Source organism: Ictalurus punctatus, chromosome 18 (genome assembly GCF_001660625.3).
Source record: "Ictalurus punctatus breed USDA103 chromosome 18, Coco_2.0, whole genome shotgun sequence".
Lineage (NCBI taxonomy): Eukaryota > Metazoa > Chordata > Actinopteri > Siluriformes > Ictaluridae > Ictalurus > Ictalurus punctatus.
The window spans coordinates 20,061,464-20,133,552 of record NC_030433.2 but is presented as its reverse complement, the minus strand read 5'-3'; the positions used below and the strand labels follow the sequence as shown (position 1 = coordinate 20,133,552).

Below are 72,089 nucleotides of genomic sequence, written 5' to 3'. Positions count from 1 at the left end.
GCTAGATGCACATAATAACAGCTCATTTTGTGACGAATTCTGTTAAGTCATGGAACCAGGCTTTTTTTTATGAATAATATCCACGTGTTCTGAATCTCTTGAAAAGTAATGGAAGAACAGCACCACAGGAATAGCTCGACTATATCTAATATAGATTAGAGCTCTGAGCTCTGAGTGGAGAGCGTGCCGTGAATCTGATCTTGTGGGACAGGAAGATGAACACGCGAAAGTGGTAAACCATTTATGTAAGGATGATGATAAAACAGCAGGAGCTGATAGAGAATCTCAGATGGAACGTCCAAGCCGAACAATACCTGCCTAGCACAGCATAACCCCCAGCCACCATCTTGCGCTGTCAAAGCTTAAAAGCATCCTGTCAGACTCAGGGATATAGGAAATTGTTTTGAGCTTTTTTCTATAACGCATGGAACACTAATACAATATTTCCCTAAAAATATGTCTTTTGTTGTTGGGTTTTTTTTTTTTTTTTTTGGTCAGAATTGAATAATTAGGATTTTGCTACAGAGCAGGTGTCAGCATTCAGAAATGAAAAACACAACATGACAGCAATTAAAAATCACAATAACAACAACAACAACAAAAAGGCAAAGAAGTGCAGACAGGTCTATGTATTCATTCTTTGGTCTTGAGAACCACAGAACCAGAATCTCAAACCCTAATGGTGCTCCCTAATTACTTGAACTGACCTCCTGTGTCTAAACTTGACTATATTTCATTATATTTCATATGCAGGATGAGACAAAATTAAACACACCCTTACAAAGAAGCTCTTGCTTTTTACACTTAACAAGATTGTATTACTTTAAGGCTCAGGTGTGGTGCTGGTTTAATATCTGTATCTATTCATACTGTAGTTACATATCTGCTAAGTATAATGCATGCAATTACCGAGGAGGAAAGGCCAGTAAAACACTGCACGTTGTTCAGTAAATTACATTTTCAATAATTGAAGCATGAGATGAGGTCTGAGCAAATTCAGTAAACTTCAAAGTATTTGGTGATTTATACAGGTGGAAGAAGAATAAGGACATCGGCCTAGTTATGATGCCCAAGCAGTTATGGCAATTATGCAATAACATATTTATTGCTTAGGGCCAACCATTTGTTTTCACAACTAGAGCATAATTTTAATAAGACTGAGGCTATAAAAAAAAAAAAAAAACAACCAGAGAAGTGCAGCGATGAAGCATATACTCTGGTATAATGGGAGGAGGAACACACACTAAGGGCCATCTAATCACAGTGCACCGCAAGGGGGAAAAATATTTCCCCTATGATTAAATGGCCATTAACTTGTGTTCTTAACAGGGGGGTAGAAGTCATTTTAAAAGTGAGAGGGACACAGCTGTCAGAAAGTTACTCTATCCCTAACACTAGGAAAAACCAAAGAAAAATGCTCTTTAAACTTATTCCTATTGATGATTTCATTATAGTCTCCTCAACCACGAGTTCAACGTGACATGAAATCCACATGGCTCACAGCATCAGCAGCAAACAAAGTAGCACTTCTTTCCTTTTAAATTGAAAAGAATTATACTGTATTTTAGAACAGTCAATATACAGACACATTCTCTTGTTAAATCCATCACATTTACAGATCAGAGAACAAATATGGAGGTATCTATGTTTTTCCTCTCATTTTGTAGCTTGAATGCACCAAGGTCGAACATTTCGTAATTCCCAATTCAGAGGTATTCATTAACATACCAAGCATGAGACTCTTTACCTTGTCATCTTTCCTCCCTTTCACATGCTCCTTCATTGTGTTCTTCGTAGAATTCTCTCTACTGACAGTCCCTCTCCAACATCTTAACAATGCCAAAGCATCCAAAACTCAGTTCTTTATATCTGAGAAGATACAGGTACAAAACTAGCCCTGACATTGCTTTTACTTGACTTCTCACCTGTGAACATCCTAACGTACCAAATTATTTTATCTTTCTCCACAGATGCTGCCATGGCTTGTGTTTTCTACACCAGAACAAAACATAAACAAACTGATGTAGACCAACATTATTAATGAATTAAGCTTATAACAACTAGCTTATCCCACAAAAATATGCAAGTACATAATAACTTAGCAAGTTTGTGTGATGTACCTGTGCTTGTAGGAATGCAGTGACTGAACAGCCAGTGAAATCTGTTTATACATTTTTCATTTATTTCTGTCCGTTACTATTCTTCTTGAATGTATTTAACCTATCATACACTTATCCTCCTGACCAGTCGATGGATTTTAGATATATTTAGTAGATATTTTTAGAAACAGACCGATATCCCTGCGATGGCTTTTATTTCAAGTGTGGTGCACCAACCTCCCAAACAGATATGTCAGCCTAAACAATTCAATAAATCCACAAATAGCCTACCACTTACCTTGTTTGTTTGAAAGATGCAGTTGTCTTTTAACTGAGGTGTAAGGCTGGAATCTGGCAACAAAAAAGGGATGGGTATACATTAGTATGCTTGTATGTTCAATATTATCATTCACTAGCTAGCAAGACATGCGTTGTAGGCTGATTGGCATTTACAAATTGTCCATAGTGTATGAATGTGTGTGTGCCATTGTGCCCTGCAGTAGGTTAGCCCAAGCACTAGTGGCACAGGGTCACGTTATAGGAGAGCAGCAGCAGTAGATTAACATGCTCGCCAAACAGCTAGCACAGCTCTGAGCCTTGGCTCCAGCTATGCCTGTGCCAACTGTCTCCTTACCCCCTCAGCCAATGTGGCCTCTACGTCCATTGAAAGTCCCGAAACCACAGTCCAAATGATTAACCCTCCAGAATACCAAGATTACAGCGAGGTGTTTAGCAAAACCATGGCCAGTAGTCTCTCTCTTCGTCAACCCCTACAACTGTGCTATAGACTTTATAGCTGAAGCCACACCCCCTTTTTTTACAGAAATAAATTTTAATTGAATCGGATTATTCAATCAACAATTTACCTCACACACACCTGTGGGTGATAGGTGCATAGGAAAGTTTTTTTTTTAAAAACAAAAAACAACAACAAAAAATATATATATATAATTCGGTCATTACTTGTGCTTCCACTCATGTGGTCTATCTGATTCGGTGTCCTTGCGGTCTCGGTTATGTTTGGAAAACATCACACCAACTAAAACAAAGAATTAGTGAACATAAGAGTTCTTTTAGAAGAAACGATGTTAATTATTCTGTTGCGGTCCATTGTCTCTCTTTGAATCATGATGTTTCCTGTGCCACCGAGAGGGGGCGATATAGACATGCTGCAACAGAGACATGAGTTATTTTGCATTGTTACTCAGACTTTATCACATATAGGCATGGACGATGAAGCATTGTTTAATGTGAAGCTGTAGAGTTAGGTTTATTTGTCTATGTAATTTGTAAATTTTTCATGTAACCCTTTTATATGATGATGTGGCTACAATGATGTATTACGTCACTGATTGTGTTTGGTAATGATGGATCATTGCAATGATTGGTCATGTGTTGATTTTAAATGAGATTGTGGAGAAGAGATTGTTTGTATATACCTGATGTAGGTCAAGAGACCGAAACGTTGTGAATAAAGCTATTTTAATACGTGTGCAAGTACTGTTAGTGTGAGAAATCTTTTCATTTTTGATTGAATTGGATTCGAAAAACTAAGATAGCTGATTTTTTTTTTCTGAATATCTGTGCGATTATCTATCCATCCATGCCATGTTATCCACTATTATGTCTGACATCCTGTTAGCCCAGTCTGTAGTCCTGCTCCCGCCACAACCTCCATGCTTTTTGCTCCAGGAGTCTGACTCCCTATGATGTTTAATTATAGATAACAGGATGAACGACACTCAGCGTGAGCATCATTTAGCACGTGCTTCAAGGAGAAATAGAACGGTCTCACGGCTTCAAAAGAAAAATGTTGAAAAGTTTGCCAAGAGCTTTTGAAGCTGCTCTTGTGAGACAAGGCTGTCTGGCTTTGCTTTGTGAATTTGAAGCCTAATGATGGCTGGGAGTCCGAGAGCATGTATTTGTCCCTCTGTATGGGTTAGAAGATGGTGCACTCTTAAATCTAGAACTCTCAATAAACCTTTGTGTGTCACAGTCTCAGAAAGGTTTTATTTCCTTATATCAAAGTTCCATGCTGGAATATTCTAGACTAAGTTGACCAATTACACCTTATTGACTACATAGTACCCTATTTAATAAACCACTTCTGAGCACAGTGTTAATTATCAATCTTTATGCACATGTAGGAAACCAATCATAAATGTTTACATCTAAAACTGTAGGCTCAGGATCCACTGCAACCCTGACTACGATAAAGGTAGAACCCCTTTAGGAAGCTAAGAACAATTGAAAGAGCATTTTGGACACAGATGATGTTTCATTCAACTAAGAAAGAATTATTTCAGAATGTTCTGTATTTTTTTTTAAACCATAAAAACACACTAAAGTTCCATAAAAACACTAATGATTGAAATATTTGTCACACAAGGGTCACTGAAGGAAACGTTACTTACTTAAGGTTATTGTTCCTACAACTAAAAATGCCCTGGCGATGCTGTAGGAATGTTTAAGAACATTATGTAAGAACACCCTGAGAACCTGGGAGGCGAAGCATTATAAGAATCGAACATTTAATAATGTACTGCTTGCCTAAAATTGTTAGCTGAGAAGTCATGAAAAATACACTTTTAGGAAAATTGTTTTCTCACAGGTTCTTTGTTAGGGGTAAGAGTTCTTAGCAACCTAAACAAAGTGTTCTACTAGGAAGTCCAGCATGTGGTGATAGGGACATACTCAGTTATATGGCTATAGAATCCTACAACAGAGTGTGTCCCTATCAGACCACAGCCACTTTTTAAATGCTTCAGTATAAAGCTCGAATTATCCAATGACCCCTTAAAGAACCTTTGAAGAATGTTTTTTTCTAGGAGTGTTTCAATAATGTATTTAATAAGGTCATTGAGAAAGAGAGAGAGAGAGAGAGAGAGAGAGAGAGAGAGAGAGAGAGAGAGAGAGAGAGAGAGAGAGAGAGAGAGAAAGAGTTCCAGCATGAACCAGAACATTTTCCACCATGGGTCCTGTGCCGTTTCTCAGTGCAGTTTAATCTTTTAACGTGTCAGTGTAGCTGCAGGTTTTCATTACAACCGAGCAAGAGCAAAAGCTCGATTCATTGAACCTGAAGGCCTCTTTGGTTTAATGAAAACCTGAGGATACACAGCAATTCATGGAGCACACTGGTTGCTGGTTGTAATCTAGGGATCCGTCAATACCGTTTTTCTTCAGAACGGGTGTACGTACATGTTTTTGTTACTCACCAGTACTGACACTGAAATGAATAACCGTAGTATTAACCAATCAGAGACATCCTTTTATTCATTATTATGTTTCAAGCATGTACACTACTAGGTTCATTCTTTACAGCTCATTGTAATAGAAGTGCATATCTAGCTACATCAGTTTCCTTGGATCGAGTAGGGTTGCAGTGGAGAAGAACAGGTTTTATTCAACTTCATTAAAGTGTTTCTATACAGCTCTAAGTAAAGCCGATTTTATTGTCATCATTGCTTCAGAATCAGTGACAGATAGAGGCTCTCCAAGAAAAATACTGATGCTAGTAATGGAGGTCTTGGTGTTTTTTGTTTTTTTTCTGGACTTTCCTCCCTATTTTGTCCCCAATTTGGTTACTTGCTAATTCTCACCTACCAGACAGCCCTCCTTTCTCATACAACAGCTGTGGCACATACACAATGTACATACAATGCGTTACATTACATAGTATCACATGATATCAGATTTTGGTATCAGATCAGTTTTTATGAGTATGAGTAAATGAGTCTGATGCCAGACCAATACCTGTTCCCAGCATCACTATTAATGCTTCCCCATTTATAATATACGACGGTAGGCAAGTGTCTCAATACAGATTTTGATCATCTTCAACAATATACAATCGTTAATTAGCCATAACGACATAATTATTAATGCAGCTAACCTTAGTAACCAAAAGGAAACCTTTTGACTCTTCCAGGTTTAATTATTTATTTTTAAATAAAACCTGCAGTTTGTGTTAAAAAAAAAAAAAAAAAAAAAAAAACTTGTCGAGACGTTTGATCTCCACCAAAATATAAAAATTGCAAGTCAGCCTCAAAGCAAAACAGATTCCCGACAGAATTCTCCTGGTAAATTAAAAATCAAATAAATTTATACGCACTGACTTTGCTGGATTACAAGATCTAGACCGTTTATTTATGCATGCAATATAGTATCAGAGAAAATATGCTAAAATATCTCAATGACTCAGTAGTTCAGTTTGGCACATTGATGCATTTTCATTTTGTTTTTCTAGGATGCGTGGGAACCTGATTTAGGACATTTAGGTCCTAAAGTACAGCCTAATGCATTTGGAGAATGCAGAGAAATTGTCAAAATCAGATCGTACTTACCTCCTTACCATTGGCCACAAACAGCCAATCAATTTATTAAATGGTATTTGTATAGAGTGTTTAATAACAAATAGGACGTAGATTTAGAACCCCAATGAGCAAGCCAGAGGCGACAAGAATTGGCAAGAAGAAACCCCCTGAGATGACATGATGAAGAAACCTTGAGAGGAACCAGACTCAAACCCTTCCTCTTCTGGATGACACCAGATTTTTTTTTTTGAAATAATAAATTTAAAAATTAGATTATAAATAATTACAGTATAGCTATAAGAGTGAAACGATGAAATGTATGAAAGTCGTATAAATGCTATAAGATTGTAAGTATATACATACTGAGAACATGAGTCATGGCTTTAAGCTAGAACAAAGCTGGTGAAAATGTTATTGCCACAATTGCGCATGGCTAATCTCAGGGAACTGAAATTGTGCATGTCTGTTGTCAAACCTGACATACCTTTCTATGATAAAACTCTTCCAAGCCTTGACTAAACAGTCGAACTGTTGAAAATTTCCTCAAAGCGCGTTGGGCAGCGGTGCGCTGGAGCGTAAAAGCGCGCGTCCAATCCACAGCTACGCGCGTCCATAAAAACGCGCCGCACAGAACGGAGCGCAAACCAGAACGCACAGATCACACCGAGAGGTAGAGAGAAAGAGAGTGGGACAGATCCGAGCTCATGTCTGCTTCACAAGCGCGAACGATTGATTCCCAAACTCCACACGGGGTCTCTTCGGAGCACAAGGAATGTTCTAACATCATTGTTTTTCACTGCTGTAATCCCGGTTTTGAGGTGTGTATCAGTTCCATGGTGTGTCTGAACTGTTTTGTTCCAGGACGAGATTGTGTGCGGACATGGAAAGTATGAAACTACAAGTGTTTCACGAGTTAACACAGAGCACGGAGAGGATACGATGAGCGTCGGAGATGCAGCACAGCTCGGGAATGCGCGACGACATCACGGAGCGGAACGCGAGTTTCATGCTAAACAGAAGCGCGAACCACTCATGGACGGACTTCCCGGAGCGCAGCGACTTGATGAGCGATGGTTCAGCCGTGTTGCGCATCCTTATCTCCACTATTTACTCGGTGGTGTGCGCGCTCGGTTTGGTCGGCAACCTGCTCGTGCTGCACCTCATGAAGTCAAAACACGCGTGGAAAAAGTCGTCCATTAACCTGTTCGTGACTGGGCTAGCGGTCACCGACTTCCAGTTCGTGCTCACGCTGCCGTTCTGGGCGGTGGAGAACGCGCTGGATTTTACGTGGCCTTTTGGCAGGGCGATGTGCAAGATCGTGTCGTATGTCACAGCTACCAGTATGTACGCCAGCGTGTTCTTCCTGACCGCCATGAGTGTGGCGAGGTACCATTCCGTGGCGTCGGCGCTGAAGAGCGGACGCAGGCGCAAGCGTCCGTCTGCGTGCTGTATCAGCGCCGTGATCTGGACGGCAGCAGTTGTGGCCGCGTTACCACATGCCATTTTCTCTACCACGGCCACCGTGTCCAACGAGGACCTGTGTTTGGTTAAGTTCCCCGACCCTAACGGCGACGCGCAGTTCTGGCTCGGCCTCTATCACGCCCAGAAGGTTCTGCTCGGCTTCCTGGTGCCGTTTGGGATCATCTCAATGTGCTACCTGCTTCTGCTGCGCTTCGTTACGCACAAGCGCGCCAATGCGTCCAGCGCCAGAAGGCGCTCCAAAGTGACCAAATCGGTCACCATCGTGGTGCTGTGCTTCTTCTTGTGCTGGCTGCCTAACCAGGCACTGACCACTTGGGGCATCCTGATTAAGCTGAACGCCGTGCATTTCAGCTACGAGTACTACACCGCGCAGGTTTACGTGTTCCCAGTGACCGTGTGCCTGGCGCACTCCAACAGCTGCCTCAACCCGCTGCTCTACTGCCTCATGCGGAGAGAGTTCAGGAAGGCGCTCAAGGAGCTCTTCTGGAAGATCGCTTCGCCCTCCAGTACGAATACGCGACCCTTCACGGCCTGCAGCAAACCAGAGGATGTGAAACAGAAGCGCTCTGTAGTGCCACTCAGCACACCCGACCCTGGCCTCGTCTTCTACCCACCCGGTGTTGTGGTGTATAACAGGAGAAATGACCTTCTGCCGAACAGCACGTAAACTGTACCCAAAAAAAAAAAAAACCCAACACAACCTGATCCTGGAAGACATTTTAGGCGTTATTCTTGGTTGACTCAACACCAGAACTCTTAAAAGGGTCTCCAGGAAATATTACCAAACGGAACTGTATTTGAACATAAACTTGTTGCTTGGGGAACATTCACAGATTGCATGTCAGAAGTATGCAAATTCACATGGGCTCCCAAACACCTGTTGCCACATTTACCAATAAACAGCAGGGTAGACAATATTGTATTCTGAATGAATTATTAATTTATTACAATATTTTTTTCTCTTTAATAAATGTTTTTTTTTTGCTATTACAGGTAAATAATCAATCAATTAAAAGTAAATTCATTATTTTAAGTGTCTTTTTAAAAAAAAACTTTTTTCTTTAAAATGATTGTATTAATTAAAATGCAGTAAATGTAAAAAATCAAGCAGCTGCTTTAAAACAAACAAACAAACAAAAAAAAAAACATTTATTATTCCACAGAGGAAGCATTACGGGTGTGTACAGTCTGTTTGTGCATCAGTTTGTGGTCGTAATCCATGTGTTCATCTCGATTATGAATCAAAATGCAGTCAGGACCGATGTGTGTCTATGATGTGAAGTTAATCAACAATGTGCTTTTAGGAGAGTGAAAATCATCAAATGTTTAAATAAAGCAATTACACATCAATGGTTCTGTATTTCTCTTTTTAACCTGTTACTGTCAAAGCTACCTCTTTGGAGGTGCTCGTCACTCATCGCCTAAGTTCGTTATTTCATTAGCATGAGAAAGAGACTAACGTCCACACCTCCAATAAATGTTCAATAAACAATGAATATTATTAAAAATATATATATATTATATAACGTTGTGTTTATGGACCTGTTGCTTGAGTTGAAATTAAACACAAATTGCATGGAAGACAGGTTAAAGGTTTTAAAAAGTTTATGTTAAGCTCTTTGAACAACCAAACAGATACATTTTATTCTCATAATTCGATGTAGAACTGGTGACCTGACCAGGCACAAAATGAAATTTTTATATATATATATATATATATATATATATATATATATATATATATATATATATATATATATATATATATATATATATATTTATATATATATAATTCAATGTTTAATTAATTCTTACTAACTGGATCACATTCAATATAAATTTCAGAGATTTATTCATTTATTTATTTTTGTTTATTTATTAATTTTCCTCCCAAATTCACACAGATAAGTAATTATGGACGTCTGCCAGACGGTCGAGCTGCCCGTTTAAGATAACAGTAATTTAATTGTAAACCTTTCCAGTTGCTTAGATATGAAATTAGAAATGTTTTCAGGTTAGTCTCCCACACACACTACACAGGACAAGACCATGACTATCATCTTCGAAGAAAATAAATAAATAAATACAACAAAATAAAATATGCTCTATCCTAGTTAAAAGTTTTATTCTACATATTTCAGTGAAAAGCTCACCAAAGTTTAACCCAAAGCTGCTCGGATTTTGAGCTCGCCTAGTTTGTCGTTTTCCCTCTTTGTTAAATATGGGAAATAAACCCTTGAGTTATCTCGACAAAACGTTATTCCCATGAAATCGCTCCTAAATTTCATTCGCAGTTGACTGACAGCAGGCACTGACCTCCTGCTGCTTAGTGACCATTTGGTAAAATGTTTTAACACAACTCGTACCTAAATACCGGGGCATGACTTTACGGTCATGCCTTCAGAACGTCAAGAGTGGAAAGCCAAGGTATGAGTTTTATCATTGTACTAACGTTTGACATTTTAGCCTGATTTCAAGATATATTTCAAAAACTGAACGCTTCCCCTTGTGAAAGTATTACGTCAAGAACATTCACTGTAATCCCTTTAGATAAAGGGAAAATATTGAGCTGAATTTATGAACACTATATACCGTACTACAGAATATGGGAATTACAATGATATTAATTAAATTTACATTTATTCACTTAGCAGACGCTTTTATCCAAAGCGACTAACAAATGAGAAAAAATACAAGCAAAATAAATAATGTTCTAAGTTTAAACTGAGAGCCACTGAGACACTGACCTGAATAAAGTATTTACAGAAGAGGAATGAATGAATTGTAATGATTTTTTTTGTTGTTGTTTCAGTTGTGTGTGAAACCCCATGACCTCAACCATTAATGACGGTATTGAAGGAACTAAAATATTGATCTTCACTGTAGAATGTTCTGAGAAGAGCTACTGTCCCGGAGAGCTGTGGAGGTCGGTTTGATGTTTGTGAAGAGAGAGAGAGAGAGAGAGATCACTGTGAGCTGATCAACATGGTGCACATGGAACCATGTGGAGTAAAATCTAAATCTCAAATAGTCACAAGTATGAGATTTAGATGAAAGAGACTTGTAAGAGAGTCATTGTGTTTATTTCATTGTTTTCAGGTCAGTGTACATGTTTAATAAAGACAGTAATGAACAGGCAGCCGAAAAGGGACACGGTTGAAGCCGACAGAACCACCACTATCACGCTACCGGCCATATTGACCAGAGCTCCGAGTCCAGCTCCCACTATGATCTGAGCTAACTGCACCATACAAGTCAGAGCTGCGCAGTCCATTCCCGTCCCTCTGCTCTGCAGAGATTCGCCCTTCCCACTCTGCTTCCTCTTCTCCTGCAGGACAGAATGGAAAAGATCATTCAACATTAATTAAATGTATTACAGCTATAGCAAACAAACACACAAAAAATTACATAACGTTATAAATGTTTTATTGCCATACTTTCATTCAAAAAAAGAAGAAAAAAAAAATCAATATTATGACAAATTATTACACAGATTATTTTATTAAAACACTTTGGTCATAGAAAGAAAAAATATATTTTTTAACTTAGCATTTAATTAAAAGTACCTCCTCGTTTTATTTCTACTGAATTACTTTGAAATCCCTTTTAATTGTTTGATTAATTTTATTTATTTTATATTTGTTTTATTTTGCTCTATATTTGTACATTTTGTAACGCCTTAAGTTTGGTTTTGGACTTATATTTCACTTTATCTTTGAGTTTATCCCATGCATATTTTTATTTGATCCTGTGCATTCTATTATAACCTTTAACATTGATTTTTTTTTTTTTACTACGTCAATGTACAGAACTGTGATCTGTGATAAATATGTACAGTTTTACATTTACATTAGATGATCAAATATTTGCTTGTCCAAATATGTCAAAAAAAAAAACCAACAACAACAAACAAACAATTTCCATAGGGTGTACTTATTTTTTTTTTCACATGATCGCAAGGTAACAGGAATGTTCTGTAGACCTTCCAGCAAATGTAAACATAACTATAAACAGAAAAAGTTTCCTCACACTACCTTATTGTAGATTATTTCTCTATAATACGACAACACAGAGCGTTTTATTCCTTACACAACAATCTTTTCATGCATCAAAAATCAAAACCATTTCAACCACACCATATAAAAAAGTGAAAATAAAAGGACTTTCGATCCAGCATGACCGCAGTGAGGTTTGAAGGAGAGGAATGTCATGTAAGGATGGTGCGCCTTGTCCTTGATTCAGCTGTCAATCATTTCAATAGCCATGATTTCTCCCCTCTACTTTCTCTGAGCACAAGAACGATTGAATGTGAATCTGCGCTGCTGCAGTGCACATCTAAGAATGAGATGTTCCAGTCAGTGATGCATCTAGGTTCAAGGAATACCACTGTGACAAAACAATCTGTACTTCCACAGTTGTATATAATGACTACACACAATCGCCAGCACACGCGCTATCAAGCCCAGCTGCCTCCGTTCGGCTTTTATTCTGGCATGAATTAACTGCCCACGTTTCCACCACACACACACACACATACACACACATACACACACAAACACACACACACACACACACACACAGACCTCCTCCTCCTTGTGGTACTCTGAGATCAGGTTGAACGGGATGGTGTAAAGTGTGCTGGACATCACGCCGAACACACAGCACAGTGTCAGCGTGGAGATGATATTGGGAAACAGACCAATCAGACCCGTGCCCAATCCAAACACAAAGTAGCCTATGAAGTAGAGACCCTTCAAGCCAATGTAGGGCAGTAGCAGCCTCTGTACGTCTGCACATGCAAAAACAGACACATCATAGCCATAATCAAAGAAGCAATAGGCAAAAATAAATATACAGAATATTCCCATAATCCCAAATGTAGCTGGTCAGCCAAGTCATGTGAGTGTCTCAAGTTTGCTTCTTTAGTTTTGCACTGGAGCTATGAGGCTAAAGTAGGTAACAGGTAATACGTTAGCATCATGCTCCAAAATTTGATTTAGATTTTTAACGTATATGGCGCATCTGTCTGAGCTGTTCCTACAGAAACAATAACGTATTATAATCAGCGCATTAATATTAACCCATCGTTCACGTTACAGCCGGAACGACAGTCTGAGCCGCGCTGTTCTACAAAAATAATGACCAATCCTCTGACCAATTACATTCAATCATTTAGATCCAACTGTGCTGTGAGATATATATATATATATATATATATATATATACATACATACATACCATAGCACAGTTGAATCTAAATGATTGAATGTAATTGGTCAGAAGGTTGTTCATTATTTTTGTTGATCACATTATATATATATATAAATAAAATAATCAAGGAAGTGGATTGTTTTCCTTCATCAGTATGTCCAGAAGTGTTTTATTTCTCTTTTATCACAGCAATTGGCAAAACAATAAAAATATTCTTTATTAAAGAATCATCTTTCAAGCAAAAAATAATAATAATTTTAGCTTAATTTAATGCCGTGGAACAGCTGCAAAAAACAAGTTTGCTCCTGTTATCATCGACGTTATAGCAGTTATAACAGTTGTTATAACAGTTGTTCCCTGACCAGCCTCTCTTTTTCTAGTTAATAAGGCAAAAAATGCATTTTGTCATGTTACAGAGAAATTTTAGTACTAATATAAAACCATAACACTTTTAAGCTGTGATGTCCTCAGAACACCTCAAACACCTTCATTAATGAGAGATTGAGTCATTCAGTGTCACGGGTACAACAAGATTGAGCTTTCTGGACAGTCTAAGCCCCACTTTAACCTCACAGCTCCAGCGCAAAAATTAAAGAAGCAAACTTCAAACCTCAAACATGTCCTAGCTGATTGACTTTGCAGTACGCAAAGGTGGTGGTGTTGTTGTTTTTTTTTTTTTTTTGCCTGAACTTTTGTTTTGCAAATCTGCTTTAGATATAATCACCGCTTCTCCTTTTGATGAATGGCAACTCCAATTCTCTTATCTCTCAATAGAGATCCCGTTTAATGTATTCTGTGCACACATTAGAAGAGCAGTGACAGGGCACAGCAAGGTAAATACTCACAGGAATAGAGAGCAGAGGACACAGCATTGATGCACAGCCCCCAGCAGCCCACCTCCACCCCTCTCTCATAGGTAGCATATGCGGTGGAGTTATGGGGAGCATACGGGTTTCCCTTATACACAATCTGCAAGAAGAAGTAACACATATGACCAGAAATTTAAGAGCTATACAATGTATTGTGTGTTACCAAGTGATCAAAAATATCTAAATGCAGGGAAGGAAACAATAACATAATTCATAAAACCCTCTGGCTCTGAAAAAAAAAAAAAGGATATCTGTGCTCTGTACTTGAATTTCTAGGTTAAGTGGATTTATTGACACAATGGAGTGTTGGTTATCTGACACAATCCTAGACTTTTGTTGTCTTTTGAACAAAACTCATTCGTGCTGCCATGACAACAAGTTCTAAAGCTCCAAACCTGCTCAAGAGAAGGCTTATTCAATGTTACCAAGAGTAGATTATATATCAAGAAGTGAGTTTCAAATCATTATATCATAATGCGTGTGCACCATTTGCTTTTTTTGTGCGATGTAAAATTGTGGCCTAGTTCATTTCAGTTCATTCATACACTTAATTTAATGTAATAACTGAGCAATAACAAAAAAAAAAAAGGTTACAAGTTATTGTTGGGGCTAGTAAATTTCTGTTAGAGACACACTGACATACTGCCATGGTATATGATGAAATTATTGTAAGAGAACTCTATTTTGCACACGTTGTTTTTTTCTTGTTGTTGGGATGGGTTGTTTAGTATTTTCTTCCATGTGGGTCTTACATTTAGTTTGTGGTAAATTGTATGAACATTTTGTTTAAATGTAATAAAAAGAGCACAATTTTATTAATTCTAGAGCTTGAAATACCAAATCGCAAGTATGTCTGCTCTGTTATGTACATCTTAGATAACCTAATAGGCAGTGGTGGCTCAATGGTTAAAGGCTCTGGGTTACTGATCAGAAGATCAAGAAACAGCACTGCCAAGCTATCACTGTTGGGCCCTTGAGCAAGGCCCTTAACCCTCAACTGCTCAGTTGTATAAATGAGATAAATGTAAGTCTGGATAAGAGTGTCTGCCAAATGCCGTAAATGTAAATGAAATAGAGCGATTCCTATACAGCTTACATGTGCAGTCAAATAATAGAATGAACCTGATTGCAGTAGGATTGCACCGGTATACCAGTACTACAGTAGTATCGCGATTCTAAAGCTTCAAAATACCGCCGATGCAACTGTATCGTCAATAAACTAGCACCTTAAGTAATGTTGCATGTGCGGCAGTGAATACTATTTTCGCTAAAACAAGACATCTCACTGCTTTTGCAGAATATAAAAGCACTTCAGTGACACTTCAGTCAACCTAAATTCTTTACCTTAATCTTTAAAGATGACCTGTTTGCTACCGAGCGAGCTAACGTTGAGGTAACCACCGTGTGTATATACTACGATTAGCCTTGTTTGCCTGTAAGCAAGCTAACGCTATGCTAACCGCTGTGTCTGAATAATGAAATCAGGATTCCTACAAGGTGCTTGAAGTGCTTGAATTTGGCTTTTTGTAATTTAAGTACTGGAAAAACTTGAAAATAGCCATTTTTAGCCATTTTCTATCTAGTGGTGTTTAAAAAGTGCTGGAATTATAAAAAAAATAAATACGAAATCGTGTTTATTTTCAACAGAACACGAATACAATCTCTTCACTTAAAATATGCCCCCCCGCTGCAACCTTAACTACTTTTTGAAGAAGAGAGTGGCTAGTACTGGTCCGCGAGCACGGGGTCCTGCTTTCCAGCTGCAGACACACCTCTGTCTGTGGCTATTCTGTCCAGTGAGTGGCAGTGAGGAGCAGCACGTTCATTCACTTCTAACTTTCTCTCGGAGTGATTATATTACATTATATGATTATATTATATTAGATGTTAATTAGCGCATGAGCTCATCTAGCAACGTTTAGTAATTTTCCATTGAAAGTTGCTGGCAACAGTGCTCCTGCCACTCACCTTGACGTTATGGTGAAGACGAAGCAATGCCTGGGAAATTATTTCTCTTGTTTGGAATTTAAAAAGAAGCAGTAAAGAATATGTTTGAATGACATCTCTTGTATAATCCTTGAAAGAAAAAAAAAACCGCAAGCGAGTTCATTTCCAAATTCAGTTATTTATTCCTAATGTTGTGTTCATTCTTCGCTGAGGACAATTTCCATTTGCATGAATTCATTCTTCTAGGGAACAATAGATGAAATATGTGGCATATTGAATTAGATGCTGGACGACTGTATGATTGTTCTTGAGTTTTTTCCAATAGCCAGGTCTGTCTGTTTTCATTTGTATGTATTTCTGTAAATTTGGTTCATTTTGTAGATTTGAATTATGAATTAACACAATATTGCATGGTATCGTGATACTATTTAGTATTGTAATACTTCAGCTGGTATAGTATTGTAAGATATGGTTATGGTATCGTCACAACCTTATATCACAGTTAAACTGATCTGATATTCAGTACTGTGAAGAAGTCTTGGGCACTTGTCAATGGTGGATTGGCCATCTGCAGACAGCCAGTCCGCCCCATATATTATATATTATATATGTGTGTGTGTATATATATATATATATATATATATATATATATATATATATATATATATAAGCATCTTATTTCCATTGGCGTGGGTAAGTCACCAGCAGCACGGCCCAACTTGGTGGGGAGGGGGCGGGGTTTGTTGTTCATCGCCCTCAAAATATTTTTAATCTCCCCCTCTCAAAAATGTGTTTGGTCTGCTCCATTGCGTATCTTGAAACACGCCCTCTTTCATGTCTATTTCACACAGGCAGTGACATTGATTTCCACAGATGAAAAAGGGAAGGTGCTGACAGCTCTAGCATTACAGATTATTCTAGCATTACAGTTCATTCCCTCTCTCTCTCTCTCTCTCTCATAAACACAAACTCTCTTTCTCATACTCATAGTCATGCTCTTTCAAATATACACTTTCTCATCCACATACACCCAAACACACACACACATACACACTCATATGGGGCGCTGTATCATGGCTGACCCTGTGCTCTGACCCCAACTTCCTAACAAGCTGCGGTATGCGAAGAAAAGAATTTCACTGTGCATATGTATATGTGACCAATTATTATTATTATTATTATTATTATTATTTGCCTGTTTTACAAATATGTCTTGATATCTGTTCATTGCTACTTCAAATAAATATGTTTAAATAGCATTTATGTTTCTGTATTGTGTTATATTTTTTATGCTAGTAAGAGGTGTTAAAAATTGGTCTAACTATGAATGAGCCGGTGTGTTATGATGTGACGTGTTGTGGGCCGGGTGTGGTGGTCCACTCTGGGACGGAAAGTCCAGGGCCACTTTTTGGTCCAAGTTCACGCCTGGCACCTGTGGCAGCACAAAAAGAAAGAAAAGCGCTCCTCACACAACTGTCCCCGTGGTGCTGAAAGAACAGCTCTGCTTCAGCACTACTTCTGTTTTGAACAGCTCGACAGCATGTGGCTACATAAACACACACGGCTGGCGGCTAATGATCACAGCGGCAGTTCTCCACCGTCCTGCATCCTCCCGACGGGAGAGTGTAAAAGGGCTCTCCCCCACAGCCAAGTGAGCTACTGCTTCCATGACCCTGCTAATCCCTTTCTCACTGTCTCCTGCAGAAGAAACTGGATCAGAGGAAGACTACGCTTCCTGCCTGCATCTCCAAAAACCCCTGGTTGCTATTTTTTCCCCCCATTAATTTAATGGTCATCTATTTGGAGACCCCAGCAGAGATATTCTGCCCTGTGCACAACACACAGTGAATATGGTCTATACACAGCAGCAAATTTATTTAATTCATTCAATTAATGAATTTCAGGCCAGTTTGTATAGAAATAGCATTTAAATATTAGCTTATTTTGGAACTCAGTAGGGTATTCTTTAGGTCGAGCTATTAGAGCAAAAAAAACAAACAAAAAAAAAAAGATATAGTGTGCCTTATCAGTTAAATATGGATAACGTAGTCATATACAGTTACATCCGTAGTTGGAGTTTAAATGATTTGTTTCAGTTCAGCCACAAATGAGCTCCATCTCACCTGCCCCATAAAGTCAGTGAAGAAGAGCATGTTGCAGAGGAAAGCAGTCCAGCCCAGCAAGTGGCTGATGCATAGGCAGCGGTAGTGACTGGGCATGTTAATCATGGCAGACAGTAATGATTTCAGAGTCATCCTCTTCTGTACCTGCAACACACACACACACACACACACACACACACACACACACACACACAAACGCAATGGATGGTAAGGTTTCTTAATCAAATCTGAAGCCGTGGCGAGAGTCTGAACATTTATATGCAGAGTAATTACAGAAGGTTAAAAACCCTGCCTAATAACCATGAAAAAATGCTAACAGTTATAGAAAATAATTAAATAATAATACAAGTTATCCAACCGAAACTGGACAGTTGAAGATTGGTAAAAGGCCGGGCGATGTTTTTACAATGTATACGTATACATGTATATATTTATACAATGTATTCTTCTGCTTTTGTAGCCCATCTGCCTCAAGGTTTGGCTTGTTATGCTACTGAGATGCGGTTCTGCTCACCACGGTTAGAAAAAAATTGGTTATATGAGTTACAATAGCCTTCCTTTCAGCTTGAATTAGTCTGTCCATTCTCCTCTGACTGCTCACATCAATAACACATCTCTGCCTGCAGGACTGCGGCTCACTGGACGCGCACCATTCTGTGTAAACTCTAGAGATTGTTGTGCATGAAATTCCCAAGAGATCAGCCGTTTCTGAAAGACTTAAAAGTCAAAGGCAAAGTCACTGAGATCACATTTTACCCCATTGTGATGTTTGATGTTAACATTACATTTTTGAGATGTATCTGTATGCTTTAATGCGTTGTGCTGCCAAATGATAGGCTGAACGATGCATAAATGTGCAGGTGTACAGATGTTCCCAGTAAACTAGCCGGGGAGTGTGTGCGTTAGCATTGTAGAATTTTACCTGTCTATACCAGCGGCTCTGACAGTAGTGCATCTGCAAATCACAGGTTTATTGTATGTAACGCACTCCTTCTAATAGATTGTCTTTTCTATAGTAACACCTCATTCACAGGGACTTGTGTGCTGGAAAATGCACATTAATCGACTTTTAAAATCTGTGCAATGATCGATATTAAGTTTTCTGTGAGGAGAGGAAATAGTCAAAGCTAAAACTGTAAATTTAGGTTTTCTGACACAGGAATGTGTTCCGGACAACGTAGTTTACACTTTGTGTTTACTTGTTCTCTTGGACAACCTGTGCTTCTTTTTCTTTTATTAAATTAAGACAGAAAGAGAGAATCTGGTTGTACGGTTGTACTCCGGTAATAACTAGCAACAGCAAACCGCAGCTTATTTATAGCAAGCTATTACGAGTAGATAACCATGTGGGTAATGTCAACCAATGGAAAAATTACAGTCTCGAAAACTGCAAAAACATTCATTTTGGCTAGATTTGATACACAAGACAATTGCTATTTCCTGCACAAGCTGACCATTTTGATATTTCATCTGCGATCTGCATTCTCTATATAGAGTATATTAATATATATGAGTGTTTGCTTTTAAAGAGCTTTTCCAAAAAAGCTCTGGGGAATCAAAAATCCTTGCGAGTTTGTTGTGAGAAATAAAGACTCGGGCAAGCTTCAGGCCATTACCAAGTATCTCCTGATAATAATAAAAAAAGGAAAGTAACTGGAAATATTGGAACGGCAAGGCCAATGCTATTGCTTTCGCTTATACGTCGAGGACATTTGAGTTTGAGATGAAAAGATGAACATGAGACGACTGATCAGAATCTCAGCTTTCATTTCCTCATATTTACATCATTACATTGTACCTTTTGTTTGAACCGACCCATTTTTTCAAGTGATCCAACATATCGGAACATGTATGTTAAATATAGGTTTGCAACAATTATTGGCACCCCTATGAATTCATATGGGAAAAATATATTCGAAGTATATCCCCATTGATATTTTACATTTGTTTAGTACACCTGTGCGACTAGGAACAGGAAATTGTTCAACTATGATTCAGAGGCCAAATTCCCTTGGTCATCCATCACAATGAGCAAGGCCAGGAAAAACAGTTGAATATAACAATTGTTTGATATCCATTAGAGCAGAGAATTTTTGTGAATTTTTGTGAACAAAAGATCAAAAGTTTCAACAAGAAAGACAATTTTTCACCGCCGCCTTTGCGCATATTTACCAAGGGTACCAATATTAGTGGAGGGCACTGTATTTAGATCACAGGAACTCACCACATAAGCATGTCTGAGTGACATCACTGAAGAAACGGATGTGGTTTAAGGAGGATATTTTCGTGAACCTTGTAATCTCAAGGCACCAACTATGTCTTGGCTGCTCAAGCACATCTGCAGTAAGGGGAAGTATTGTGTGCATTAAATCATTTTTCGTTGAACTGTCACTCGAATATGACACAACGGTTAAACCATTTCATGCTTATCATCCTCTGTGGCTGCTTGAACTGAGAGCCGGAGCTTTATGAAGCAGAAGAAGAGCTCTTAGCGACAGATGGTCTATTGTGTAAGACAAGTAGCTAGTTAATCACTGAAAATAGAAAATATAACAGCATACACAAATAGCGTTCAGATGAAGTTACTGGTGATTGTGGTTGTAGGCCATTTTAATTTGATATTGAATATCCTCGTAGTGCTTGAACAAACACAAACAGCAGCAGTGTACATGTGATTCGCTCAGAGGGCACATTCTGATTGCCATGTATTCCACGTAATAAGGTTAAGACGGATGCAAGTGCAGATAAGGGCTTTTAATAAAGAGAGAATACAAATCATAAGACAACAGCGTGGTCAAAAACAGGCAATGGGTCAGGCAGTCAACAAACAGGCATAGACGAGGCAAGGCAAGAATCGAGAACGAGAAACAAGAAACAAGATCAAAGAACATGAAACAAAAAGAGGAACAAGGTACAAACACTTGGTACGGTGATAACACTCAATACTTCGCAAAGTCGTCGTGTTCAAACATTCTCTTTATACTGTGGTTGTGAGTGCTGTGAATTTGATGCAGGTGTGCGTGATTAGAATGAATGCGAGTGTTCTGGGAATTGCAGTCCATGGCGGCCATGTTTGTAGGCCGCAGAGCAGGATGGGAAAGGTAGTCACTGGTTTTCTGTGACATGACACTGAGAGATGGAGGTGGTTTCATTATGAGCAAGTCCAATAATATACCAAATTCCCAGCAAGTCACAGTTCGTCACTGTATTTACCTGGATGTGGGCGATGCACAATGCATTGCATGTACCCATGTTACATCCCCAAACAGAATTTCACAATTTGTGCCTCAATATCTAATATGACCAAAATTAATCCATACTTAATCATGACATGATACAATCACATCACAACAATTACACATCTCTTGTGGTCTGGACTGAACTTTTTTTACCTTAGTGGTTCCAAAACGCTTTATACGGGTTCTCATTCAACCATACACACCAATGGTAGCAGAGCTGCCGTGCAAGGCGTTAGCTTGCCATCGGGAGCGACTTGGGGTTCAGCGTTTTGCCCAAGGACTGTGGAGTCACTTGAGCCGGGAATCAAACCGCCGACCCTACGATTAGTGGACAACCACCTGAGTCACAGCCGCCCACAGTCTTACCCCACAGTGCTGCTAATTCTGAATTCTGATTGGTCAGTGAGTGTTGAGTAATTTTCGATAACAGCAGCTCTGACAGTATTACAGCTCCAAACAATAGCGTTATATTAATGCACTCATTCACAGGGCAGCACTAACAACTTGCTCACAAGAATTTGTGCGGTGGATGAAGACTGAGGTATTTAACAAAGAAAAATTAGGAGGAACACCTGTACACCTGCACACTCGTGCAGGTATCTAATCAGCCAATCCCGTGGCAGCAGCGCAATGAAAAAGATCATGCAGATACAAGTCAAGAGCTTCAGTTACATCAATCATCGGAATAAAGAAAAGGTGTGATTTTTATTTATTTATTTATTTATTTTTTAATCTTTTTTCTCCCTCTCTCCTTTCGCCGAGCCCCACACGAATTTATGGAGATACTAGAGATCCAGATCCTTTCTGCCTCTGGATGGAGCTCAAATCTTCTTTAATTCCAGACTGCTGGGACTACGGCTGCTCCTAACGCCATACAGACTTCATATAAATCCATAATGAACTTTTTCACACTAACTGCTGTTACCCAGATGAGGATGGGTTCCCTTCTGAGTCGGGTTCCTCTCAAGGTTTCTTCCTCTTAAAACATCTTAGGGAGTTTTTCCTTGCCACCGTCGCCACTCAGTGGCTTGCTCAGTTGGGATAAATTTGCACCTTTAATATCTGTATACCGTGTTGATATTTCTGTAAAGCTGCTTTGAGGCAATGTCTATTGTAAAAAGCGCTATACAAATAAAATTTAATTGAATTGAAAGTGTGATCTCTGTGTAAAATTGATTGCGGCATGGATGTTGGTACCAGAATGGGCTGGTTCGAGTATTTCATAAACGCCTGATCTCCTGGGAATTCCCACACAACAGTCTCTAGAGTTTACACACAATCGAGCGAAAAACTAAAAACATCGATGGAGTGACAATTCTGTTCGTGGAGATGCCTTGTTGATAAGAGAGGTCAGAGGAAAATGGCCGAGCTGCCAAGAAAGACATAGTTACTCAAATAATCCCTCTTTACAACCGTAGTGAGCAGAAAAGCATCTCAGCATGCACAAAACATCGAACATTGAGGTGGATGGGCTACAACAGTAGAAGACCTCGTTGGATTCCACTCCTGTCTGCCAAGAACAGGAGTCTGATTGGCAAAGACTCATCCAAATTGAAGACTGAAGATTATTTTAAAAAATCACCTGGCTTTTTTCTGGTCTTCAACAGTCCAGGTTCGGGTGAGTCTTTGCCAATTATAGCCTCAGACTCCTGTTCTTGGTGGATATGAGTGGAACCCAACATGGTCTTCTACTGTTGTAGCCCATCCGCCTCAAGGTCCGATGTGCTGTTCATGCTGAGATGCTTTTCTGCTCACTACTCACTCACTTAATGGCCAGACACTCCTTCTGACAGGAGTGGAACCTGATGTGGTCTTCTGCTGTTGAAGCCCATCCACCTAAATGTTTGATGTGTTCTGAGAGGCTTGTAAAGAGTGCTTATTTGAGGTACAATAGACTTCCTCTCAGCTCAGACCACTCTTGTAATTAACCTCAGATGTCTCTCATTAACAGCGTGCTTCAGCCTGTAGACCCTCCCCACTCAGGATGTTTTTGTTTTTCACACCATACTATGTCAACTCTAGAAACCGCTGTGTGTGGAAAAAGGAGACCAGCAGTTTCTGAAATGCTCAAACCAGCCCATCTGGTACCATGCCACGATTAAAGTCACTGAGATGATATTTTTTCCCCATTCTGATGTTCGGTGTAAACATTAACTGAAGTGCTTGGCTTTCATCTGCATGACTGTATGCGTTGTGCTGCTGGCATATGATAGAGATAGAATGTGCAGTTGTACAGGTATTCCTAATAAAGTGGATGCTGATTGAATAATCGTTGATATAAGAAGTTTTCTTTAAGGAGGTATTTATTTAGCCTTCATGGAAGAGTCTTTAACATCAATGTACAGTTTTCTGTCAAGGGAAAAGCTTCATGAGACTTCAGGAACTGGCTAGAAGGAAAAGTATGATGTGCCATTCGTTAATAATTAAACAACTGGTAAAGTGCAGCGATATAAGAGGAATACAACACATATTCCTCAGGACGGCATGTGTTTTATTTCTCATTTTATAAATTTTATTCCTTCCCAAAGCTCAATAAATTCCAATAAAAAGAAGGCGTATAAGAATTTGACAGAGCGATTCAACAGATGGCTCACCTCAATGCTCGGCTGCTGGGAGCTGGATGTGACGGAGTTGGCCTCGCTTAGAGCCGAGAATGAGCGAGGTCGAAGCTCAGGCTCTTTAGTCACGGAGCCATATGTGGAACCATTCATTACTGATGGCTGCAGCAAGGGGGCGTCGGGGACCGAGGGCTCAGTGGGATGCTGCTTTCCAAGAGGCTTCTCAGGAATGCTGAAGAGGTGCACAGTGAGGAAGAAGCCCCAGGTGAGCGCTGAGAAGAAATAAATGACCTGGTACTCTGAGCCCAGCAAGGCTCCCAGTGCAGAATGACCCCAGTCCATTGCACCAGTCAGGTACCCACATGCTCCACCCAGACCTGCAGAGCAACACGACACGGGATATCATGCTCAGTGAGATAAAACTGTCTTAAAGAGATACAAGCCTCTCTTTTGTGCTTTTATGGATCCACTTTCTCAAAGCGTAGAACTAATTCAATCTGTCCATTTGACCGTATTCATTATACCCCAACTCTGATGAATTCTGGTTCTGATTGGTCAGACGGTGTTATATCTGTAAGTACAGTGGATAGAAAAAGTCTACATACACACCCCTTTTAAAATTGTAGGTTTTTGTGATGAAAAAAATTAAACAAAGACAAATAATGTCAGATCATTTTCCACATTTAATGTGATATGGCAACTAACAAAATTCAAGTGAAAAACAAACTGAAATTTTAGGAAAGGGGAAGAAAAGGGGGGAAAAAAACTTATAATAACAATAACCTGATTGCATAAATGTGCACAGCTATTAACTAATTGTTAAATTTCATTTTGCTTGTAATACAGCCCTCTGTCTTTTGGGTAAGAGTCTACAAACTTAGCACATGTTTATTTGGCAATTTTATTCACTCTTCCTTGCACAAATTCTCTAGATCTCCTGTGCACAAGTCATTCCACAGGTTTTCTTTAGAATTTAGCTCTGGGTTCTGACTGGGCCAGTTTCAAAAATGCTCATCTTCTGAAGCTATTCCTTAGCTGACTTAGATTTGTGGCTTGGATCATTATCATGCTGTAAGGTGAAATCTTTCTTCATCTTCTTGTGTCTAACAGAGGCTGGCCGGTTTTGTGCCTAAATAGACTAGTATTTGGAGCTATCCATGATTTCCCCTATCTTGACTAGAGCCCATGTCCCACCTGAAGGGAAGCAGCCCCACAGCATGATTCTTCCACCACCATGCTTCACCACGGTCCTTTGGATGATAAACCGTCTTGGTTCCGTGCCAAACGCATCTTTTACAAATATGCAAAAAAAAAGTGTTCTAATATCTATTTTGCCATATAGTTTGGAGTGATTGTACAGTATATACTGTATGTTTTGGCAAACTTAGGCAGGGTTTGTTTTTTTTTTTTGGCCTCTGTCTAGACACCCTTCCCCATAGCCCAGACATGCGAAGAGTATGAGAGACTGCTATTATATGCAAGGACAGACCAGTACTTGCCAGACATTCCTGTCTTTCCTTTAATGTTGCCGTAGATCTCTTGGCAGCCTCCCTGATAAGTTTTTTGTCTGTCCTTTCATCAGTGTTGGAGATACATCCCATTCTTTGTAATGTCACTGTGGTGCCTCATTTTCTCCACATGTTGATGATGGCTTTCATAGTGTTCTATGCTACATCTAAACTCTTGCAAATGATTTTGGATCCCTCTCCTGATTGGTACCATTTGACAATGAGATCTCATACATGTTTTATAAGCTCTCCTCAGGTGAAACCAGATGAAAAGAAAATCCTACAGCTGATCTTTATTTGGAGTTAATCAGAATCAAATCACTGATGACGGGTGTATGATAATTACTTCCCCCCCCTAAAATTACTTGAATTTTGTTGGGTGCTGTATCATGATAATGGTGAGAAAATATCTGACATGACTTATCTTGTTTATTATATATAAACTATATAAACGGTATTAGAAACTGAATTATATTAGGCTTATATCCATTTCTCTATGCTGTGTAACTATCTAAAACACTTAGTACACCAAGTCAGTAAGTTTTTAAACATCTTTATGCAGACCTGAATGTTTTTACCACCGCATTTACTTTTTAAACTGCTAACTGATGTGATTGTTTCTGTATTTACTTTTTAATAAATTGTTTGTGACAGGTTTCATACAGTAATCAGGCACATGGTGGTGTGAGCTTGCTCAGCGGTCTCAGGTCCATGTCCCACCCGGGCACTTAATTTTACAAATCTGCTACAAAATCTGCAAGCACAATGTCTGGCTCACAATTAGAGAAGGATAAGCGACAAACATGTAAGTGTTACGGCACATTACATCAGGTCTCCTATATAAAATGTATAAAAAGTTGAGCAAATTCTGTGAGAAAAGACTAAAAGAGGGGAAATAAAGTAAAGGTAGGATTCAGATGCGCAATATACATACAGTTTGATAAGTCAGTGACTGCATTTCAGAGGTTACAGCGATATTTGCACCAGGAACGTTACATTTATTTAGATCCAGGTTTATGCAGGTACTTCGCTGAGTGGAAAATCCACTGAATTTTTTTGCTTCTAAGTTTTTTCTAGTATAGTCTTGGCCAATTCCTACCCAGCAGTTTGCTCTCCCTGATCATATGACAGCTACCGAGCAAGGAGGGCAAATACTATCACGTGCTTCCTCCAAGACACTTGAAGCCAGCAAACTGCATCTTTTCAAACTGCTGCTTATGCTGTGTCACGGCATAACGCACTTGAAGGAAAGTGCGCATGAGCTCACAGATGGTAGGGATCAGTAGGAGAATGAGAGTATGCCACCCTTCCCACACAGCCAATTTTGCGCTCTTGGAATTCCCTCCAAGGATGGCTGTGGCATTCAAACTCGAAATCTCCAGATAATAGTGTGAACGCTTTTCTGCTGCGCCACTCAGGAGTCCGAACATTATTATTATTTTTTTTTATGTAAACGCACAAAACAGCCGCAATTTCAGTGAGGATATGACAGCGTTTCACAATTCTATGAAAGTGAGGTATTATGCCGTAAAGCGTCAAATCCAAACGACTGGCTCGAACTATTCCTCTGAACTGTCATATACGGCTAATCAAGATATAAATCTTAGGAAGAATGAAACAGATTGTGTGTGACAGGGTTTGTTCAGAATCAGATGGTGTTGTGAGAATGCTAGGTCCAGTCCTACCTAGTCATGTGCTGGGATCATGGGTTAAAGCTGAGAGCAACAGCAGTAGCACATGACCAGAGCACATTACTGCAGCTCAATGGTGTGTGTGTGTGTGTGGGTGTGTGTTTGTATACACATGTTTAACTTCATGAACAGCATGACATTGTAAAGGTCAGAATTTTTAAACTTTTTTTTTTTTTTTTTTTTTTAAATAATTGTGTATGTAAATGTGCAGTTTGGCAAAAACCTTCAGTTGCGATAACAGAGAAATGAAAATGAAGAGTGCGATCAAATAGCAACGAAGACACTTTTTCATTATTATTTTTTTTTAGAAAGCCTTAATTTAGATACAGCTCCTTGCTGTTATTTTTGTTCATATTTTTGTTCAAAATCCCCAAAGTTATTTTTTAGATGATATCAGCAGGTATTCCAACTATTCCAATAATAATATACGCAAGGCCAAGAAACATCCAGAAATGTATATCTCACCTAAATATTGAGGATGAATCACTTGGTGACTCGATAATGACACACACACACAAAAAAAAGCAAAAGGGTTCTCTCAGAGAGACAAACCACAGAACCATTCAGGATTCTCATTTGTTTTTCTTGTTACATTTGGTATACAATTGAAACACGACACATTTTATTTAAAGAAAGACGTACTCTTGGTGGGGAAAAAAGTTTCAATCTAGACCTCTTATGGATTATTGGTTGTCACTCGGAGGTAACCCTTAATAGTTCTGTCTAATTAAATAGAAAAATTAGGGTTTTCCTGTAGAAGCTTTTAATGAAGGTAAGGACGCTTAACTACCGAGAAAAAAACCAAAAACGAATTCGCCTTCTCGTTTTATTCCTCTGACTTCACGACCGTTTTCTAAAGTTTTATGTTTATTTCCGCTTCTCCATGTTAAATATGCTGATGCTAATATCGTACTTCTCATTCCCTGTGTCTCAGTATGATCTCAGAACACACCACTGTCAGCAGTGATACGCTGTCTGAATCAATCTGCTTCTCTCTCATCTCTTCTCCTTCACTTCTTCTTTGTACATAAGATGGCCTTTCAATCACAAGACCGAGCTGGTGAAACCTTTCTGAAATGATGCTTATGTAGAGAAAAGCTGATCTAAAGGTTTCACACACGTACACACGCATTCTCATTAATAAGGATATGTTAGCTAAGGAGTCATTATTTTCCTTCTATTTTCACTCTTCATGAGCTCACTTTCCGAGACACTTTTGTGTTTTAGGTGTAAATCGATGTGTTCCGTTAGGGCAGGTGTGTGTCCCCGTGACACCCGAGACGTAATCCCACTCATAAATGATCCTGCAGGTTCAGGGTTTCAGAAAAGGCACATGTACTTTATTTAATCTCTTGGCTGATGATTTTCTAATGCGTCAGTATCAGACTGGAGGCTTTACACTCATGTTCAGACAGCACTCCAGCAGAAAGTCGGTGTCAGCAAGATGGCCACAGGCACTTTGTTTACTGAGTGCAAAAAACATGGAAAAGGCTGTGGCAGCGTTCAGCAATTTCACATCAATCAGAAGGGAATGGTGCAAATTTGCTGGAAAACCTGCAAGAGCAACTTACAGAACAAGCAATAAACTTGTGCAGGTTACTGTATGTTGCATCATGTCATCTATAGAAAATATTTGGAAATTCTGTGAGTAAGGTACCAAAAAAAACGTGGAAATAATATAATTAAATAAATGACTTATTAAAAGGATAATAATTACAATTTGTCATGTGTTGGAAAGTTGTTTGTACTCAGATTTGGGTTGTGCCGATGTGGCCCGTGTATAAGTTCACACCTTCAAGATTGCAAGATGATTTTTCATCCTAATTTGTACATTTAAAATTTAACAAATAGAACTCAATGGCATCAACGGGATTGCCTTCGCCACCGAGGACTAGACGTCCTTTTTGTTACGGATTTATATGCCTCGGATACCCTTAAAATATACTTCAAATAAATAGAGGGGGCTATTGAAGAAAAAACATTTTAGAAATTTGACCTTGTTGTTTGAACTTGTCCCTTTTCTGATCGATTCCAAAACCTAATCAGTACAGTTTCTGGTTAAAATAATCACTCTGGATAAATCCTACAAACATTCAACCTAGAAACATTTTACATACGGGAATCTGGAACAGAGGGACAGACAGACAGACCATGCACATGTAAGTAACATCTCTGGACAACAAACAGGGAGGAAGCTTTTGAAGAAAAACTATTCAGACATTTGACCTTCTTGTGACCTTGCTCTTGTTTGGATCAATTCCAAAATCGAATCAGTTCATCTGCTGGGTACAATGATTATTCCATATACATCATACCTACAATCAATAACGCGTTCTTGAGATATCGCGCTAATGGTAATCTCAGAGGGACGGCCAATCAAAAAGCTTGGGGTACCTTCAAACATCTCCACTCACCAGTAAGCAGGGCGTGGTAATGCAGGCCTATCTCCTTGTCCTGGTAAGAGCAGACGTCAAACAGGTAGGCCTTCACCGGACCATCTATAAAGTCGGCTGAAAAGTCAAACAGGACCACTCCAAACATGACCACCACTATGGACCAGGTTTTCTTCCAACCCATGTTCTTCACCAGCACTGAAACATGAAACAGAGAAAACATGGCCTCATTTTTAATAATAATAATAATAATAATAATAACAATAATACATGCATCCTGATCTAGGCCTCTAGTGCCCATCCAAACTACACTAGCATGTAGTTACATTAGCATGCTAGCTAAGTAGCCAGCCATAGAGGTTGCTAATTTATTAGCTTGCTCAGTGTATTTGTTAATATGTAACAAGCTGTTAGATATCAATAGGTAAATATAAAATATATAAATAAATATACGGTATATTGCAGTAGTCATTTGCTTTACTGTAATGCGGACTTGAGTGTGAAGTGTGCAAGTATGACGCTCAGGGTCTCATATTTATAATTTGCGAAAAGACAAAAGCATTTGAATTTGTACTTCATATATTTGAATTATATACTAAGTATATTACATACAAAACGGAATACACCTCTAAAACGGCAGGTCTTGTGGGGTGTTTCCAGTATGCAGTAGTTAGTCCCTACCAAAAGCGGCCCAAGGAAGAAGAACCGGTGAACCGATGACAGGGTCATGGGCGCCCAAGGCCCATTGACGTGTGTGAGGAGAGAAGGCTAGCCCGTCTGGTCCAATCCCACAGAATAGCCACTGTGGCACAAATTGCTGAAAAAGTTAATGCTGGCTATGACAGAAAAGTATGGCGCACGGTGGCTTAGTGGTTAGCACGTTTGCCTCACACTGCCAGGTGTGTGCGGAGATTGCATGTTCTCCTTCCCAGTCCAAAGACATGCATGATAAGCTGATTGACATGTCCACATTGTCTGTAGTGTATGAATGGGTGTGTGAATGTGATTGTGATTGTGCAGGATTGTGTAGGATTGGCACCCTGTCCAGGGTGTACCCCGCCTTGTACCCGATGCTCCAGGTTGCACGCGACCCTGAAGGATACGCGGTATAGAAGATGGATGGATAGAAAGATGTCAGAACACACAGCTTTCCCTTTACTGGAACTAAGGGGCCCAAACCTGTTCCAGCATGACAATGCCCCTGTGCACAAAGCGAGGTCCGTAAAGACACGGTTTGCCAAGTTTGGTGAGGAAAATCTTGAGTGGCCTGAATAGAACTCTCACCTCAACCCCAGTAAACACCTTCAGGATGAATCGGAACTCCCTTTATCAGTGTCCGACCTCAATAATAGTCTTTTGGCTAAATAGGAAATTCCCACAGCCACATTCAAAAATCTAATGGACAGCCTTCCCAGAAGAGTGGAGGTTACTTTTGGGCCATATACACTTTTGGCCATAGTGTAGCGCTAAGGATGATGCCGCTTTACTTAAACACACCTGGCAACATTATGGAGAATTTTAACTGAGGCAAACACATTTAAGCAATTTTCTGATTACTTTCAAGCTCATATGTAGAATTATGTAACTGCTAATTACATACACACACACACACACACACACACACACACACACACACACACACACACACACACACGTACACACGTACACACATACACAAAGAAGGGGATTTCACATTCCTAGAGCAGGTTTGGAAAAAGTGCAAGAAAGCCTTACAGAGAAAACAGAAACAAGCCAATTTCTTTCATGTTTTAATTATTGTCAGGCTTACTACAAACCATAACCAGTTTGATAACAATTATAAAATGTAAAAGTACAAACAAGCTACAGCGTCTAAACAACCGGTGGCTGAACTCAACTTATACAGTAGCTAAACTTCAATAATTGAAAGTCTCACCTGATACCAGAGCGTCTCCATTGAGAAACAGAGTGATGCCTATGAGCATCATAACCCCCAGCGTAAGGATATAGGGTCTCCTGCGTCCCCATGGCGAGCGGCAGTAGTCACTGGATGAGCCGATCACTGGCTGGAGGATGAAGCCCAGGACAGGACTAATGAGCCACACCAGGCTGTAAAGGCTTCGCGGGAGTCCCACACTTAGCAAGACGGGCGTGACGAATGCAGCCTCAACAGCGTAGCAGAATTCCCTCCCGAACATCACCATGCCGTGCATGATGAGGCGTCCACGTGACCTCCTTGGAAGTTCCACAGTCCTAAACACGGCCCCGTCCATGGCATCGACATAGTCACTGTTAGGGCCGCAGTCTGTGGACTGGGGCTTCACAGTGGAGGTGCAGCTTCCTAACTCCTGTGGGAACTTGTAGGGCTTCTCTTCTGTCAGTAGAGTCATGATTTAGGCTTTCACAGAGTCTCACACACCGCTAAACTTCCCCAAATCCCAAAATGTAGACCTGCTGGTATCTACTGCATAACTGAGTGCTGTGTAAGAGTAGTACACGAGATGCGATCAGGACTGAGCAGGAAATTAAAAGCTGCCTGGTTTGGGTGAATGGAAACCGGTTTTCTCGTGTTGCCAAACGTACGTAAACATGTGACAGATTATGAGCTTAGAAGTGCCCACCCCCCCTCCCTCCCTCTCTCTCTCTCTCTCTCTCTCCCTCTCTCTCTCTCTCTCTCTCTCTCGCTCTCTCGGAACCTGAAAAGTTTAGACTCTTAAAAGTAAAAAATTTTCATCACTTCACCATACTGAGTTAAATTTTTCCCTCATACTGTAAACCCCTCACAAGGTTTCTTTTTTGTGCACATTAAGTTTATCAGTGATGTAAAACGTGCTCTCCAATTGGTTCAGACGACTGTGTTTAAGGGAATGTTTAAGAAGAATTTTCAAGACACCATGATTTCTGCTCCAAAATTTGTGCTTTCAGTTTATAATTAATTCCGAGTTTAGGTGTGGATTTAGACGTGCCCTGCTAAGCATCACGAGACCTTGTGTCTGCAGAGAGATCACGTGAGATGCAGCAGTCTGCCTAGGTCTGAAAGTCAGATTCAATCTTTAGTTAGGGCATGGAATACAGGACAGACGGAGTCATTTGGTTTCAAATGCCCCATTCCTTGCATAGCACTACACACTGATTCGATACATTGGCTATAAATGTTATATTCGTCGATTGTTTTCTAAAAACAGCAAACTCTTCGATGAACAGAAGTAATATGATGATAACTAAAGTTTCTAAAGAAATGAACTAAAGTGCCATTTTACATATTACTTTGGAACACTCTAAAATGCTTGTAGCGACACCTAAAACTTGGTTAATAAATATAAACACAATGTCCGGGAGATTCTTGAGAAGAATCTGCTGCCATCCACCAGGATGAGGAAGATGAGACGTGGGTGGAGCTTCCAGCAGGACAACGATCCAAAGCATACAGCAAAGGAAACTCTCAATCAGTTTCCGAGGAAAAAAATCAAGGTGTTAGGACGGCCCAGTCAATCACCTGACTCGAATCCAACTGAACAAGAGTTAAAGACAATATGTTTAGAAGAACGGGTCAGAAAGAACACCTGAATACTGCGGCCCATTAATTTCTTCATACAGGAAGCGTCTTGAAGCTTCATTACAAACAAAGGCTTCTCCACTAAGTAATAAATAAATTTCAGTTAGCGTGGTCAGTACTTTTCTCCCCGTGTCATTCCTCTTTATTACACATAACTTTATTTATGGACTTTAATGTTTGAATTTCTTTATATGTGTGGATTACTTGAGGTAATACCAAAGTCTGGTGAAAATTTCATGTGAATAGCCTCATTGGATATTGGATATTTCCTGACAAAAAAAATGTTGACGCATTCAATAATTAATCCACCACTGTATAATTGTTGATATGTTGAAGTTGTCTGTAAGGAGCCATTTATTTGACATTTATGGAAGGAGTCTCCAGTGTCAGCACTTTGTAACAGTCAGAGGTAAAGCTGTCACTTTAAGTTTTCCGACACAGGAAACTCTTCAGGACAGACGAGTTTATTCTTTTCAAATTTTTTGTCTAATTCAAGAGATTAAAAAGAGAATCTGGTGAAGGAATGACTGTTTATAGCCTCTATAATTTTTTGTGATAGCAGGAACTATTTGGCAAAAGAATTTGGCAAACTGATGTGTTTGATGTGTCTTTTATAGGAAAATAATTGACATTCGGATAATAACAGTAACTCTGCTTTATCACACCACCCCGTCACTCAAAATCTTACTTTAAACAAAAGACCCAAACTGCTATAATCCTTAAACGTATTCCTTATACTATGTATTCATTACATAGGTCGTCATACATTAAGAAACCAGTGGCTCGAAATGTCACCTCCATCTTTTTCTATAAACTTAATAGAGTTAGTTTAGCATTTATGTGGAATTGTGTGGAAAAGTTTTTCCACTTCAATGTTGCATAGCTATGCTACTACGTCTGGTGAATTCATAAGTAAAATGTTTGTCATCAGTGTATAAGTCTTAACAAGCACATTGCGGTCATGCCTTGGAGGGAAAAAAAAGCCTCACACCCCAAAACTGAATAAAATACAAAATACTAAAGCATGGCAAAATCTAAATTTAGAACATAGCACAAAATGTCTAAATGTTTTGGTCAGTTAGATCATCATCAGTGGTCTTGTTATCAGTGTAGACGTGAAAGATAACATAAGGTTCAAGAATTACACGTGCAAAGGAATGGATGTAAATGAGAACTTGAATGTAAACGTGAACGAGGCTCTGAAGTGTCAGTCAGTACTAACATACATGTGGCAGTCTGTCGAGAAAGAAACAAGGCAAGAACGTTTCTATTTAAATAAACCAGATTTGAAGGCTTTACATTAATCATGTTTAAATCATTTTAAAAATGCAAACAAGTATATTTAAGGCTTGTGATTTTTTATTATTAGTATGAGGACATATTATCACTCAATTATCAGAAATTATAAATAAATGCATGTTTTATGACTAATCTAGTTAACAAATACTGCTAATTCAATAATAGAGGGGGAAAAAGCTAGGTAAATAGTGGCTCAGTCACAATCATTATTTCCATCTCAAGCACTAAAACGTTTCTCGTTTATTTAAACAGAAAATTAGCGACTAATAACTTTGCACCTTACAGATATTGAATTTTCTGAATCAGTGAAGAGAATACAGAAAAATATAGAGACGGGAATATGGAAGAATATAGAGACGGGAATATATAAGAATATAGAGAGGGGAATATGGAAGAATATAAAGAAGGGAATAGGGAAGAATATAGAGACGGGAATATAGAAGAATATAGAGAGGGGAATATGGAAGAATATAAAGAAGGGAATAGGGAAGAATATAGAGACGGGAATATAGAAGAATATAGACAGGGGAATATGGAACAATATAAAGAGGGAATATGGAAGAATATAGAGACAATGTGATATCTCACTAATGAGGGGTTGAATGGTTGTATGATTTATATGGAATTATCATTGTAACTTATGATTTTGGAATTGATCCCAACAACGTCAAGGTCACAGCAAAGTCAAATGTCTGAAATAGATTTTCTTCAATAGCTTGAGCTTCATGTTCATCATACAGAGATGTTACTTCATGGTCAGGAACTCAAGGCCCATTTTCTGGCTATTTACATTTTTTCCCATTAGTCTTTCTGTGTATCCCTCCATACATCTGTCTGTCCCTGCACTCATCTGTCAGTACAGTGAGAAATTTCAAAAATGAGTGGCTTAATGTTTGCAGGATTTATATGGCACTATCATCGTAACTAATAAATGAACTGATTAGATTTTAGAACCGATCCAAGCAGGATCAGATGAGTCAGATGTGTGTATCCAAGTCAAATGTGTCAAAGGTCAGTGAACGACTGGCAGAGGGAAAAGGCACAGTGTGGCATCTGCTTCAGAGAAGGTCAACTCTTATTGAATTAGCCTGCTACATTGCTACACATCATGCAGAAAGGTTTAAGAGTAATGTCACTCAATGCAACTTCTTAAAGTGGCAGCTACTAGCGAATAAGAACTACTTTTTGTAAATAATTTTAACACCACAGCGTAACCCCTGGATTTTTTGGGTTTCGCCACATCAGTATTAGCATACTCGAGGAGTAAATTATGATTTCTTTTTTTTTTTTGGTACTCAAACTCGTACTGTGTCTGGGGGAAAAAAGGTATTGATACATCTCCAAAAAAGACTAAACAAAAAGACAGATGGTTGCTGATCTTTACAAATAATATGAAATACCAGAACAATTGAACATCATTTTTTATTAAGGGTGCCATTAATTCAGGAAGGCATTGCACTTGTTTGATTAAAAATGTTAAGAGTGATATTTAACCTATCCTTTGGATGGAGACAGTTACAGGGGTGCTTGAAAGTTTGTGAACCCTTTAAAACTTTCTATATATCTGCATAAATATGACCTAAAACATCATCAGGATTAGTTAGTATAATATTTGTCTATAGTATTTTTGTCTCATTTGTTTAACTGTGTTCTCTTAATCTATTTTTAAGACTTGTGTGAAAATCTGATGACGTTTTAGGTCATATTTATGCAGAAATATAGAAAATTCTATCTAAACTCGCAAGCACCATGGTATTATTAAACATCTTGGGGCAAATTTCTCCGCTGTAAACTGAAGGCTTAATCATGATGATTACAGGCACTTCAGATTTCAGGCAAGTGTCTTAATTCAGCTCTGCGATAGAGGATAATCTCAGTAAAGAGCTGTGTATTTAAACGATGGAGCATTTCACCACTGAAAAAAAAATCAGCTCTCTGCACACTCAGATAAAAGCCTGCGCATCAACAGATAGTTATTTTGAGCTTAATCGCTCTTCACACATCAGTTCTTTGCTGAAGGCATCGCGTATATGAGGTGGCAGGTTTTTCTTTTTGTGTGTGTGTAATGAGTGATTCACCACTGATGCTGCTGCATCATCATCTTACAGACGTGCTTTGGCTTCATTACACTCCACCACACCAGCTGACAGCAGCTGCTCGATATGATCTGGATCAAAGCCGTACTCCCCCAGCACAGATCGAGTGTGTTCACCCACAACAGGGTCACGAGAGAGACACGGCCGAGCCGGAGTGCGAGACAGGACGGGTGCCGGACGAGGACTGACCTCGCCCTGAGCGTCCTTCAGAAACGAGCCCCTCTCTCGATTGTGGGGATGTGACCCGGCTTCATCCAGAGGTAGAACTGGGGTCACGCAGGCATCTGTTCCATCAAAGATCCTGCTCCATTCTGCCTGCGTCTTCTGTGCGAACACCTGGGTGAATGTCCGCCTAAGCTCCGGCCAATCAGAGATGCTCATCTGCGCCGGGAGGGAGGCAGCATCCAATCCAAGGCCTGGGTCGAGAACAAAGTATCGACAATATGAATAAAATTTTAAAAATAAAACTATATAATGTAGTATTTTAATGATAAGAAAAGAAACCAAGATGAGGATAAATAAAATAAAATAATATAAGGAGAAAAGAAAATAAATGTAAAAAAATTAAACGATTAATAACAATCAGCTTAAATAATTGTGAGTAAGTGAGTCAGCCCTTCTCCTGCCTTTAGGCCACACCCCTTACCTGAGTCTAAATTTGGTGTGGAGTGACACCAAACTCTGTGCTGAGGAAGAAAGTGATGGAGCGCAGACTGTTTTCTGCCCTGTGACTGTCCTTTTGTCCATGTTTATAGATAACAGTGAGTCATACAGAGTCAGAGTCAGACACAGTCGAATTAACAAGACTGTTTGAGGCACTGAACAACCCCACAAACCCGAGTGAGAGGGAAAAAAAAACAGCGCTGTAAAACTGGAAGCTATTAGCTTCACTTTATTTATTAGCTGCAATAAATTTATAGGTCCAGTGCAACATTAATGAAAGTGAACTTCAGACGGGCTGCCTTTAGGAGAACGAGGAAATTGTGCACATTTCACTTTTTTTCACTGCTCTTTTTTAATTACGGAGAACAATTTTACGGAAGTTAAAAGGAAATTGGGTTCAGGTCGAAGATTTGGCATTCATTTGAGTTCTGCTTTTGGGGCTGAAAACATGGAAGTCTGCATTAGCATACTGATACACATCCTGCATGTTATCCACTTTATCCAAAAGCAACTTGTTTCTTTGCAAATGCAGACAGGAAACACGGAGTGACCTGGCACTTGGGAACCTTGCAGTCAAACTCATTGCAAGTTTTTTTTTTTTTTTTTAAAACACAAAACCGGTATCACCCTACACACACACTAGAATGCCCTTGTCACTCATGTCACTTGTAGTATCTCTCTTGTGGGCATGTTTGTGGGCATATCTCTGGTTATTTACGCTGTCCTCCACAGTGTCCTGGAGTTGGAATTAAATAATAAAAATGACCTCAGACTTTCAGTTTTAATTTGAAGGTATTTACATCCAAATCCGGTGAACATTGGAAGAATTCATTTATATGTGGTCTTCTCGATTTTTTAAGGGACCAAAACTAATTATACAAATTATCCTTTGCAGTCACCGAGTGTCTGTTTGAAATTCATAGACATCACCAGATGCTGGTTTTGTTCCCTGGTGATGCTCTGCCAGGCCTGTACTACAGCTGTCTTCAGTTCCTGCTTGCTCCTGTGGCATTTTCCCTTCAGTTTTGCCTTCAGCAAGTGAAATGCATACTTAATTGGCTTCATGGATGCATGCATGTATGCTTAATGGATGGATGGATTTCCATTAGATGAAGTGGTATGCTTTGGCTCATGAGCAGTTCCTTCCCTTCTGCGAACTCTTCTCTTCTCATCATTCTGGGACGAGTTGATTTTTGTCTGTCCATGTCCAGGATGTTGTTTTAGAACTTTATGGATTATTTCAGTTGTTGTTGTTTTTTTTTTTACAAACTTAGTTTGGTCCTCTTGTTTTTGAGGCTTATGAGTGATTCACATCTTGTGCTAAACCCTCTGTATTTACTATGGTGAAGTTTTCTCTTGATTGTTGACTGACACAGATAGGTCTAACTCCTGGAAGATGTTCTTGATCTGGCCAATTGTTGTGAAGGGGCTTTTCTTCACCAAGGCAAGAATTCTTCTGTCATCCACCATAGTTGTTTCTCAGGGTCTTCTGGGGCTTTTGATGTTCCAAAGCTCACCAGTGCATTCATTCTTTTTAAGAAGATTTAAACACAAATTAAATACTGCACTAATCAGTGTGAACATTGGTTGGTTGATTTGCATTTTATGTGCTAGACATCAAACTCATGTTATTGGGTTTTTGTTGACGATCCGTTTATAAACGCTCTCCATTCACGTTGACCTTTTTCTTTTTTCTTTCTGCTCCTCAGGTTGGAAGTCAACAGAAAATGCCTTTGGCAATTACACCATGTCATTTCAATAAACACGCAGGTCTGAAATTAGCATAACGGATTTAGTATAGATGCTTAATGCAGTGAATTGCTTCGATAGTCTTTTCATCACATGAATGTGTTCGTGTGTAATAGTACATTAAAAACCACTCCATTTCTTCTTAATCGTGTGTGGCCTTGCAGGAGCAGGTGAACAAAGGTTGCTTTATAGTACATACTATCAAAAATTGCATGTATAAACAGCCTTGCTTTCTCATTGCTGCAGTTCATTTTTCCAGTAAGATGTCCAGAAGGAGAAAAAGAGTACTGTACCTTACTGTACATACCTTTGATCAGGTGATCATAGAACTGAGGTTCGATGGCCCCTACAGCCATGTGCTTCCCATCAGAGGTCTGATACGTGTCGTAGAACGGAGCACCACTGTCCAGCATGTTCTCCCCACGAGGCCGGTTCCACAGACCAAGACTGCGAGACTTCCACATGAAGGAACCCACATACGCTGCTCCCTCCACCTGCACACAGTTGCATATACAGGAATAAATAAATACAAAGAAAGACACAAAGAGTTTTCTTGAAGTTGTGACTATGCATTACCGTAATTGAATGCACTATTTTAATGGATCATTTCTTCAAATTATGGTCTTAACACCACCTTCATTAATTCAGTGGTTAAAATATACGACTTCATTTTTGCGCTTGGAGAAACCTACAACGTGGTGTGAAAAGTGTGTAAATTTTCACTATCCGATATTACCTCGAATCTCTCAGATTATTTCCTTTAGAATATCTCTCAGAATAGATCACTTATCTCAGATTTTCTCAGATAATCCAATCCAGCTAGTGTAATCAAGCTCGTCTATAAAGAACGAATCCCCCGGTAAGTGAATGTTACATTGTAAATAAAAATGGCTGCAACATTAAATACAACTTTTCTCCAAAAAGCAGACAGAATGAAGCTGGGACTCATCTTAAACGGCACAGAGACACTTCGCTGAAAATTTCCACACTAATCTGAGCGGACAAACATAATCAAATCTTAATCAGACACAGTGTGATTTGGCTGTCAGACTGCTTTAACTTGGATAACAATGATGAGGATACATGTGTTAGCCACTGCCAAACCGGTGTTTAATCTCACAGGTGCAGGGAAGCTGCTAAGGGAATTATATGACAGATATCATTACTGCTTGTCAGTGAAAAAGCTAATTATCATGACAGCACTAACGATTTTCACTGTGTGTAATTACGTAGTTATGCTTCATACACACTGCGTAACTACATACATTGTTCAGATGTGGTCAGTGGAGAACCGTGTTCATCTACGTGTATCCAATACAAAACATATATGTAACATTGAAAAGTGTGAATGTCCGCCCAGTTTTGCAGTTATACATGCAATGAGGTTCTGTATTTTTCATGTTACTGTTTCTGTATCTGTGTGTATAATTTACAGCATGGACAAGAATTCCAAGAGACATGTCCCTGCATTGACTAGAAAAGCAAACAAACTGCTTAATCAGAACTCACTTATAATGCAGGTCTAATCACCGATGTTGAACATGGAAGATGGTAACAGATTTGGTATTTACGAGGTCTTTATGTGCGATAATACAACCGTGACGAACGAGTATAAGTCCCCTAAGATGTTCGTACTCAACAACTGGCTAAAGTTAAAAGTCAGTGACGTCCCTCGTCACCTTAAGCCAAAGGAAGGCTTCTCTCTCATCTTTTTAAATGGCATCTCCTTGTGTCTTTTCCTCGTTTCTGGTTTCCTCCTCCTTCCTCTGAAGATGCGAGGAAAGGAAGCGGGGACAAATTTAACGAGACATCCTCACTCGCTGAAGCGCAGGCTGTAACAAAACATTATAGCACGTGTACACACATCACATGCATAATGCTGATGTTTTACTTGACGGGCACATTTTAATGCACCTTCATGCAAGGTTTTAATTTGTACCAACGGTTTCTTATTTAAATGACGTACTGTAACGTTTTCCATCGAGGTTCCTTTCACTGACATTAGGTAACACAAGTTGACACAAGCAAACCATCAACGTCAGTGCCAGAACTCTACTACTGGTGTTCTGAATTGTTATTATTATGGCTGCGATTTTAGATATGAATTACACTGTCAAGTTTACATCACTTATTTATTTCAAATACACACATCAAACTTAATGAATATTTTGGGAAACATAGCCATTTCATATTAAATGACGTATCAGAAGACTAGATAATTTAATAAGTCATCCTTTGAAAGGAAAGAGTTATTGTGTGTCTGGGCAATGGCTAGTCTATGTGCTGCCGAGCTGCATGACCATTAAATGCCAATACATAGAGGTAATCAATTAAAAAAAAAAAAAAAGAAGAAAAAAATAGAAAAATTTTAAATGGTCAAGCAACCAACTTTACAATCATTTGACCACTTCAGATGGACTGACCCAGATGCCATTGTCTGATGTTTGAAATCACTTTACTGTCACAAGGAGATTTCTAACAACAAATATTAATATGCTATAGTGTAAACCACAGTAAACATGGAAAGGCAGAAAGAAAGGCAGCTGTGTGACACGAGTGTATGTATGTATGTGTGTGTGTGTGTGTGTGTGTGTGTGTGTGTGTGTGTGTGTGTGTGTGTGTGTGTGTGTGTGTGTGTGTTCAGAAGCAGAAGGGATTAAAAACTCATTTGTCAGCAGGCATGAATATTTTATGCTTCAATTTCCAGTGCAAAATCAGTTTCTCTCTCCATCCTCTAACTGCTCCAACATTAAAGCCACACACTGCGGCCTTTCTTTCAGACTTTTAACCCCATGGATATTTAAAACCATATTCATGCAGGATTTGCCATTTCTAATACAAACTTTTTTGTCACTTAAATTTCCCATTACAGAAGTTTTAAAGTTCAAAAACTTTCACTTTTTACCGATGATGTATTATTCGCTCTAGGTTTTCTTCCTCTTACGGTTAAATTGTGAATGGCTGTAATTATGAGCGGTAAACCTTTTTTGATTGATTTGATAAAATAAATGCTAAATTATTCCTTATTGGTGATTATTTTCCCCATAACAGCATGTTGTGTATTGTACTTCTCTTACACCGGAAACATTTCAGATTGTTTTTCGGGTTGTCCGTGCGAGATTCTCATTGAATCACGCATCTCAAAAAAAGAGGAGATAAATGTGTGTAGGATTTATATGAAACTAAGACTGTATCCAGCAGGTGAACTGATTCGATTTTAGAACTGATCCAAACAGGGTTAAGGTCAAATATAGTATATAATATAAAGGTCTGAAATAGTTTTTCTTCAATAGCTTCCTTCCTGTTTGAAGAATATTTCAAGGGTATTTGAAGCATACAAATTAGTAACAAGAAGCACTAGACTTGTTGGCGGTGGAGGAGTTCCTATCGGTGGCACTGGCTCGGAGTTCTAGTTATGAATTAAATAAAGAAGGATCGATCGTGCTTTTTATCCATTTATAGTCACATTAAATGTTGTGGTAGGTATGTGAAACTGTACCCGTTATCACTCACTTTCCTGATAACTTTCAACAGGTTTATTATTAGGATTAGATTATGTGGCATGTCCACCATACCTGTGAACGTGCTGTTGCTATAGCAATAATAATGTACAGTTTTAGAATAGCAACACATAAAACCTGTGATATGCAGCTGCACTACTGTCAGAGCTAGATATGAATGATACAGAAAACCACTTTTGGTAGGTACTAACCATTGCATACCGGGAACACCCCACAAGACCTGACGTTTTGGAGCTGCTCTGACCCAGTCGACTAGCCATCACAATCTGGCCCTTGTCTCTTATGCTTGCCCATTTTTCCTGCTTCCAACACATCAACTTGCCGTTTAATATATCCCACGCCTTGACATGTACCGATGTAACGACATTATCAATGCTATTCACTTCACCTGTCAGTGGTTTTAATGTTATGGCTGATAACATGGTACACTCACCATCCACTTTAGTAGGAACACCTGCACATTCATGTAGTCATCTAATCAGCCAATTATGTAGCAGCAGCACAATGCATAAAATCATGCAGATACAGGTCAAGAGCTTCAGCTGATGTTCACATCAAACATCAGAATGAAAAAAAAAAAGTGTGATCTCTGTGACTTGGAATGGATGTTGGTGCCAGAAGGGCTAGTTTGAGTATTTCAGAAACTGCTGATCTCCTAGGAATTTCACACACAACAGCCTCTGAAGCTCTTATTGACTGAAGCTGTATCTACATGATTGTTTTGCACTGCGCTTCTGCCACATGATTGGCTGATTATATATCTGTAGTTGAAAAGTTGTCCATTAATAAAAGTGGACGGTGTGCGTATATACATATTAGACGCACTAAAACACAAACACATCAGCCACTATCACACTTATACAGCCATCTGTGCACCTGCCATTTCATGCAATTATCCAGTCAACCAATCATGTGGCAGCAGCGCAATACAGATCACAGTGATTTTAACCGTGACAAATAAGTGGTTGTTCAAATACAGAATCAGGCGTCTGTGTGTGTGTCTCTCTCTCTCTCTCACACAGCTATCTTTTGCTTATTTATTGCTCTGATTGTATGATGACTGGTACAAAAGTGTCAGTGTGGGTCAGAGGACACACCATGCTGGCATCTATGATTTGGCCTCGGCCTGACTTGTTCCTCTCCAGCAAAGCCAGAACGATGCCTAAAGCACACATCAGGCCTCCTCCTGCAAAGTCAGCCACCAGGTTCAGCGGGGCATAGGGTTTCTCCGAGCTGCGTCCCAACATAGACAGCAGTCCTATTCCAGACAGAAACAAGAGGGGAAATTCAAAAAGACCATGAAGTACAAACATAAAGCTACTGATACACACACACCCAGTATAATAAACCAATTGCATTCTAAAATCTGATTGGTCAGAAGGCATTGATTAATCCTCTATAACAGCAGCTCTGACAGCTAACAACTGTTTGTTTGTTCATTCACAGGAAATGTAAGTGCTAACAGAACCTGACTTATTTCATGAGCATTCCTCAACATTAAATATAACTATAAACAGGATAAAATATATGACTACGTTTCTTAATAAATTAAACATTTTAATAGTCATATGTTCTATAAGAGGAATACAACACTTAGGGATGTGCCGTTATAAGAAAATAACAGCTCTGGTGTTGTTTATTTTCCTATTACAGCATGCCCCATCTCATCCCTTACTTTTTCTAAGGGTAATCATCTACTTATGACAGAAGGTTCTGGTAGGTCTGGTAGTCTTTAACAATACTTCCTATAGAAACAATAACATATCAGAATCAAGTGCACATTAACATAAACCTGTGATTTGCAGCTGCACTACTGTCAGATCTGCTGTTATAGAAAATGAACCAAAACCTTCTGAGTAATCAGAATCCAGAATTCAACAACGCTGTGGTAGGAAGAGAAAATAAAAGCTGTGATTAAAGCGAAGCAGCAGGTGGAGGTGAGGTACGTACCGGACATGGCCAGGTAGTTAATATCGTGCCCTGCACATTTGGCGTAGGAGCCGCTCTGGCCATATCCTGTGAGTCGAGCATAAATAAGGCGAGGATTTTCCTTCAGCAGCTCTTCAGGACCCAAGCCCAACTTTTCCATCACCCCTTTAACACAGCACAGAGATAAAAAAGACAGTAAGGGTAAGAAAGTGACCAGAAGGTTATGAGTCAAAACCCCAGTACCAAAATAAATAAATATACACTTTGACTTAATTAAGACTTATTTCTGTTGTTTATTTTATATTATTACTCTTAATAATGATTAGCATGTCTGATATATGTTTTATTCAATTCATTAATTTTAATATTCTATCGCAACGCACTTCTAGCACTTCTAGGTTAGAAAATTGTCCTATAGTTAGACAAAATTACTCATCTACACTTTGTATTTCAAATGACAAGGTACAGTGAATGTCTTTATTATTATTATTATTATTATTATTATTATTATTATTATAAGATAAGAGCCATATATCAGACTATATAATTAGTTTGAAGCACATTTATAATTAAACAAATAGGAATAGACATGCTATTGTAAGAAAATAATATAATAGCTCATTAATATAAAGCTGTGATTTGCAGCTGCAATAATATGAGCTCTGCTGTTATAGAAAATGAATCAACACCTTCTGACCACAATCCAGAACTCAACAGTGCTGTGGCAGTAACTGTTTTTTCTAAAGTTTCAACAATATTTAACAGACAGTTAAGCAACACTTTGTACATTAATTGACCTCAGATTTAATCACAGAAGGTTTTCCAGGATGTTCCATTTCATTGTGCATTATCCACATATTTATTTATATTGCACGTGAGAAAATGTCTGGGAACGTTGCATACATTTTATTTCGACTGACCTTTCCGGAAGGGTTCAAGAACTATATCTGACTGAAGACACAGTTTTTTCAGCACGGCCACGCCCTGTGGACTCTTCAGGTTCAAGGCCACGGACTGTTTGCCTCTTGCTTGTGCATCCATCGCCATGGTGACCTTTGTCCGATCTACACGGATCACTCGGGCCCCGAAATCAGACAGGATCATTCCACAGAACGGTGCCGGGGCAAGTCCGGCTAATTCAATCACACGCACCCCAGCTAGTGCCATCTCTCTCTCTCTCTCTCTCTGTGTCTCTCTCACACTCTCACACAGACACACACACTGAGAAAAACAATATACACATTTACAGAGTGTAACAAAAACAGTCAGGACAGTTGATAAGTAAACCTACAGATAAAGACCCACCGAGAAAGCTCACAAAAATATTGTGAGCCTTTTACCATTTAAAAATATCCTGAAAAAAAATGAACACAAGGCATTATGGGTAGAAATGACCATTTTGATCAATCATTTATCATTTCCTTTCAGTTTTGGGATAAATTATATCCATAACATTTCATCATGTCTTCTCTTACACTGTAGTAATAAATATATGACATTATATTCAGTATAAAAATATTAAAAACTCATGAGAAAATCTTTTTGCGCAACACACAACCACCACAACGTTTAAGAAGACATGTCATACATCCCTAAAACGCTGTTTCTTGATATATGCAACTTTATGCGTCATGATGATATCATCTACATCTTAATTTACTTTCCAAATATGTTAATCATTGTTGAAGTAATTTTATATTTTTATAATAAGAAATAACATAATATATGTTTGATACTCCAGCAAACTCTTCTGTAAAAGTATTTCACAGCATAACAAACAGTTGAATTCTAACATCATCCATTGACTAGATTAGTAGTATTATGCATATTTAATTATATGAATCCAAATAAAAGTATACTTTAATCACATTTAGCTGTTTTAATCTATTAATCTACAGTATAATAATATTTACATTTAGCAATTCAAATACACACCACAGCTGCACAAGCTGTCTTTATTAATCATTATTACAATATCAACCTTCAAATACAGCCAATGTCCAGTACGCAAATGAGCCATCTACATTTGCATAAATGACATATTTTATCATTTGTGCTTTTAAAACATTTGTTCTGAAGCTTTGTGAGCAACACGGTTTTGTTTTAATATACTAAGAGGGGAAACCCCTCATATGCAATCAATCAATGTGACTTAATGGTCTAATGTGAAAAAGCCATGTCCTGTTCAATTTAAACTGAGAAAACAATAAATGAATGACTGTGATATATTATCCTGATCAGGTCAATATTAAGCAAAATAATAAGGACTCCCACTTCATCCCATCACAAACGTTGTTCTATAAAATTAAGCTAGCAAAAGAATAAAATTCATATCGTTTATTAAATAAAAGGAAAAGGGAAAGGGCAAAATCAGGATTAATGAATGCAACCATCACATTTCTGCACATAGATAGATAGATAGATAGATAGATAGATAGATAGATAATGTCATTTAATATAAGTGATCTCTTTTCTTCTGCTGAGAAAACATTAAGTGGAATAAAATACACTAAAACTATCCTAATTTACTCAGGTCACTCAGTGTAAAATGGGTTTTATATATGAAAATGTGTTTTATATTTTTATATATACATATAAAACACATTTTCAGCGCCTGCAGAAACACTGCAGAGACCAATTAATTAAAAAAAAAAAGAAGCTTGCCTTAAACGTACCTTTCAAAAAAGTAGACTCCGGAGTAGGGCAAAGGTAAGTTTGTTTGTCGCTCTGAGATGACGTCACGTAGAGCGGCGAATTCTGGGTTTTGTAGTTGACCGTCTTCGCTCACTTTCATTAAAGGGGTTTTCGCTCGATATTTTCGGCTCTTGGGATGTTTTCATGAAGTCAGATAATCGACAGTTTAATCGACACGCTTTATTAAGAACAGTGACATTATGAAGTGATATTTTTTGCTATTGTGAATGTTCAGCTCCGTTATAAAACCATGTTAGAAAGTCTGCGGTATTAATCTGATGAGAAGATATTCAACGTAGAACTTTTTTTTTTTTTTTAATCGTAACATACTGGTGAAAGGAGAGATTATTATCTTACATAATATTTTATATAAAATTGCATTTAAGTGTTCGAAAAATGTGTTATCCCATCTCAGGCATTGTCTTTGGTACAAATTTTCTTTCGTGCATTTTTCAAGGGGTTGAAAGTAAAGTTGAAAATGTTTAGCCCATGCACAAAACAATGACAGCGCATGGTTTGTATGGTTTTATAACGGTTTATATTAATGCACTATTTCTAATACCTTATCGCTTTTATAGAAACAACTCATTCACAGGGACTTGTACAGCAAACGCACCACATAAACAGATTAAAAATGTTGATATGGTGACATTTTCTGAAAGGAAATGTTCATTTAACATTTATGGAAGGTCCTGTGTTCAATATTACAAGCTGCATTTGTTGTTGTGGTTTGGTTTTATTTGTCTTATGAACTTCAGGAGAGAAAAAAAGAGGCTGCTGAGGGAACGACCCTTGATAGCTGCAGTAATGTAAATGATAACAGGAACTAATTTGTTTCAAAGATGCATAAAATGTAGCTATAAAAGAATAAAAAGTATGACAGTTTTTAATAAATAAATTTTAAAAAATGAATCAAGGCTTTCGGGGGCACACGGAGACTTAGTGGTTAGCACGTTTGCCTCACACTTCCAGGGTTGGGGGTTTGATTCCCATCGTGGCCCTGTGTGTGCGCGGAGTTTGCATGCTCTCCCCGTGGTGTGGGGGTTTCCTCTGGGTTCTCTGGTTTCCTCCTCCAGTCCAAACACATGCATGGTAGGCTGATTGGCATGTCCAAGGTGCGTGAGTGTGTGAGTGTGTATGTGATTGTGCCCTGTGATGGATTGGCACCCTGTCCAGGGTGTACCCCATCTTGTGCCCGATGCTCCCTGGGATAGGCTCCAGGTTTCCCTGTGACCCTGAAAAGGATAACAAGGTATAGAAGATGGATGGAATCAAGGCTTTTTTTTTTCTTGAAATCCTTCCAAACAACTTGTGGTGATGTAGGTGACTTCGGATTGTAGTTTTGGTGACTTACTGACCCCAAGATGCAACTAACTTCAGCAATTCTCCAGCTGTGATCCTTGGAGATTTTTTGGCCACTTGAACCATCCTCTTCACAGTGCGTTGAGACGATATAGACACACGTCCAATTCCAGGTCGATTCATAACATTTCCAGTTCACTGGAACTTCTTAATTATTGCATTTTCAATGTTTCTGCTATTTTCTTATAGACACTTCCCATTTTGTGAAGCTCAACAACCTTTTGCTGCACATCACAGCTTTATTCCTTCACATTAACCATCGTTATGAATGACTAAGGGAATTTGGCCTATGTGTTACCTCATATTTATACCGCTGTGAAACAGGAAGTCATAGTTGAACAACTCCCTGTTCCTAGTCACTCAGGTGTACTAAAAAAAAATTAAATATCAATGGGAAAATACTTCAAATATATTTTTCTCATATGAATTCATAGGGGGCCAATAATTGTTGCACACCTATATTTAACAAAGGAGTTAACAAATCCTGTTCTACTAGTAGTTCCAAAACATCTCTTGTTTCCACCACAGAGGATACATTAATGATAACCCTGAGGTCATTATCATCCTCGTGTCCAGGCCTCATTAAACATGGCTGTGGGCTGCATGTCCTGCTGTGCTGAGGCGAATATTGTCTCTAAAGTTACAGATATTTTCTGTGTTCGAGCATTCAAGCTTAGCTCTTAGCTCCTTGCTTATACTCTATTACATTACGTTGGTTAGGTTTGTGTAGAAAATAACGAACTGGCAGTTCAGCTCATGTCATGCATTTATAATATGATGTAAAACATTCAATTAATGAGATTCATTGAGTTAAAGGACAAAATATATCAAATCAGTGATCCTGTCACTGTGTCCTTGGAGTTGAGGTTGCTGAGGTGCATTCATCTCATGATTTATTCACATTTATACATGGGCTGCTTTATTCCAGAGAAAGCCTATAGCAGAGTTTGATGATTAAGTAGCTCTCAGGCACAATCTTCCCAATCCGGATCATTGAACCTTAGCCGTTAAAACTAACACAGCAACTCTAAAGCTATCACAGCTCCAGCTATGACGTGCACAAACCCGCTTCCAGGCATTAATATGAAATTCCCTGAAATATGTTTAAGCTTGGTTGAAAAGCGTGTGGCACCATGAAGGCTCGACATCAAGGCCAGAGAGGTTGCACGATGTACTACACGTGTTACACTCAGCTGTTAAGCACTGTTAAGCTAAGATTATGTTCCATGTTTGATCTTCGGGTCTGAACCTACACACACACAAACACACACTGATTTGTGACAGGGGCTGAGATGCTTGAAAACCTGGGCAGGAAGAGAGCAGGTTCCCATAGTACAGTAACTGATACATACATTAGAATATTTATCATTTTTTAAAACTCTTTGTCATGCGATGATGTTTTTCATCCTCCGGTGGGGAATTTTTTTCATGGGTGTTTTCCATACATTAGCTTAAATGAAACTTCCAACCTGGAACACACCATATACTGTATGTTGTTTATTGAAACGATTATGACGTGTTTAGTCTTAGATTCTGGTAATAATTTGTTGGTCGGTGCTGTGTTTTTGTTACTGCCGTGAGAAGTTAGTGGTTGGGTTTCACTCTGATGTCACGGGGAGGAATTGTTATCGTTAGTGCAGTTACAATAGTGTTTAATAGGAGAGAAAAAAAATTCTGTAATCTCAAACATAAAGGTTGAACAGTCAGGTTTCACTGTAAGCTCGTAAAAAAACAAAACAGCAGTAGTCTTTTTTTTATTCATTCACCTTTTTCAAGCAATGTTCAAAGTTTAATAGAAGACAATGCAGCATTACACACTACGAAATGATGAGGGTGATGATGTTGATGGTGCTAGTTCCATTAGAGTTGATGCTTTGGAGGATCCAGAGTAGTGTGCAAAAGTTCCTGATAAGTTTTCACACTTTGAGAAGAACATTCCCCAAAGACAAATCGGTAGGATTTTGGGCATTTCACCTTCTACACTGTGCAATATAATTAAAAGATTCAAGGAATCCGGTCAAATCTCGGTGCGTAAAGGGCAAGGGCGAAAACCACTTCTGAATGATCTTCAATCCCTCAGACGTCACTGTCTTAAAAACCGTCATGAATCTGTAATGGAGATCCTGACATGGGCTCGGGAATACTTTAGTAAACCTTTGTCAGTTGACACCATTCGCCGCTGCATCCACAGATGCAAGTTAAGGCTTTACTTTGCAAAGCAGAAGCCATACAGCAACACTGTCCAGAAGCTCCGCCCACTTTTCTGGGCTCAGTCTCATCCGAGATGGACCGTAGCACAGTGGAATCGTGTTTTGTGGTCCGACGAGTCGACATTTCAAATAGTTTTTGGACGAAAGCCAGCGTCTGTCATGGTACGGGGGCGTGTCAGTGCCCATGGCATGGGTAACTTGCACATCTGTGAGTGCAGCATTAATGCAGAAAGATATGAACACATTTTGGAGCAACATATGCTGCCATCCAGAGCAGGACAATGCCAAACCATATTCTGCCCAGATTACAAGCGCATGGTTGCGTAAGCAGAGAGTGCGGGTGCTAGCATGGCCTGCCTGCAGTCCTGACCTGTCTCTGAGTGAAAACGTGTGGTGCATTATGAAATGCAAAATAGGGCAACGAAGGCCCTGTACAGTTGCACAGCTGAAGAAGTGCATAATGGATGAATGGGGGAAAATTCCACTTGCTAAATTTAACCAACTGATGTCTTCACTCAGCACCCAAACACTTGATAAGTGTTATTAAAAGAAAAGGTGACGTTACACAGTCGTAAACAGTCGACTGTCCCAACTTTTTTGGAGTGTGTTTCAGTCATCAGATTAAAAATGAGTGTATATTTTCAAAAATAAATAAAATTCACATTTAAAACTTCACATAATGTGTTAACAATGTGTTTTCAATTTTTCGGAATTGGGGTTGTATTAAATGTGAGTGATTTCATATAATTACGTGTCATAAACTATGCTAAATTAGCAGGATTATCATTATGGTCAGTTTCTGTGCAGTAACTAATGAAGTCCATACTTGGAATTTGGTTGGAATGACAACAGACCTACATTTTAACCTGAAATAAGGCTCTTGGGAACAACATGTGGAGCAAAATCACAACAGAAACCAATATACACACACCACACTGGTTATTATTCTGATTTGCATAATAACTGTGCTTATGCTGACTGATGATGTGATAGTACCTATTTACTGTGAGTACAAATGAATGAAGGTTACAAGCGGTAGTGGACGGCTGACTGACATCAAAACCACGCGCCTGGCTCATTACACTGCTGATAAGCAAATGGATGTGGCTCGGAATGATGGTTTAAAACAGAACTCTTAGTCAAAAATCAAATAAAGATGAAAAACAGACTAAATGCAACACGGTGCAACATGTGAAGTTTAAACGAAGCTCATATTTCATCACGTTGGATAAAAAGCTGCAGGAAAGCAAGTAGAATGAGTGCCAGAAGAATTTCACGCTCTCGAACATGTGCTATTCGACTTTTATTAAAGACGCTAATCTGCATGTTCTTAGACAAAAAAAGGACCTTTATCCTTTTGGATTTATACAGAGCTCTAGAATATGTAACAATAAAACAATCTGTGTGATAGTGACTTTTATGAAAGTGTGACCATATTCTGAAGTAACGCTTTTAATATTGTGTGTTTGAAATGGTATTTTTGAAGCTCCAGAGTTTTAATGTTGCATGTGCTCACTTTGCTATTGAGCACTGATGAGCCAAAACCTTTTGACCAGCTGCCCAATTTGCTGTTGGTCCTTCATGTGCCACCAAAACAGCTCAGACCAGCTGAGGCATGGACTCTGCAAGACAAGGTACCCTGTGGTATCTGGCACCAAGACGATATAGCAACATATCCTTTAAGTCCCATAAGTTGTGAGGTGGGCCACCATTGTTCTGACTTTTTGTCTGCTTGATCAGATGGAGATCTGGGGAATTTGGAGGCCAAGGCAACACTTCAACATGTTCAAAAAACCATTCACAAACAATATGTGCAGTGGGGCAGGGAGCATTATCATGCTGAAAGAAGCCACTGCAATTGGGGAATACCATTGCCATGAAGGTCCACAATAACGTCTCGGTTGGTGGAAAACTTGATGTCCACATGAGTATTCTGACACAGTGTTTCCCAGCAGAATATTGCCCAGAGCATCACACTCCCTCCACTGGCTTGCCTTCTTCCCACATCATGGTGCCACTCATCGGACCAGGCAACCTTCTTCTATTGCTTCTATTGCACTGTCCAGACTGGACAGTGCTCACCACCCTTGTACATCGATGAGCCTTGGCGCCCAACAACCTGTCGCCAGTTTGCGGTTTGTCCCTCCATGGACCACCATCAGTGGGTACTCACACTGCTGACTGGGAGCACCCCATAAGCTTTGCCATTTCGGAGACGCTCTGACCCAGTGGTCTGGCCATTACAATTCGACCCTTGTCAGTAAGTTTCTGAGCTGTTCATGCTTGCCCATTTCTCCTGCATCCAACACGTTGAGCACAATTACTGATTGCTTGCTTATCGTCTAATATATCCCAGACCTTGACATGTTGTTGTTATGAGATAATTAATGCAATTTACTTCATATGAGAATGGTTATTATGTTGTGGATCACTGGTGTAAATAGTGTGTTGAAAATGTCATTGCATGTGCTCTTTTGCCATTGTATATCAAGGACCACAATGGGAATAAGGCAGTTAATTTATTGTGTTATCCTTGACAAAGAAGCTGAGAGGCAATATTGTTTTGTACTGTCAAATAAACCAATCTAAACGTATTCCTCTTTACCCACAGCAATTTAGAGCAGCCATAAACACTGAATCAATTTTGCCTATAGAGGGCAGTGTGCCCCAATGTTTACCTGATTCCTCATATTGCTCTCCACCCAGGATACTCAACAATTAAATCTGTAAATCACAACCCAACACTGCCCAAGTTATTATTTTTAAATATTGAGTTCTTATTATTATTAGCCAGTTTGACTGGTCAACTGAATTGAATGGGATTAATCAGAAAAAAAGCCCTCTAACCACGTTATTGGGCGGTAGGAAGAAACCGGATGACCATGTGCAAAGCCACACGAACATAGGAAGAACATGCACAGAAATTCCACACATCGAGCCAGGGACCCTGGAACTCTGAGGTGGTAACTCTATCAACCGCACCCCTGTACCACCATAATGAGCCTAATATTTTTTTACATTTAATGGATCTGGTTGATAAATAAACCTGTGCTCAGGGGGACCATGGAATTTATATGTCCATGGAAGAGATCGCTGGCTGCAAAACGTTTAAGAACCCCTGCTCTACACACATCATTTGCAATGTCAATACATTTATATTATACACCGCTGTGAAAAAGTATTTGCCTGATTTCTTCTGCAACTTTGGATCTCACAAAACGTATTTAAAAATAGAAGTTTCACAATACTAAACTGCAGACTATACGCTTACATTACTTGTTAGCTACAATAACCTCATAGTTCCAATGCAAATCTAATGAAGCATACAGTAGTTAAAACGACAAACACATCCTGGTTTTGTACTGTGAATACACGAAGGTCGAAAATGACATCAGTCCATGCTCCGACTTCCTACATCTGAGGTAAGCTGAATGCAGCTTTACTTTTACCACCCTGAAGTTTTTTATTTTCCTGTACAATTAAATATATATATATATATATATATATATATATATATATATATATATATATATATATATATATATATATATATATATATATATATATATTTATTAAAGAACATGATGCCATACTTTTTATCCATTTATAGTTCAATTTAATGTTATGGAATGTCCGGAAGTCATGTTAGTTCCTGTTATGACTTACCTTATGACATCTATAAACAGTTATTCCCACACCAGCTTCTCGTTTCTTGCTCTCTTGAAGGTAATAAAGTGAAAAGAAAAAAAAAAAACACAACTTATCATGTTACCAAGAAACTGCCAAGAATAAAAGCCTCTGTCCTGAAAACTTTCCCATATCAGAAAGTTGCATTTTTGCCTCTGTTGACACTCCTTCCATAAATGTTATATATATATCCATACTGTCAGGGCTGCTGTTGTAAAAAAAAAAAACAACATATCAATATCTTCTGACAAATCAGAATCAAGAAATCAACAGTGATTCCTGTTGGATTGTTTTTTGTTTCTGTTTTTTTAAACACAGTAGCACCTGAAGTTCATGTGGATGTTCATGCTCTATTCCTGTTTGAATCATTTGTATGGATGCGCACACAAAAGGTACAGCAGTAGTAAAGCACTCCTGTGTTTGCCGAGTTCATGCTGACAGAGGGATCGGGCCAGTGGGAGCTATTTACAGCCATGCCCAGTGTGAGAAATCGGTTCACTTCAAAGACTTCACAGCAATAAGAGCTGCTCACAAACTCACTGCTCTTCAATGTGTTTTATCAGCTACAATCGGGGTTAATAGTGCTATAGACACACAGGACAAAAAGCAAAGTAGTAAACTGGAGGGCGTGTCACCTCACTGCGTTGTCTCACTTAGACACATGACCCGAGGCACAGAAATTCAACCCAAGCTCGGCTGCACATTCCCACATCAGGACATTACGAGCACAAAAGCTGTCAAACTGCTTCAGGTAGTGTAAAGATACATAAAATTCAATATGACACAGTATGGCAGTGTCTTGATATTATAGCAAAAATAAGCATTGCCTGGTTATCTGTCTTAGGTTTTTCGTGATTGATTAAAACATTTTTTAAGAATCAGTATTTAAAAAAATCAGAACCCAGTGACGACTCAACGTTTCGGTGACCCATGCAGAATATATTCAGACACATAATGGAGCAAATTGTGCCGTTAGCTAATTGTGCTGTCTGACTGAATTATGTAGCTCTCTATAGTGAGAAGTGTTCTTGAATGCTGTGTTCTTCACCACCGACTACGCACTTTCCAGTTGCTGTGGTGATTCCTATAACCTGAATCGAATCAGCCAGAAAAGGCTGCTTGAATGCAGAAGATTTTACTGTGCATGTGCACGTATAATGGATATAAAAGGACTACACACCCCTGTTAAAATGGCAGGTTGTTGTGATGTAAACAAAATGAAACCAAGCTAAATCGCGTCAGAACTTTTTCCACCCTCAATGTGAAATTACAATGTATAAAAATTATAAAAAAAACATTTTAGGGAAAAATAACCCAGTTGCATAAGTGTGCACATTCTTTTATAATTGGGGATGTGGCTGTGTTCAGAATGAACCAATCACATTCAATCTCATGCTCAAGAGTAATTATCATACAACTGTCATCAATAAAATTATTCTGATTAAACCCCAAATAAAGGCCAGCTGTTCCTGTAGGATGTTCTTCACATCTTCATGGTTTCATCGGACTGTTAAAGCCATGGTCCACAAAGAGCTTACAAAGCCTACATAATAAAATTCCAGGACTTTCAAGGACTTTTCAAGCACCAACTATTTTGACATTTGTCTTTAAGGACTATACAAGAGATGTCCTTCAAACAAAGTTTACTTCTTCTTTTAAAATTCCAAAATAAAATTAATAATAATAATAATTATTATTATTATTATAACAACAACACCACCACACCCAATTTATATATATATATATATATATGGCAGCATGCTGAACTTAATTTGCATTTCCCATGGATTGCTTCGTGGTCACCGTAACGTCAGTATACCAACAAGTTTCAATGGAATGTCACTAGATGATGTCATGCGCTAATTAGCATCTCATTACGTCATCACGTCGTATTTGCATTCTGTCTAGTGTCAGCCATTTTCATCTGTTTGCTTCTTTCCTACTCTCTTTGCTCACATACTGTATTTTAAATACAGCCGAATTGGAAAATAAAGCTGTTCTCATTTACATATTTTTCGGTTTCTGTTGTCAGACAACGGAACGAGTATGAAATAGTGACTGAAACGCGGCCCGTTAAGTGTCTACCCATTAATCGGCTCATTCACGGAGACTTGTATGGTGAAAGCTCCACATAAACAGATTAAAAACATGTGTAATTGCTGATAAGGTGACATTTTCTTTAAGGAGAAGTTTATTAACATTTATGCAACGAGTCTCCGGTGTCAGCACTTTGTAACAGTCAGAAGTAAATATTTAAAGTTTAAAGTAAAGAAGAGTTTACAATTTATAACCCCGTGGTTTCTTGGCAATATGACACGCTGTGTTTCCTGTAAAACTTGTCATTCATTATTAAATACAAAGTGTAACTTTTGGAAACTTTTTTTTTTTTTAATGTTAGTTGAAAAAAAAAGAAAGAAAGAAAGAAAAAAAAACAACTTCAGGGTGATAAAAGTGACTCTGCTTTAATACATCACCCCACTGTTGATTATTTTCCCTCAACAGCGTGTCCTGAACAAGTGAATTTATGTGTGTTTAAGAAAATTGCAGCAGAAACGGATGCATTTGACCAAATCACAAACATGCAGGTATATTTCAAATAAGACATCAGGCAAAAGAGGTACAACACGGGTTAATACACCTTACCGAAAGGCAAACTGCATACCAAAGCTAGTTTGTAGATGGGTGTGGCATCTGCAAACTTCAAGCGCTTTTCTTTTCTCTCTGTAACAACAGCAGGGTTTGAATAAACCGTATCGCTTCCACCGATACTCAGTGAGATGAAAGAATACAAGTAATGTTAATGCAAACAAGCAAACACATGACAATAAATGCTTCATTTTTTTATGGTAGATTAAACTTTACTGAAACTACATAGCAAGTAAAACAGCACATAACACCAAATTAGCAAAACACAGTTATTTTACACGCACACATTATATATAGATTTCTGATATGTTTCAAGCAATAAATAGATCAATGTATTTGCTAGAAATGTTTAAATTCTTTGACATCAAACATCACTGTATCCGTTCTGAGGTATCTGCCGCTCAGTGATGTGTTTGTAGTCTAGTCTCATTGCACTTTGCCGCCAAAGTGTTTTGAGATTTTTCTCCACGCTGAAAATGATATCTTTGCAAAAAATAGCAAGACTGTAGCCAGATTTATTTAATATTTCTTATCGTGATGTTCAAAGAAATGCAAGATGAATTGCACTGGCAGAACAAATTTGCTCAGTATTTCCAAAAAGAAGTAAAAATATCTGCCAGTCGAAGACATTCTCAAGCTTTACAGGAGTTCGACGAGTAAAAATGTCTTGGAAATCGGCTTAATCTTGTATTTGCTTCATCATAATCATAAACACAGTCAGAAATGTTAGATACATTTGACTAAATACATTTTTTTTTTTTTACTTGAAAAGACTTTTTTTTAATTGCAAAAAACCCCTCCCAAAACAATAACCTTTCTTATACAAAAAGATCCACTTGTATAATATAACCATCTATTCAACTGTCATTTGGGGCATTACAGAAAAACAGATCTATTCTACAGTTCTAGTCATCTGTAAATCTGGTTTGTTAAGCAACAAACAAACAAGCGATTCTTGATCCTATGCCCACAACATTCACGACGCACTGCTGCTGGTGTTGCATCCTGGGGGAAAAAAGTACACAGCATGTAGTCTTTTGCTGTTTACCTTCCTGCCTCTGTAATCATTCCCAGTTGCAGCTGAATTATAATTATAAAGACTGGAGTTGGATCACGTGCCACGTCCCTTGGGGCCATTTAATGGCTTTCAGGTTCATTAATCGGACAGGACGTCTTCCTGTCCAGCAGGAGAACTCGGTGTAGATTGGTTTTACAACTCTACAAAAGAGCACACAGTGGGGTTGCATTATTACAATTTGGAAATAACAGCACTGTTCATTTCAACTCGCAACATGACGAAAAAGCACAATCACGTTGTTATAGTAAAGTAGTCCACACCTTCTGATTCTATAGCACTGTGGTATAATATATACACTATTTTATATCTCAGTACTGTTGAATTTATATTGGCCAGACGGTTGAGCAGTTCTGACAGTAGCGCAGATGAAAATCACAGGTTTATATTAATGCTTTCATCTAATACGTGATTCTTTTTTCTGTAGAAACAGCTCGTTCACTCAGACTTCCATGACGAATGCTCCACATCATCTAAAGCTAATAATGAACAGATGTGTCAGCACTTCATAGCAGTCAAAGGTAAAGCTGTAACTTTAACTTTTTTGACATGGGTTGACAGGTCTTCAGGACAGAGGAGTTTACCAGTTTCAAGCTGTTTTGTTAACTTAACTTCAGTAGAGAGAAAAGAGTGGTTGGTGAGGAAATTAGTGTTTACAGCTGATAAACAGAAGGACACAAAGAATGTCATTATTTAATGCATTAAAAAATTTAAACCGTTGGCAAATTGTATTGGAGGAATGAAACACTTCAGGACATGCTTTTGTAGGAAAATAATCAACTACAAAAGCACAGGCCTTGACCTCCAAAAAAAAAAAAAAAAAAAAAAGGAAAATTAAATGGAAAAAATTAATACTAGTCATACAATCAGTGCATCCAAAAGAAGTATAGTCAGGTGCAAAAATTTGTAAAATTTTTCAAAACACACCCCTTTTGATGTCCAGACCAGATTTGAAGAATGTAGGGTAAGACAAGTTTAATAAAAAAAAAAATGTCAAAAGTACATTCAGGTGAATATTATACATCAGAAAAAGGAAAAGCGGCTCAGAGAGTTTGAAAGAGGTCTGACGCAGTTATAAAGGTGGATGCAGAAGTTATTAGAGAATATGGCATTTAAAATAGAGGCATAAATGTCAAACTTATTATTAAATAATATGTTGATAGAAACATGACACCATTTTCAGAAAATATTTTATATATATATATATATATATATATATATATATATATATATATATATATATATATATATATATATATATACACATATATATACACATATATATACACACACACACACACAGTATCTCATAAAAGTGAGTACACTCCTCACATTTTTGTAAATATTTGATTATATCTTTTCATGTGACAACACTGAATAAATTACACTTTGCTACAATGTAAAGTAATGAGTGTACAGCTTGTGTAACAGTGTAAATTTGCTGTCCCCTCAAAATAACTCAACACACAGCCAATAATGTCTAAACCGCTGGCAACAAAAGTGAGTACACCCCTAAGTGAAAATGTCCACACACATTGTCAATATTTTGTGTGGCCACCATTATTTTCCAGCACTGCCTTAACCCTCTTGGGCATGGAGTTCACCAGAGCTTCACAGGTTGCCACTGGAGTACTCTTCCACTCCTCCATGACAACATTCTGGAGCTGGTGGATGTTAGAGAACTTGTGCTCCTCCAACTTCCGTTTGAGGATGCCCCACAGATGCTCAATAGGGATTAGGTCTGGAAACATGCTTGGCCAGTCAATCACCTTCACCTTCAGCTTCTTTAGCAAGGCAGTGGTTGTCTTGGAGGTGTGTTTGTGGTCGTTATCATGCTGGAATACTGCCCTGCGGCCCAGTCTCCGAAGAGAGGGGATCATGCTCTGCTTCAGTATGTCACAGTACATGTTGGCATTCATGGTTCCCTCAATGAACCCTAGCTCCCCAGTACCGGCAGCACTCATGCAGCCCCAGACCATGACATTCCCACCACCATGCTTGACTGTAGGCAAGACACACTTGTCTTTGTACTCCTCACCTGGTTGCCGCCACACACGCTTGACACCATCTGAACCAAATAAGTTTATCTTGGTCTCATCAGACCACAGGACATGGTTCAGTAATCCATGTCCTTATTCTGCTCGTCTTCAGCAAACTGTTTGCGGGCTTTCTTGTACATCATCTTTAGAAGAGGCTTCCTTCTGGGACGACTGACATGCAGACCAATTTGATGCAGTGTGCGGTGTATGGTCTGAGCACTGACAGGCTGACCCCTTCAACTTCTGCAGCAATGCTGGCAGCAATCATACATCTATTTCCCAAAGACAACCTCTGGATATAATGCTGAGCAAGTGCACTCAACTTCTTTGTTGAGGCCACGGCGTTGAGAGGGCGGGACCACTAGGGAACTGCTCATTTAAAACTTGTAATCGTTGGCAAATCAGTGTGGAATAAGTGGAGTAACACACTTCAGACTTTGCTGCCAAGATAACAATCCACTTCTGCTTTATATCGGGTTGTATCACAACAACCACCGCTTGAATTATTTTTCTACAACCACACAGTCTGTCATGAGATAGTTCTTAATAATGTAATAGCCACCCTGACATCCTGACAGACTGAATCCATCTGCCATTTCCAACTCCGTTTCATTATTAACAGGACTTCTGACTGGCCTTCAAGAACATTCTATCAGAGTCTTCAGAAAACTGTTCAAAAAGTCAATTTATCCGAAACAGAAATGTCTGAGGGCCTGACCTCCTCCTCAGCAAAGGGCCAGTAGTGACGTATAAAAATCTCTCATCGTCACAGACGACCTAAATTCATTCGTGTCACCATGACAACAAAGACATTGCGAATCGTGCAATTCCTGAAAGATTTTCAGAGGCTATGGGATGCATCAAAGCGTGCCATCATTTTGCTGGAACAGGCAAGAACACAGTGTGCAAGTTCACCTACTGCTACCTGGTTTTTATGAGCCTCTGATCGACAGCAGACAGTGGAAAAAACTCCTAATTCTAGGTTTTCAAACTCTTCTGATAAAGTATTAAGCAGTTTTAAGAAGCTCTGATTGGCCAGACGTATTCAAAAAGACCAGGAACTGCTGCGGTACATATTAGTTTATTATTCTGTCCAGAGTTTATATTTATTTTATCGATCAGTGATTTTGAGCCATACTGCTGTAATGGAAAAGTAAGGTTTACATGCTATTCGTATTTTTAAAAAAGTAATGCAAGTAAGCAAACAAATAAACAAACAAATTAATAAATAAAACACACAAAAAACCAGCGAGAGAACCAGCAAATGGTTCCCTGCAGTTGTGGCCGGATGTGATGGGAATTTTATTAGAATGTCATCTTGTGCACAACATGGAAAATAATGCCCACCACAGCAGATATGCTTTACAGTTGTTGACTTTATGCACATGGTTTCCTTTCAGAGCCAGAAATAGTGCTTCCTGCTGTTAACAAGACTCCGTGTGGATCACATTCATTGTCCATTTACGGTATGGAAACACGGACACTGCTGCCATCCATTTAATCTAATAGGTGGGTTTCAACTGAGCTTACGAGGTCGGAGATTCACGCCTTGTGGACAGGGCAGGACTTTTAAAGCATCAGAATTGCTGCACAATTGAAAGCTTATGGCAGAGCTGTTGATAATTTTATCAGAAGTCACTGTTGGTGACTTGTGATTATTTGTGTAGAAATAAGCAAGTAAATTTAAGAAAATTTCGGAGGGGGGATTAAGAAATTTTGCATTTTTATTTTGAGCATTCGCACATTTTGTTATTTTGCCCCAGACGAACAAGAAGTTTGGTCAATCGGCATCGCTAAGTGTTGGAAACAATATGGATGGATTACATTTCCAACTTAACAGTAACAGACCGTTCACACCTCTTGTAAAACTGACTGCAACTATTAATACGATGAGGTGAGCAACATTTTGAGGTCGTCGAGCAACATTTAATGAGACCAGTGGTCAATTCACACATTTTTCTTCTCTTTGTTTCGTTCATTTGATTGAGTGTCACAGCTGAGATTTGGAAAAGGATTCGGCACTACTCTCAGGCCCTAATCACACAAGTGTTTTGAAAACTTATGCTATATATTTTCAAATTAAAAATGCTCACAAGCACTTCAGCCCAGTAGAGAGTGACAGCAGGATGTGTCGTGTTGTGTCGTCTATGCAGGTACAGAAGGATGATGATGATAAATCCCTTGATCAAGCTTACATAGTCCTTGGTCATGAGAACTGAAGATGGTGAACAGTGCTGAATGAGCAATATGTATTTGAGGAAGGAATTATCACCTCATACTGTGTTCGTGTCAGACACGTCCCTGATGGCAAGTGACGCTTCGTTTGTGTTTAGTGTAGTCAGCCGCTCCACTTCATCCCTTTTCTTCTCTTTCCTTCTCTTTTTTCGATATAGCCTTCTGCTGAGAAAAGAAAGCACTAGAATTATGCTTCGATAAGTTTATATTTAAGGTGTTAGATTACATACAGCTTAAAGAAGAAAAATGTTTCAAAAATCAGCTTAAAGAAGACAAAACTAGTCAACCAGCTGTGTTGACAGGTAATGATTTTATTCCATCATAAAAACTACATGCCTATGGTGCTAAAACCATGCATGTAAATATATCGATATTTATTTAACATTTTGTACAGGTAAATTAGGGCGCGTTGCATGGAAATTATACGCATACTGGTAAAGTAGGGCGTGTTTCATCTCGATGATGAGCATAGTTCAACTCGATTTGCGCAATGCAAAAACTGAATGATGTGCATCGTGGGAATGTGCGATTTCAGCTTTCTATTAATTATGGATCTATTGCAATTCCACTGTCTGAACACCAGAGGCCCCAATGTGCGCTACACATAATTTTATATATATATATATATATATATATATATATATATATATATATATATATATATATATATATATTTATATATTTATATATTTATTACACACACACACACACACACACACGTACGTCAAGAGCTTCAGTTAATGTTCACATCAAACATCAGAATGGGGGAAAAGTCTGATCTTTGAAACTTAACCGTGGCGTAGATGTTGGTGGCAGATGGGCTGGTTTGAGTATTTCAGAAACTGCTGATCTCCTGGAATTTACACACACGCGCCTCTAGAGTTCACACGGAATGGTACGAAAAACAAAAAACAACCTGTGAGCAGAAGGTCTGCAGGCTTAAACACCTCGTTTATGAGAGAGATCAGACTGGTTTGTGCTGATAGAAAGTCTACAGTAACGCAAATAAGCACAATTTACAACCGTGTTTGGCAGAAAATCATTTCAGAAGGCACAACACATGATGTGGGTTCCACATTGGGTTCCACATTGGGTTCCACTCCTGTCAGCCAAAAACAAGAACCTGAGGCCATCATGAGCACAGACTCACCAAAACTTGACAGTTGAATACTGGAAAAGGACCAGGTGATTTTTTATTCTAATAATCTTCAACTGTCCAGTTCCAGTGAGTCTGTGCCCATGATGACGTCAGATTTCTGTTCTTAGTGGACAGGAGTGGAACCCGATGTGATCCATGCTGATGATGCTCATCCAACTCAAGGTTCGATGTTCTGTGCATGCTGAGATGCTTTTCTGTTCACCACGGTTGTAAAGAGTGATAATTTGAGTTACTATATCCTTCCTGGCAGCTCGAACCAGCCTGGCCATTTTCCTCCGACCTCTCTTATCAACAAGGCATTTCCACCCACAGAACTGTTGCTCGCTTAACGTTTCTTGTCTTTCGCACCATTCTGTATAAACTATAGAAACTGTTGTGTGAGAAAATCCCAGGACACCAGCACTTTCTGAAATACTCAAACAAGCCCATTTGGTACCAACAAACATGCCACGTCACAGACATCACACTTTTTCTTCATTCTGATGTTTGATGTGAACGTTAACTGAAGCTCTTGACCTGTAGCGGCATGATTTTTTTGCACTGCGCAGCTGCTACATGATTAGATATCTGCATGAACATGATAATAAAATGGACAGTGAATGTATTTGCCAATATTGGCCAAGAAGGGAGTGGTTTGAGAGAAATAAAATACATATGATAGTAAATAGGTAGGGAGTTTCATGGATTTCAATGTATGAATCATATATTTTGTGTACATTTATGTTAATACTAATAAATTGGGGGGGGGGGGGTTGTTAATGCAAATGAGACGCATGTAATCATTGCATATAAACGTTTCATGTAAATAAAATGCAAACGATGGAAAACGGATGCATTTTATTATAAAACTTATGCATAGAATGGTCAATCAGAGCATGTCATATGCATATAATATGTAAATATGGGACACATAAGACCTTACTCATTCATCAATTGCAAAGCTCATTGGATGTTCTTTGAAACTTATGATTATAACATATGCCACTCACTGCACTCGGTTTTATGCTTATTTCTTGTATAGTTTCATTGATAAGAGACGGTGTATATGGATATATTGTATGAGCAATGTGATTCATTCAGTCCAGAGCTACGGTAGGCCGTACGTCCTGTTCGACACCTCTGAGCCAGATAATCAGCATTCTACAGCCTTTGTTATCGGCCTCTGGTGTGTTTGGTGCTGGAATTAACCCAAATATGTGGACTGGCTGGGGCCGAGAGCCTGTATGAATTCTTTACATTACAGATAAACACCGGCCGCATTAAAGCCGATTATATCCAGCTCCACACCTTTTACTGGAATGTGGTCAGTAAGAAAAGGCTGTTTGTTTTTGAGAAAATTATTAAATATACATACACGATATTACACGATAGCGTTCTGTCTGTTTTCTCATAAAATATGAATATGGGGAAAAAAAAAACCCACATTGTTCAGATTGTAGACATCATGAAGAAAAAATTAGTTGCATGCATATATTACAAATATGTACATAAATATGTTATGATGGTAAAAATGTAACGAAGCTACAAATTGTTTAGCGTTGTTTCACTTGTTTTACGTAAACAATTTTGTCTTAGACTGCAAGGAACAAACACAAGGAATTCGACTGAAAAATGAGAGCATGGATAAATGTCTGCTGTGTGTGAACTCACTGTGCACAGATGCATATAAAGACAATGATGAGAAGGAGAATGACCAGTCCAGATATAATGCTAATGATGACTATTTCCCTCTGTTCGCCCACCAACCAGTCGAAATACAAATATTCACATCTAGCACCGAAGTATCCACTCTCACATCTGTGTGATAAGCAGAAAGAGATCAGCGTTGTGGAGGACACAAGACTGACAAAACAATGGAAAAACAAAAATAGTAGGCTATAAAACCACTAGGTTTGTGTACCGAGTTTCAGGTATAAACCCGTAAGAGTCGGATTGCTGACTCACTTGCAGATGGGCCTGTTGTCCAACTGCACAAAATGGCATGTCCCATGGATACAAAAATGTGTATATTTGTCAGGACACTCAGAGAACTGGTCACTCCATTGGTGGATATCCTTTGTGTCTGTGAAGAACAGAAAAAAATCAGACAGTGACGCCAAAATGGATTTTAAATGTGTCACGTTATAATAAAATAACATTTTTGGCACTGCCCTTTGAGAGTTAAATTGACATGAGTGTTCTCCCATTGTCCTATATGATGATAAATATGAGCTTGGTTTGTGGTTTGCAAGCTAATGTGGAAAATAAACTTTTGGAAACCTGAAGCATTTACTACTGAAGAACTGAATGGGGCAGGATCCGATTACCATGGCATGAATGACCGCAACACGATAGGCTAACTCATTGTAGATCAACTAGCTATTCTATTATACACATGCTTTTAAGTTTTACTATGCAATGATCACTGACAGGTTTTTTGTGGGGGTTTTTTTTGCTATGACATCACTAGTTCATAAAAGTACACAGCTACCTCGTTCAGACACTTACTGATCAGTCCAAATTCTCTTTAAAATCACATTTTGGTTAAAAAAAAAAAAGGCACTCAGTGAATATTTAACATTATAAATGAAAAGAAATATATACAATAAATATATATATTTTTAAATTAAAATCTTATGTTATGGTGACAGAGCTCTACTGAAGAGCGCAGCTCTTTTGTCCTTCTAAAGTCAAAAAGGAAACCATCAATATTAACTACCGATTAAATAATTCATTGCTTCTGTTCTTCTGCTGAGAATTGGAGGAGGGGGGGGGGGGGGGGGGGGTCAGCGCTGAACTCACTACATACATACATTTCCTACGTACGTTCAGTAATTTGTGTACTATTTGGGAATTGAATTTTAATATATTTTATCGCGACATCAATATTAAGTGCTTGCTTGCTTGTACAGTTTGTTCTCTCTCAGTACAAGTGGGTATTTGGGTCATTTTAAAATTCATTAACAGCTTTCCTGTGTTGTTTCTCCCATTTTTAGCTTGTAGACTGTGATAGGGATGTAACGTGGGCAAACGGTCAGACACGAAGACCGCATATACTGTAGTTACAGAGCACAAATGCATAACAACACTGAAGTGTATTAAGATTAACTGCAAAACAAATTTAAAATGAAATACACACACATGAATCAGTTCCAGTACTTCAATCACTTAAGGTTCTGGTGCCACAGGTTTACTAGTACTCGTAAAATTCAAACCAGGTGATACTATGTGAAGTAAACCTTGTGTATGTTGTCACACTAATGAACCAACCACACAGAATTACAGCTTTCTGGAAGTATATCATCAATTAATGATCAAAGCAAAACAGACTGCAATATGTGCCCTGTAACAATATCAAGAGAAGGAACGACGGCATTGTCCTATCATACAAGTAACCTGATAAAATATCTTAGTGTTTAACAGTATCTTTAATACAGAGTGTGACTGCGGCCAACCTGAGCATGCAGAGTATCAGTATCAGTCACGGCGTGGTCGTTAAATGTTTTTATTACAACCATAACACCTTAAAACACCATAAAGCTCAGCATGAGCAGCACACCGCAGTAATCAACACAAACAGAGCTAAATAACATGTTCGGTGATGTCCCTGACTGCTTAACTTATCCTAAGTAGGTTACTCATTTCACTAAAATGAACTAGGACTAGAGAGAAAGAAGAAAAGGAAAAAAAAGTATGATGCAGCCCTAATAATAGAAGACAAACATTTGAAGCTAAAGGACTTATTATTTATACAATACTCAAATATTTGGTACTTTGCTTCCAAATGACTATGAATAGATCAGCAATCATTGAAATTCCCAGGTATAGCACTGACTCAAAGTGCCTGCAGATGATTGCAAATGAACAGGCTGGTACGTAACCAGGATATTTACCTGTGCAGTTGCCGCTGTTGTCATGGGGACCGCAGGACACAGTCTTATTTGCAGCGTCCCTCGTAGTATTCCATTCAGCCTGCGAATATTTGCATAGGGCAACTACGGGCATAAAACAAACAAGTCACAGGTGGCACATGGTCTGAGCAATAATCCATATAAATCCTCAGCGCAATATCTAAAAATCCGAGATAAATGATGCAGGCTTGGGGCCTACAGGCAGGTTAAAGAGCAACCGACGAGTAACGTTCCAGCCATCATTCTCCAACAGCAAATAACGAACAAGCAATAGTCAGCGTGAGTGCGTTTACATGTATACAAAAATCCTATATGAAATAAATCTGATTTGGGGAATAAATCAATCATTTGTAAAATCAATAATCTCCTAATGAGGAAAAACACCAGATGTGTTTTATTAGCATAGCTAATAAAGTGAATGAAATGAGTTAATCGGTCATGTTAATTATAATTTCTAGCAGTGAGGTATAGCATCACCGCTTTTGAAATCAAGTATCATGTAACTAGTTAAGTAAGGCTTAAAACTTAACTAGGCAACTAATCAATGACTACGTTTACATGGACAGCAGTAATCTAATTATTGACCTTACTCTGAATAAGACAATACTCTGATTAAGGTGTTTACATGAGTCGCTTTTAGAATACTACTTTCATGTACCCGTGTTACATGTTACAGAACATAGTTCGATTAACAGCACACGTCATTACGTCACCGCGCCACACCGTCCGACGTCCCTCCAGAATTTCACGTATCAACATACAGTTGGTCTTCGTTATGGTACCGTATACAGTTTGTGGTGTTTTTATTTTAAAATTTTACGAACACTTCCAGTGCGGTTAATTATTTGTCATGCTGTACGTGCAAATAGACGACTGCTTGAAACCGTAGGCTGCGTCCCAAACCTCGTACTTACCATCTATATAGTAGCCGAGATACATGTATTTCGTCTACTACAGGCCTATAGAGGGCAAGTACGCGTTTTGGGACACAGCCGTGCTCTCGTTTCCTGTAAAACGGTTGAGCGCTGCAGTGTGTGATCGTGTCCTGTCGCAAAATGCGGTGAAAACTCTCACACGACATTAATAGTGTGATTAAGGTGTGTACATGTCTGTAATACACGTCGATAATGTGACTAAAACAGGAGTACTCCACATGTCTTAATTCGATTTGTGTTTACTTCGAGTATGACCTTAATCGGATTAAGGTAATTAAACATTGCTGTTTACATGCTAGTTTCTTAATCAGAGTATTGTCTTAATCAGGTTAATATTGGATTATTGTTGTCCATGTAAACGCACTGAATGATCGGATACAGTTACTGTTACCACCATGGAGCTGATTATTTTTCAATAAAAGTGTTTTATTCCTCTTATTCCACATCACTTTTCCATTGAATACATTTTTTTTCCATCAAAGATTGCCATGTCATTTTTTTTTAAATCAATTTATACAGTAATTAACTAAAATGTTGTGGAACTTCCGCTAGTTATCTCCCATCATCGCTTGCGCTGTAGCCAATATAAACAGTTCCTTCACTCTGTTGAGTACACCCAGGCGCGTTTTACCTAAAACTAAACACTCATCATTCGGACATTGTTGCAACGGAGGTCAATTTCTTTGTACCAACTGGCAGGCCATTGTTTAAAATTTCAGAAAAAGTCATCTCAATTTACGATTTTCAGATTTAAAAACATTTTGAAAGTAGATATTTAAAAGGAGTTTTCTTCTTAGGAACGATATACACCTTAGACAGTAAGAGTCCGCTCTTTGTACGAATATTTGTTGTGTTGTCAAACATAACTAAGCTATAAGTGTATGAGGTTTTGTATTGATATTGAAAAAACCCCCAAAATAGTATAAAATAAATAAAAAGTTAGTGTTTTTGCCTCATGGTGCCCCTTTTTATTAGCCAGTTGTGCAGAAACCTTTGCTACAGATAATTTAGGGTTAGAGTTGTTTTACTGAGCATAAAAAACTTCATATGTATAATAATATAGAACTACATAACATACATATACACATACATATATACACACACACACATATTATTTATATTTATATATATATATATATATATATATATATATATATATATATATATATATATATATATATATATATATATATATATATTTTTTTTTTTTCATTTTCACTGGCCACTTTAAAAAGAACACCTGTACCTCTGTTCATTCATGCAATTATCCAATCAGGTAGCAGCAGATCGTGCAGATACAGGTGCAGAACTTCAGTTAATGTTCATGTCAAACATCAGAATGAGGGGAAAATGTCATCCTAGTGACTTTGAACGTTGTTGATTTGAGTATTTCAGAGGGAAAAAAAACCCAAAACATTTTTTTATTCTGACCTGGGTTATCAGCAAGCATTCTGGCGTACACACACGTTTTACACACCCACAATGCACCACTCCCTACTGCTCTCATTCATGTGCAAGAAACAGCACAGACTTCCTAATGGCAGGGATTGTGTTTCTGCATACTCAAGAGACGTTCTTTGTGCCTTTAAATATTATCCTGGGTTACACTCCACACTACAAAGCTTTGTACTAAAAGCTAAAAACGTCACGTCATGTGTGCTGACGTATTAAATCAGTAGGGCTTGACAATATGTAAGGAACAAAACACTATGCATGGTGCTGTTAAAATAATCAGTAATATGAAAAGAAACGGTGTGATGAAGCGAAGCTACTGTCACCAACCCAAAGTGCATACTTTACCTATAAAAGCTTCCGGCAACTTTCCAATGATTACATTCTGTATGTATTAAAAAGTACGATATCTCGTCCTTTATCAATTTATAGTTACATCGTGTAACATCCATGAAAAAAAAAAAAGTCAGCTGGTAAATTCTTTCTACAAACACTTTCTTGGTAAAACACTCAGCTAAACTAAACACTGATTGAAATTTATACTAGTATATTTTAACCTCTTATACAACATTTAGGTTATATTGATCACTATTTAATCCACACTATTACATACTATATTACTAGGCCTAATCTGTCTGAATGGCCTACCTAAATCTTCCTTATATTTATGTAGAATACACAAATGTTGTTTTTGTTTTAATTTACTAGTTATTTGTTTATGTAGTGCACGGTATTCTTTCCTGAAAAATATAGGACTGTATTTATTTATTTATGTATGTATTATGGATTGTATATATTTACTTATGTTTAGGGTCTTATTCTAAATTCATTCATTATCATTCATAATATTTACTTAGAATGATTATTCGGGATTGTTTCACTTATGTTTAAGAGTGAAATTACCTGTAAAAAGAATGTCTTACCTGTAAAAATCCCCAGCAGTAGTTTATATGTCTTCTCCATCGGTCATTTGTCACAGCTCCAAATCAACAGTTCATTTTCAGGTCACACCTCTCTCTCTCTCTCTCTCTCTCTCTCTCTCTCTCTCTCTCTCTCTCTCTCTCTTTCTAAACAAGACACTAATAAGTCGCTTTATTCACTAATTCAAGTCTCCCAGCCCTCCTGTACCAGCGTACTTGCAGATATAACCTCAAATTAGAGCTGCCTAAATTATAAACTACATTTTTAGCTCGGTGAACTTGGCTTGACTTTCCTGAGGTAAATCACTTAGCCGAGTTAGCTGGCCTAATGCGGAGCGCGAGCGCGGCGTGCACGCGCACACAGGTTAGGGTTTCTCACAGGAAGGGGGCGGGGCTGCGTAACTGGTTTCGACACACCCACAACTGCGCTATTAATAACCGGCCAACACGGTGCACATTATCCCCACCGACTTTCTATCACAAAAAAAACTCCAAATATAGAATTTTAATATACTCGCATTGAACTGCTTTTATTTCCAGCAAATTTCTTGACATGTGTAAATATTTGTATTAGCATAAAAATATTCAACAACTGAGACATAGACTGAACAAGTTTCACAGACATTTGAAATGGAATAATGAGTCCCTGAACAAAGTGGGGGTCAATATTAAAAGGAACAGTATCGGCTTTAAGTACTACACTGCATCTCATCCTCATGGACTGCACAACATTAGTCAGTTCTTGCTGTGAGATGTTACTCCACTCTTCCAACAAGGTGTTTGCAAGTTCTCGATCATGTCTGGGACACACACACACACACACACACACGCACACACACACACACACACACACATTTACATGTAATTTTCCACTGTAAGGACGATCAGCTGTCCTTCCTGTCTCCCTGTAGCACCATCTTAGGTGTCTTACATTACAGACATTGCAGTTTATTGCTCTGGACACATCTGCAGTCCTCATTCCTCCCTGCAGCAGGTCTATGGCATGTTCACGCAGGTGAGCAGGAACCTTAGGCATCTTTCTTCTGGTGTTTTTCAGAGTCAGTAGAAAGGTCTCTTTAGTGTCTTAAGTTATTGTAACTGTGACCTTAATCGCCTAGTGCCTGTAAACTGTTAGTGTCTTAATGACTGTTCTACAGATGCATGTGCAATAATTGTTTATGGTTCACTGAACAAGCATGAAAAACATCGTCAAAGCTTATTTGGATTTTACAAAATTATCTTTAAAATACAGTCTCCTGAAAAAGGGTCGTTTCCTTTTTTTTGCTGAGTTTATATTAAAACCTCAAATAATGATAAATAAAATTCACACCCCTTTCTGAATGTGATATAATAGTTTCCTAATAATTTTGGTATGCAAAGTTTTTCCTCATATAGGTTAACTGCCTTCAACTTCAGTTCATATCCTCAAGCTTCTTTTGGAATATCTCTCTCTCTTTCTCTCTCTTTCATTAATCCTACAAAATAATAAGGGATGCTAACTTTTTTGTCACTCAACTGTATATGCCAACTCAATTAGCCATACTTTATTTATACCACACC

General features: G+C 38.6%; 4 protein-coding genes across 5 annotated transcripts; 1 reads left to right on the top strand and 3 right to left on the bottom strand.

Moving 5' to 3' along the window:
• The first annotated feature begins 6,939 nt into the window (after positions 1-6,939).
• On the top strand, positions 6,940-8,992 carry rxfp3 (relaxin family peptide receptor 3). The gene has a single exon (XM_017491882.3). The coding sequence runs from the start codon at positions 7,365-7,367 to the stop codon at positions 8,559-8,561; it is 1,197 nt and encodes a 398-aa protein (XP_017347371.1). The 5' UTR covers positions 6,940-7,364; the 3' UTR covers positions 8,562-8,992.
• Positions 8,993-10,961: 1,969 nt separating this feature from the next.
• On the bottom strand, positions 10,962-32,017 carry slc45a2 (solute carrier family 45 member 2). The gene is made up of 7 exons (XM_017491939.3): positions 31,349-32,017; positions 29,455-29,631; positions 23,878-24,218; positions 18,045-18,188; positions 13,951-14,074; positions 12,478-12,683; positions 10,962-11,222 (listed from the first exon to the last, which is right to left on the bottom strand). Exons 1-7 carry the CDS (start codon positions 31,800-31,802, stop codon positions 10,995-10,997), a joined length of 1,674 nt encoding a protein of 557 aa, XP_017347428.1. The 5' UTR covers positions 31,803-32,017; the 3' UTR covers positions 10,962-10,994.
• A 3,653-nt stretch (positions 32,018-35,670) lies between these two features.
• amacr (alpha-methylacyl-CoA racemase) lies at positions 35,671-47,013 on the bottom strand. The gene is made up of 6 exons (XM_017493440.3): positions 46,901-47,013; positions 45,146-45,446; positions 44,247-44,390; positions 43,394-43,554; positions 39,083-39,269; positions 35,671-36,779 (listed from the first exon to the last, which is right to left on the bottom strand). Exons 2-6 carry the CDS (start codon positions 45,390-45,392, stop codon positions 36,370-36,372), a joined length of 1,149 nt encoding a protein of 382 aa, XP_017348929.1. The 5' UTR covers positions 45,393-45,446; positions 46,901-47,013; the 3' UTR covers positions 35,671-36,369.
• A 9,351-nt stretch (positions 47,014-56,364) lies between these two features.
• On the bottom strand, positions 56,365-70,911 carry btc (betacellulin, epidermal growth factor family member). Of its 2 annotated transcripts, none has more exons than XM_017492848.3 (6): positions 70,533-70,911; positions 67,205-67,306; positions 65,277-65,394; positions 64,983-65,129; positions 62,211-62,335; positions 56,365-58,042 (listed from the first exon to the last, which is right to left on the bottom strand). In XM_017492848.3, exons 1-5 carry the CDS (start codon positions 70,570-70,572, stop codon positions 62,212-62,214), a joined length of 531 nt encoding a protein of 176 aa, XP_017348337.1. In that variant the 5' UTR covers positions 70,573-70,911; the 3' UTR covers positions 56,365-58,042; position 62,211. The 2 variants fall into 2 exon arrangements, with proteins under 2 accessions (XP_017348337.1, XP_017348336.1); XM_017492847.3 differs by having other exon boundaries at positions 62,211-62,338; positions 70,533-70,909.
• Between the last annotated feature and the right edge of the window lie 1,178 nt (positions 70,912-72,089).

Bases quoted from the DNA above. Each gene is read 5' to 3' on its own strand.
- rxfp3 (XM_017491882.3), top strand. From the start codon at position 7,365: ATGCAGCACAGCTCGGGAATGCGCGACGACATCACGGAGCGGAACGCG.
- btc (XM_017492847.3), bottom strand. From the start codon at position 70,572: ATGGAGAAGACATATAAACTACTGCTGGGGATTTTTACAG. The intron at 67,307-70,532 runs GTAAGACATTCT...TTATGCCCGTAG, and splicing joins ACTGCTGGGGATTTTTACAG to TTGCCCTATGCAAATATTCG. The intron at 62,339-64,982 runs GTGAGTTCACAC...TTCTTTTCTCAG, and splicing joins TTTATATGCATCTGTGCACA to CAGAAGGCTATATCGAAAAA.
- slc45a2 (XM_017491939.3), bottom strand. From the start codon at position 31,802: ATGACTCTACTGACAGAAGAGAAGCCCTACAAGTTCCCACAGGAGTTA. The intron at 24,219-29,454 runs GTGAGTGGAGAT...GTTGCTCTGCAG, and splicing joins TTACCACGCCCTGCTTACTG to GTCTGGGTGGAGCATGTGGG. The intron at 11,223-12,477 runs GTCTGTGTGTGT...TCTGTCCTGCAG, and splicing joins AGTACCACAAGGAGGAGGAG to GAGAAGAGGAAGCAGAGTGG.
- amacr (XM_017493440.3), bottom strand. From the start codon at position 45,392: ATGGCACTAGCTGGGGTGCGTGTGATTGAATTAGCCGGACTTGCCCCG. The intron at 44,391-45,145 runs GTCAGTCGAAAT...GCTGTGTTAAAG, and splicing joins TCTTGAACCCTTCCGGAAAG to GGGTGATGGAAAAGTTGGGC. The intron at 36,780-39,082 runs GTATGTACAGTA...TTCTCGACCCAG, and splicing joins CTATGATCACCTGATCAAAG to GCCTTGGATTGGATGCTGCC.